The 72089-nt window shown below is 39.2% G+C and overlaps 1 protein-coding gene across 1 annotated transcript; it reads right to left on the reverse strand.

The window, feature by feature from the left end:
- Positions 1 to 40918: 40918 nt before the first annotated feature.
- On the reverse strand, positions 40919 to 44086 carry LOC128661057 (GSK-3-binding protein-like). The gene has a single exon (XM_053715211.1). The coding sequence runs from the start codon at positions 43977 to 43979 to the stop codon at positions 43440 to 43442; it is 540 nt and encodes a 179-aa protein (XP_053571186.1). The 5' UTR covers positions 43980 to 44086; the 3' UTR covers positions 40919 to 43439.
- Positions 44087 to 72089: the final 28003 nt, after the last annotated feature.

Genomic DNA, 72089 nt, shown 5'->3' on the forward strand with positions numbered 1-72089 from the left:
GGCATCTAAACTTACATTCTTGCATTTCAAATAAAGATACCAAGAGAATGAAGAAAATTTGATAATAGGAGTAAATTAGAAAGTTGGTTAAAATTACATGCTCTATCTGAATCACGAAAGAAAAAAATTTGGGTTCAGTGTCCCTTTAATATATATCTAAACATCACAATCAAAACATAAAAAAAATAAAGTTTACATAAGTATATAGAAAGTATTAACATTTAACTCTGCACTATTGACTCCTTGGCAAAGAGGTGTACTGCAATACATGTAAATCATCAATACTCTAGTCCGAGATGCACACTGTTGTGTATAATGAAAATTGGTGGGTATTAGCATTTTTCAGCTCCTCTGGTTATTACAGTTTACCGCAAAAAAAGCATTTAAACTGAAAGCTAACATTACATGTTTTAAAATTAGGTCTGGAATCTAAGCAATATTTTATAGGGACTTTAATAGATCACTTCTAAAGAAGATGCTCAGTAACTTACTTTTAAATCTAGCTGTGCCATTCTAATACCCCGTGGTTTGGCAGCCATCTTAAAAACTCATTTTATTTGTGAGCTAACGGTTTGAACTGCTATCCAATCAGCGCTCTAGCTGCAAACAAAATGTGCCATATGGCTAGATTGCCGATTGGAGAACAGTTTAAACAATTAGCTCACAAAAAATATGAGTTTTGAAGTGGGCGGCCGGAGCGGGGGTATAAGAATGACATGGCAAGATTTAAAAATAAGTTACAGTGCTTCTTTATTAGAAGTGATCAACGAAAGTCCCTGTAAAATATCATTTAGATTCCGGACCTGATTTTAAAACATGTAAAGTTTACCATTATTTTAAGTAACTAAAGCGAACTTTCAAATTCAAACAAAATATAAAATTGCAGAACCAGGTAACAGGAGTAAATCATACTACATAAGTAGCTAATCCAAATTAACAGTAGTTGTTGCATTTATTGAATATAAAGTCAAGCATTTAGCTGTAAATAATAAGTAGGGCTTGATAGCACTATATGGTCACATGCAATAATGTTCATATATTCACATATGTGGGGGTTTTAATTGCCAAATCAGCTCATGCTGCATTACTCCAATCCAGTCTTTTTGACCATCACCCTTCATGTGCAGCCAAAGGAAAGGGCAGATGGAGACTCAAAAGATTGAAACAAAGATCTGTTCCATATAAAATGCTGGGATCCAACTTCAGCTGAGGCTGACCTATCCACATCGACCCTCGAAAAGACATCAGTTTCACAGAGAAATGCCTCTGTAGCTCCTAATCAAAACACAATTCATCTTTCTCTGCATAATAGCCAGTGGCAGAAATCCTGGCCCTGCAATGCTGGGGGAACCACAGGTAAGAGGGGCCTGCCGCCTGTCCAGCTTTTTAGGGTCACTGGAACACTGCTGCAGTGCTGTATCACCAGCTGGAGACCAGTGGCAGAGAGCGGATGGAGGTCACAAGTGACCTGTGAGCACAGTGCATGTTGCAAGGCTGCTCTACTGCAGGAGGGGGGGGCTTAGAAAAAAATGGTTCCACCCCTGATAATAGCACACCTGTCAGCTGCAGAGTTTCAGACAGTCTGATAGCCTCCAGGCTCACGGTAACACATAGATCTCTATTGGCCTTTGCCTTGTTCCTCCAGTTCCTCATTGGTTACAACAGCAACAGACCCAGGTGTTACAGGTTCCCGTAACTCTGGAGCCCCCCTCAGCTTCTCCAGAACATGGTCAACACTCACAATAAATATTGGGCACTGGTGGGTTAAATCAGGAGGGACAGGAACTGAGACATCCCTTGCAAGAGGGTTGTGTTCTCTACACAGAAAGGCAAAGGAGTAGCTTTGCCTTTGAAGTAGTTGCTATGAGACACCTACAACAGCTGCGGTCAGTTTCTTGCACATTCTCAGTAGAGGATTTTTGCTCCAAAAATCTTGTGAACTAAAGTGCTATATAGTGAAAAACAGTTAAGAGTGAGTGCACCTATTGGATTGAGACAGCTCAACCCTGATAAACAGCTGTTCCTTCAAACAACTGTGAGGGATCGATGGGGTAAAAAACAAGTGAGGGGAGCTGTGTGTATTTCAATACATAATAATATGTGTTACCGCGACCTTTAAATGAGCTTCTCGTATTGGTTTCAAAATTCAATCATAATATATATTGCGATGTGATAAGGTAAACAAATAGGTGAAAATTGGGTGAAAAATAGTGAAAATATGACTACAAGAGGTTAAAAAACATAATTTATGTAAGAACTTACCTGATAAATTCATTTCTTTCATATTAGCAAGAGTCCATGAGCTAGTGACGTATGGGATATACATTCCTACCAGGAGGGGCAAAGTTTCCCAAACCTCAAAATGCCTATAAATACACCCCTCACCACACCCATAAATCAGTTTAACGAATAGCCAAGAAGTGGGGTGATAAGAAAAAAGTGCGAAAGCATAAAAAATAAGGAATTGGAATAATTGTGCTTTATACAAAAAAATCATAACAACCACAAAAAGGGTGGGCCTCATGGACTCTTGCTAATATGAAAGAAATGAATTTATCAGGTAAGTTCTTACATAAATTATGTTTTCTTTCATGTAATTAGCAAGAGTCCATGAGCTAGTGACGTATCGGATAATGAATACCCAAGATGTGGACCTTCCACGCAAGAGTCACTAGAGAGGGAGGGATAAAATAAAGACAGCCAATTCCGCTGAAAACTAATCCACACCCAAAACAAAGTTTAAATCTTAATGAAAAAAAAACAGAAATTATAAGCAGAAGAATCATACTGAAACAGCTGCCTGAAGTACTTTTCTACCAAAAACTGCTTCAGAAGAAGAAAACACATCAAAATGGTAGAATTTAGTAAAAGTATGCAAAGAAGACCAAGTTGCTGCTTTGCAAATCTGATCAACTGAAGCTTCATTCTTAAATGCCCAGGAAGTAGAGACTGACCTAGTCGAATGAGCTGTAATCCTTTGAGGTGGAGATCTACCCGACAACATAAGCATGATGAATCAAAGATTTTAACCAAGATGCCAAGGAAATGGCAGAAGCCTTCTGACCTTTCCTAGAACCAGAAAAGATAACAAATAGACTAGAAGTCTTTCTGAAATCTTTAGTAGCTTCAACATAATATTTCAAAGCTCTAACTACATCTAAAGAATGCAACGAGCTTTCCTTAGAATTCTTAGGATTAGGACACAACGAAGGAACCACAATTTCTCTACTAATGTTGTTAGAATTCATAACCTTAGGTAAAAATGTAAATGAAGTTCGCAACACCGCCTTATCCTGATGAAAAATCAGAAAAGGAGACTCACAAGAAAGAGCAGATAATTCAGAAACTCTTCTAGCAGAAGAGATGGCCAAAAGAAACAAAACTTTCCAAGAAAGTAATTTAATATCCAGCGAATGCATAGGTTCAAACGGAGGAGCTTGAAGAGCCCCCAGAACCAAATTCAAACTCCAAGGAGGAGAAATTGACTTAATAACAGGTTTTATACGAACCAAAGCCTGTACAAAACAATGAATATCAGGAAGACTAGCAATCTTTCTGTGAAAAAGAACAGAAAGAGCAGAGATTTGTCCCTTCAAGGAACTTGCAGACAAACCTTTATCCAAACCATCCTGAAGAAACTGTAAAATTCTAGGAATTCTAAAAGAAAGCCAAGAAAAATGATGAGAAGAACACCAAGAAATGTAAGTCTTCCAGACTCGATAATATATCTTCCTAGATACAGATTTACGAGCCTGTAACATAGTATTAATTACGGAGTCAGAGAAACCTCTATGACTGAGAATCAAGCGTTCAATCTCCATACCTTCAAATTTAAGGATTTGAGATCCTGATGGAAAAAAGGACCTTGCGATAGAAGGTCTGGTCTTAACGGAAGAGTCCACGGTTGGCAAGTAGCCATCCGGACAAGATCCGCATACCAAAACCTGTGAGGCCATGCTGGAGCCACCAGCAGAACAAACGAACGCTCCTTAGAATCTTGGAAATCACTCTTGGAAGAAGAACTAGAGGCGGAAAGATATAGGCAGGATGATACTTCCAAGGAAGTGACAATGCATCCACTGCTTCCGCCTGAGGATCCCTGGATCTTGACAGATACCTGGGAAGCTTCTTGTTTAGAAGAGAAGCCATCAGATCTATTTCTGGAAGTCCCCACATTCGAACAATCTGAAGAAATACCTCTGGGTGAAGAGACCATTTGCCCGGATGTAACATTTGGCGACTGAGATAATCCGCTTCCCAATTGTCTATACCTGGGATATAAACCGCAGAAATTGGACAGGAGCTGGATTCCGCCCATACCAGTATTTGAGATACTTCTTTCATAGCCAGAGGACTGTGAGTCCCTCCTTGATGATTGGCATATGCCACGGTTGTGACATTGTCTGTCTGAAAACAAATGAATGACTCTGAAAATTGCACGGAGTTCCAAAATGTTGATTGGTAATCTCGCCTCCTGAGATTCCCAAACCCCTTGTGCTGTCAGAGACCCCCAAACAGCTCCCCAACCTGTCAGACTTGCATCTGTTGATAAAATGAAGCATTTTCAGCCCCCGCGAGCCTAACAGCCCACAGGAGAAAAAGTCAAATTTTAAGGTAAGAAAAATTGATTATTCAAATGCATTATCCCAAAAAATGAAACTGACTGTCTGAAATAAGGAATGTTGAACATCCTGAATCAAGGCAAATAAATGTTTAAACACATATATTTAGAACTTTATATAAAAGTGACCAACCATAGCTTAGAGTGTCACAAAAATAAGACTTACTTACCCCAGGACACTCATCTACATGTAGTAGAAAGCCAAACCAGTAGTGATGTCCCGAACTGTTCGCCCGCGAACGGTTCACAGCGAACATAGCTTGTTTGTGTTCGCGTTTGTGGGCGAACACATGGTGATGTTCGATCCGCCCCTATGTGTCATTATTGTGGAAACTTTGACCCTTTATGTTACAGCCGCCTGACACATTAGAGCCAATCAACATCAGACACTCCCTCACAGACACTCCCAGCTACTCGGAATCCGCCATTTTAGACTCATAACGACCTTGCTTTTTTAATGATAGGACGTGTTATGTTTTTGCTCCTGACATTCATAGGAAAAACATAGCTAGGCTAGTGTATTTACAGTCCAGAAGGACTCCACTCATCTCTGCTGCAAGCACAGCACCCCAAAAAGCCCTTTTTAGGGCTATATTTCATGCCTTTTTTTTTTTTTATTTCTTTTTTTTTTATTAGCATTTGCCTGGCTTTCAGCTGTGTGTTTAAGGCTCACAGCATATGCTGTGACTACTGCCACCACTGATATCTCCCTAACAACATTAGTTTAAATTTAACTAACCCAAAAATATAATTATTTTTCTAGTGTAATTTTTTTTCATTTTCTATCAGGCCAGTGTCACACAGCATATACTCTGGTTCATTGCTCTGTGCCAGCCAGCAGCCAGCAGTGTTAATATCCATTTATAACATTATTTTTAATTTTAAAAAAAACACAAAAAAATATTTTTCTAGTGTAATCTAATTACATTTACTATCATGCCTGTGTCTGTCAGGCTCACTCAGCATTAATATACCTCTTTTTTTTTTTTTCAGTCTTTTGGTTAATTGGTCTGTGCCAGGCAGCCACCCAGCACTCATATCTATTTTTCTTTCACCTTAATTTTAATATAAAAAAAAAAAAGTTTAAATTTGTTTGCTAGTGTAATCAAATCTAATTTTCTATCCGGCCTGTGTGTTTGCTGACATAGAGAGCCTACTGTGTTTACTTGCTGCCCTCCCTAGTCTATGAGCCACGACTCATATGTGTTTAACCTTTTTTTAATTCCCCCCCCAAAAAAATAATTTCAATCATTTTTCTAGTGTAATCTAATAGTATTTTCTATCAGGCGTGTGTGTATCCGACATACATAGCCTACTGTTTTTAATAGCTGCCCTTCCAAGGCTATCAGCCACGACTCATATGTATGTGCTTAACCTTTTTCTTAAAATTTCCAAAAAAAAGTCTTTAAATCATTATACTAGTGTAATCTAATTGTATTTTCTATCAGGCCTGTGTCTAACTGTCTATCTGACTTACACAGCATACTGTTGTTATAATTGCTGCCCTACGTAGCAGCCAGCCAGTGCGACCACTCATAGAGTCATATGTGCATTGCACTTCTTAACATAATTTTAATATTAAAATCTAAAATTTTAAAATATTTTGCTAGTGTAATGGAACTTTATTTTCTATCAGTCCTGTGTTTTTGTCACTTACACAGCATACTGTGTTAAATTACTGCCCTACCTACCATCCACGACTCATATCAGCCAGCCTGTCTGCCAGGCCCAAGTAGCGGCACCAATCACAATTCTTGTAACAGTAATAAAAATAAAAAAAACACATAATTTTTTGGACTGCAAATATTCAGTCTCCTAGGGCCATTGAATTTCATTTACCTCCTGCCTGCCACTGCCAGCCTTTTGTGCCAGGCCGTCTAGCCAACTATTTACACCAATCATAATTGTTGTCACAGTCAGACAGTATAGTTATTAATTTAAATAAAAAAAATTTTTAGTGTTGATCTTAACCCTCAGTTTGCTCGTGCCTTTGAATTGCACTTTTCTACAGCCTTCCAAGCCTGTGTGCCAGGCCTACTTAAAAATATTTACACCAATCATATTTGTTGTGACAGTATTCTAATAATTAAAAATTAAAATTTTTGGTAATAGTTGCTGTGATTTGAATCCTCAGTTTGCTGGTGCCATTGAATAGCACTTTCCTCCTGCCTTGCAGCCTGCTGTGAGCCAGGCCCACCTAGCCAATTGTTGTCACCAATCATATTTCTGTTAACAGTATTGCAAAAATTGTCAATCATCACTGTTTAGACTGTCAGTAATCAGTCTCCTAGTGTCCTTGAATTGCATCTCCCTCCTGCCTGCCATCCTTTTGTACCAGGCCGTCTTGCCAACTATTTACACCAATCCTAATTTTTTTTCACAGTATAGTTACTAATTAAAATTAAAAAAATCTTTATTGTTGTTGATCTTAACCCTCAGTTTGCTCGTGCCTTTGAATTGCACTTTTCTACAGCCTTCCAAGCCTGTGTGCCAGGCCTACTTAAAAAATATTTACACCAATCATATTTGTTGTGACAGTATTCTAATAATTAAAAATTAAAATTTTTGGTAATAGTTGCTGTGATTTGAATAGTCAGTTTTCTGGTGCCATTGAATAGCACTTTCCTCCTGCCTTGCAGCCTGCTGTGAGCCAGGCCCACCTAGCCAATTGTTGTCAGCAATCATATTTCTGTTAACAGTATTGCAAAAATTGTCAATCATCACTGTTTAGACTGTCAGTAATCAGTCTCCTAGTTTCCTTGAATTGCATCTCCCTTCTGCCTGCCATCCTTTTGTGCCAGGCCGTCTTGCCAACTATTTACACCAATCCAAATTTTTTGTCACAGTATAGTTACTAATTAAAATTAAAAAAATCTTTATTGTTGATGATCTTAATACTCAGTTTGCTTGTGCTTTTGAATTTCACTTTTCTACAGCCTTCCAAGCCTGTGTGCCAGGCCTACTTAAAAAATATTTACACCAATCATATTTGTTGTGACAGTATTCTAATAATTAAAAATTAAAATTTTTGGTAATAGTTGCTGTGATTTGAAACCTCAGTTTGCTGGTGCCATTGAATAGCACTTTCCTCCTGCCTTGCAGCCTGCTGTGAGCCAGGCCCACCTAGCCAATTGTTGTCAGCAATCATATTTCTTTTAACAGTATTGCAAAAATTGTCAATCATCACTGTTTTGACTGTCATTAATCAGTCTCCTAGTGTCCTTGAATTGCATCTCCCTCCTGCCTGCCATCCTTTTGTGCCAGGCCGTCTTGCCAACTATTTACACCAATCCTAATTGTTGTCACACTATAGTTACTAATTAAAATAAAAAAAATCTTGATGGTTGATCTTAATCCTCATTTTGCTTGTGCCATTGAATTGCACTTTTCTACTGCCTGCCAGCCTGTGTGCCAGGCCCAACTATCCAATTAGTGCTAGCAATCATATTTCTTTTAACAGTATTGCAAAATTTGTCAATCAACACTGTTTTGACTGTCAATCTGCAGTCTACTAGTGCCCTTGAATTGCATTTTCCTTTCTCCCAGCGTGTGTGCCAGACAGGCTCATTTGCCAAATAGTGCCAAACAATCATATTTGTTGCCACAGTACTAGTAATATTTCAAAAAATTAACAATTTGTGATTTTTAAAACATCTGTCTTTTTTGTTGTTGTCAGTCTCACAGCGTATACTGTGCCCACTTTCACAGTGCCACCATTTAAAAAAAAAATGACAGGCAGAGGCAGGCCACCCCGCAGGTTCCGTGGTCGTGGTCGTGGTGCTGTGATTCCTTTAGACCCTACAAATATGCACATTGTTCAGACGCCGGGTGCCAGGGGGGATGCAAAAACTTCTGAGGAGGACCTAGTTGAATGGCTAACACAGGAAACCCAATCTTCTTCAGCTTCCGCTGCTAGTCCTCCTAACCTTGACGCACCATCTAAGTCCAGCTGTGCTTTGGGCAGGTCTCAAGTGACCAGTGACACTCCGCCGCCTGTCGCCACCACCAACACTAGCACCACAGCCGCTTCACTTGATCTGTCACAGGAGTTATTGACACATCATTTTGAAGAAATGAGTGATGCGCAACCATCATTGACAGAGGATGTAGATAATAGTGATCAGTCTCAGTCAGGCAGCATTACCGACATGGAGGTACGGTGTGATGATGATGGTGATGTTGTACCCGCTGCTGCTTCCTTTCTTGATGTTTCAGATACAAGTGAAGCGGTTGATGATGATGTGTCGGTGGATGTCACGTGGGTGCCTGCTAGAAGAGAAGAAGAAGAGGGGGAAAGTTCAGATGGGGAGACAGAGAGGAGGAGGAGGAGGAGACGATTTGGAAGCACGGGGAGGTCGTCTCAAGGAGCTAGTGGCACAGTCAGACAGCATGCATCGTCACCAGGGGTCAGCCAGACAGCCCGCCGACGCCCATCAACGCATGCTGTTGCCACCACCAGAATGCCGTCATCGCAGAGCTCAGCAGTGTGGCATTTTTTTGTGTGTCTGCCTCTGACAACAGCGATGCCATTTGCAACCTGTGCCAAAAGAAACTGAGTCGTGGGAAGTCCAACAACCACCTAGGTACAACTGCTTTGCGAAGGCACGTGGTCTCCCATCACAAAGGCCGATGGGAAGAACACATGAGTAGAAGCAGCACACAAAGTGAAAGCCGCCCTCCTCCTCCTGCTCCAGCATCTTCAGCCACGTCAACCAGTGCTGTCCTCCTTGCCCCCTCTCAACCATCCTCCACTCAGTCTCTCTTACGTAGCAGTTCCTGGTCATATGCCCACAGTCAGGTGTCTGTCAAGGACATGTTTGAGCGTAAGAAGCCAATTTCTCAAAGTCACCACCTTGCCCGGCGTCTGACAGCTGGCTTGTCTGAACTCTTAGCCCGCCAGCTTTTACCATACAAGCTGGTGGAGTCTGATGCTTTCAAAAAATTTGTATCTATTGGGACACCGCAGTGGAAGGTACCTGGCAGAAATTTCTTTTCACAAAAGGCAATCCCAAACCTGTACTCTGTTGTGAGAAAGGAAGTTATGGCATGTCTGGCACACAGCGTCGGGGCAAGGGTCCATATGACCACGGATAGCTGGTCTGCAAAGCATGGTCAGGGCAGGTATATCACCTACACTGCGCATTGGGTAAACCTGCTGACTTCTGACAAGCATGGAATGCGTGGCTCTGCAGAAGAGTTGGTGACACCGCCACGACTTGCAGGCAGGCCTGCTGCTACCTCCTCTACTCCTCCTACTCCATCCTCTTCCATAACCTCTTCCTCGGCTGAGTCCTCTTCAACTTCTGCGTCTTGCTCCACATCTATGGCACCCCCCAGCTCCCCAGGTACTATGCTACATCCCGGGTACGGCAGTGTCACGCCGTCTTGGGGTTGACTTGCCTGAAAGCGGAGAGTCACACCGCACCAGCACTCCTGACCGCCCTGAACGCACAGGTGGATCAGTGGCTGACTCCGCACCAACTGGAGATTGGCAAGGTTGTTTCTGACAATGGAAGTAATTTGGTGGCGGCATTGAAATTGGGCAAGTTGACACATGTGCCGTGCATGGCACATGTGTGTAATCTGATTGTACAACGATTTGTCCATAAGTACCCAGGCTTACAGGATGTCCTGAAGCAGGCCAGGAGCCATTTCAGGCGTTCCTACACGGCCATGGCGCACTTGTCTGATATCCAGCATCGAAACAACCTGCCAGTGAGGCGCTTGATTTGCGACAGCCCTACACGGTGGAATTCAACACTCCTAATGTTTGACCGCCTGCTCCAACAAGAAAAAGCTGTTAATGAGTATTTGTATGACCGGGGTGCTAGGACAGCCTCTGGGGAGCTGGGGATATTTTTGCCAAATTACTGGACGCTCATGCGCAATGCCTGTAGGCTCATGCGTCCTTTTGAGGAGGTGACAAACCTTGTCAGTCGCACCGAAGGCACCATCAGCGACATCATACCATTTGTTTTCTTCCTGGAGCGTGCCCTGCGAAGAGTGCTGGATCAGGCAGTAGATGAGCGTGAAGAGGAAGAGTTGTGGTGTCCATCACCCCCACAAACAGCCGAATCAGCATCGCTTGCTGGACCTGCGGCAACGCAGGAAGAGGATTGTGAGGAAGAGGAGTCAGAGGAGGAATGTGGCTTTGAGGAGGAGGAGGAGGAAGACCGAGCACAACAGGCATCCCAGGGTGCTCGTTGTTGTCACCTCTCTGGTACCCGTGGTGTTGTACGTGGCTGGGGGGAAGAAGATACCATCAGTGAGGAGGAGGAATGCGACATGATTAGCTCAGCATCCAACCTTGTTCAAATGGGTTCTTTCATGCTGTCGTGCCTGTTGAGGGACCCTCATATAAAAAAGCTGAAGGAGAACGACCTGTACTGGGTGTCCACGCCTCCTCGACCCCCGGTATAAGCATAAAGTGCCTGAAATGTTACCAAATTCCCGCAAGTCGGAAAGGATGGAGCATTTTCATAATAAATTAAAAACTATACTTTACACAGCGTATAAGGGTGATGTCACAGCACCACGGGAATGTAACAGGGGAAGAGATGAAATTAATCCTCCTCCTCCCACGACCACGGCGGCAAGGACCGGGCGCTTTCCTGACGTCTTGTTGATGGAGGACATGCGTACCTTTTTAACTCCCATGCACCATCAGAGCCTTTCGGGATCCAGCCTTAGAGAAAGACTCAACCGACAGGTAGCAGACTACCTAGCTTTAACTGCGGATCTCGACACTCTCAGGAGCGATGGACCCCTTGACTACTGGGTGTACAGGCTGGACTTGTGGCCTGAGCTATCCCAATTTGCAATGGAACTTCTGGCCTGCCCCGCTTCAAGTGTCCTGTCCGAAAGGACTTTTAGTTGCGCAGGAGGTTTTGTCACTGAGAAGAGAAGTCGCCTAGGTCAAAAAAGCCTTGACTATCTCACTTTTATAAAAATGAATGAGGGCTGGATCCTGAAGGGACTGACATTGGGCGATACATTTGAATAAAAAACTACTGATGATGATATGAGCTGCCTTGGGCTACAACTGGTACACAGGCTGGCCTTTTTTTTTTGGTTATAAAGACGGAGGACTTGCTTGACTTATCCGCCAACAACTAGTGTTCAAGCCACAAGCTTTTAGGGCACTTTATAAATGTTTTACAAACATCGATTTTTCTGGCCGCTGCTACAGCAGTTGCTCCAACAATACCCCAATGTTTCAGTCATTTGTACATTCCTAATTTTTCTGGCCTCTGCTGCATCTCTGTGGGTACAAAACTCAAATAAAAAAAATAAGGCACATAACACTAGTTATTAAACTGTTACGAATTGTACAACTTTACACACCACTCATATCTGGTGGACCATTCAATTGAACGCAAAATGCAACAAATTTGAAAGAGTAGGACCGACCAAGCATCTTTATCCGTCTCTTGGTTGCTCTAACCTGTACTCGCTTGTGCAAAAGGATGGCATATGTGGTGGTGTTTCCTGCAGTTGTTTCTGTTGAGGGTGCTGGACCCTCTTATAAAAAAGCTGAAGGAGAACGACCTGGAGTGGGAGTCCAAGCATGGTTTTTGGTGCTATTTCACTTTTACAAACAATTATCTGTGGGTTTCACAAATCAATGCCGTACCAGTACTCTATTGTTCCAAAGTATGCCATATGTTCTCTTTCCTGCTGGTATTTTGTTTGAGGGTCCTGGACACTGTTATAAAAAGGCCTAAGGTGAAAGAGGTGTACAGGGTGTCCACTCATTTTTATTTTCTATTTCTCATTTGACCAAAATTATCTCTGGTTTTGTAAAATCAATGCCGTACCTGTACTCTATTGTTCAAAAGGATGCCATACGTCCTCTTTCCTGCTGGTGTTTTTTTTGAGTGTCCAGGACCATCTTATAAAAAGGCCTAAGGAGAAAGAGGTGTACTGGTTGGCCACTCATTTTTATTTTTCTATTTAACATTTGACCAAAATGATCTCTGGGTTTGTAAAATCAATGCTGTACCTGTACTCTATTGTTCAAAAGGATGCCATACGTCCTCTTTCCTGCTGGTGTTTTTTTTTGAGGGTCCAGGACCCTCTTATAAAAAGGCCTAAGGAGAAAGAGGTGTACTGGCTGTCCATCGAATCATTTTTTTTATTCAAATTTCCATTTTAAAAAAAAATTCTATGGATTTCTAAAATATATGCCTTTCCTGTACTCTATTGTTCAAAAGTATGCCATATGTCCTCTTTCCTGCTGGTTTTTTGTTTGAGGGTCCTGGACCCTCTTATAAAAAGGCCTTATGGATAAAGAATTGTACCTGGTGTCCATCCAATCATTTTTTTTAATTAAAATTCATGGTTGCAACAAATTATCCCCGGGTTTCTAAAATCAATGCCTTTCCTATAATCTTTTTTTCACAAAGGATGCCATATGTCCTCTTTCCTACTACTGGTTTTGTTGAGTGTCCTGGAGCCTCTGCTAAAAAGGCCGAAGGATAAAGAAGTGTACTGGGTGTCTATTCAATGTTTTTTTAGATTTCCCAGTTGTAACTTATTTTTTCTGTCTTTCAAAAATCAATGCCTTTCTTGTAATCTATTTTTCAAAAGGATGCCATATGTCCTATTTCATGCTGTTCTTTCTGTTGAGGCTCCGGGACACTCTTTTAAAAAGGCCTAAGGATAAAGAAGTGTACTGGGTGTCTAATTTATTATTTTTTTTTCTATTTCCCGGGTCATATAACTGATCTCTGTGTTTCTAAAATCAATGCCTTTCCTGTAATCTAATTTTCAAAAGTATGCCATATGTCCTCTTTCCTGCTGGTGTTTTTTTTTGAGGGTCCAGGACCCTCTTATAAAAAGGCCTAAGGAGAAAGTGGTGTACTGGGTGTCCATCGAATCATTTTTTTGATTCAAATTGACATTTGCAAAAAATTATCTATGGGTTTCTAAAATCAATGCCTTTCCTGTAATCTTACTCTATTGTTAAAAAGTATGCCATAGGTCCCCTTTCCTGCTGGTGTTTTGTTTGAGGGTCCTGGACCCTCTTATAAAAAGGCCTAGGGAGAAAGAATTGTACTGGGTGTCCATCCAACCATTTTTTTGATTCAAATTCACGGTTGCAACAAATTATCCCCGGGTTTCTAAAATCAATGCCTTTCCTATAATCTTTTTTTCACAAAGGATGCCATATGTCCTCTTTCCTACTGCTGGTTTTGTTGAGTGTCCTGGAGCCTCTGCTAAAAAGGCCGAAGGATAAAGAAGTGTACTGGGTGTCTATTCAATGTTTTTTTAGATTTCCCAGTTGTAACTTATTTTTTCTGTCTTTCAAAAATCAATGCCTTTCCTGTAATCTATTTTTCAAAAGGATGCCATATGTCCTATTTCATGCTGTTCTTTCTGTTGAGGCTCCGGGACACTCTTCTAAAAAGGCCTAAGGATAAATAAGTGTACTGGGTGTATAATCTATGTTTTTTTAGATTTCACGGTTGCAACTAATGATCTCTGTGTTTCTAAAATCAATGCCTTTCCTGTAATCTAATTTTCTAAAGTATGCCATATGTCCTCTTTCATGCTGCTGGTTTTGTGGAGGGTCCTGGAGCCTCTGCTAAAAAGGCCTAAGGATAAATAAGTGTACTTGGTGTATAATCAAAGTTTTTTGTGATTTCACGGTTGCAACTAATGATCTCTGTGTTTCTAAAATCAATGCCTTTCCTGTAATCTAATTTTCTAAAGGATGCCATATGTCCTCTTTCATGCTGCTGGTTTTGTGGAGGGTCCTGGAGCCTCTGCTAAAAAGGCCTAAGGATAAATAAGTGTACTTGGTGTATAATCAAAGTTTTTTGTGATTTCACGGTTGCAACTAATGATCTCTGTGTTTCTAAAATCAATGCCTATCCTGTAATCTAATTTTCTAAAGGATGCCATATGTCCTCTTTCATGCTGCTGGTTTTGTGGAGGGTCCTGGAGCCTCTGCTAAAAAGGCCTAAGGATAAATAAGTGTACTTGGTGTATAATCGAAGTTTTTTGTGATTTCACGGTTGCAACTAATGATCTCTGTGTTTCTAAAATCAATGCCTTTCCTATAATCATTTTTTTCAAAAGGATGCCATATGTCCTCTTTCCTGCTGCTGGTTTTGTCGAGGGTCCTGGAGCCTCTGCTGCGCATAATAAAGAAAAAAAAATTAATTTAACTTGACTTAATAACTGAAGCATGACTTCAGGAGTCAGGTGTGGTCGTAGGTAGTGGTTGTTGTTAGCAGATTATTTTTATTGCAAATTGCAATTGCCACAGCGTGCATAAAATGTGCGTCACTAGTCCAAATTTTAAATTTTTTTTTTTCATTCAGGATTAGTTTGGGGTACGGCTGAATATTGGAAACGCAAAAAACAGGTCTCCGTACCCGTTGATATAAGGGGTGACTACTACTGCTTTTACCAGGCTCCTCTTGGATAGCCCCAGAAAGTGCGACTATGAATCCGAAAAAGAAAATTAAATTAAGGTTGAAAACTAACGCCAAAGTAACTTGTAAGACCTGGAGCTCCTCAAACACACGTCCTACCTTAACAGCTATAGGCTCCCCAACCCACAAATCTTAACTTTTTCATGCCAATTGATATTGCCACAGCTGGAACAACAGTAAATAACATGTGCGTCACCACAGTTTCCGAAGCTGTTGTCGGATGTATACAAAAACACTGATAAAGTATTCCTTTAGGAGCGCAAAGAGATGGCTACCGGAACACCAGGAACTTCACAAGAGTGGCTGTATTGTGTTTCTGGTGATGTTTGAGACATCTGGGTAGTGTACAGGGAGGGCAAAAATCGTCTCCATCTCTGTGCACCAAAGGACATGACGTCCTTGTCATCCATAAGCACATGAAATTGCTGGCATTTTTGATGCTTCAAGAAGTTCATTTTTTGTGGTGATAGATAGTACTGAATTAAATAAACTTTGGTTTCCTACCATACTCAAGACAATCTTGTATTTAAAAATTCGTACTTGCTGTGGGAAACAGTGGCCTGTCCATACCAGGAAGATGATTTAGACAGAAGTAACGAGCTCTGCTTGCAGGTGACACATGTTTATCGTCAATCATCAAAGGGGTTGCGTGCAGAATATGGCTGATGGCCCCTTATTCACATGTTTGTCCAGAGCCACAACATTTGCAAACAGCCAGAAGAAAGGTCGTTTCTCACCAGCCTAAGTTGAGCTTCATTTACCAAATGCTGATATTCAAAAAAATAGACAAACAGTGCCTTAAATAACACATTTGCGATATGGATTCACAAGAGCAAGGTCATTGCAAGTACTAAGTTCCCACGATAACAAAATTAAAATGCCACAACTATGCAATCTTCACCTTCAGATTATTATTGTCACACTCCATTGTACTCCTATGCCCAGCTCCCTGCTCTTGTTTTTGTTAAGGGTCCTGGAGCCTCTGCTGAAAAGGCCTATGGATAATAAAGTGTACTGGGTGTCTGTTCAATTTTTTTTTTGATTTCCCGGTTGCAAGTAATTATCTCAGTGTTTCTAAAATCAATGCCTTTCCTGTAATCTATAATTCAAAAAGATTGACATATGTCCTCTTTCATGCTGTTGTTTCAGTTGCGGCTCCGGGACCCTCGTATTAACAAGGCCTGAGGATAAATAAGTGTAACCGGTGTCTAATGAATGTTTTTTTCTATTACACGGGTCATATAAATGATCTGTGGGTTTCTAAAATCAATGCCTTTCCTGTAATCTTTTATTCAAAAGGATGACATATCTCCTCTTTCATGCGGTTGTTTCGGTTGAGGCTCCGGGACCCTCGTATTAAAAAGGCCTGAGCATAAATAAGTGTCACGGCTGTGTAATCAATGTTTTTTTCTAATTTCACGGTTGCAAATAATGATCTGTGGGTTTCTAAAATCAATGCCTTTCCTGTAATCTTTAATTCAAAAGGATGACATATCTCCTCATTCATGCTGTTGTTTCGGTTGGGGCTCCGGGACCCTCGTATTAAAAAGGCCTGAGCATAAATAAGTGTCACGGCTGTCTAATCAATGTTTTTTTCTAATTTCACGGTTGCAAATAATGATCTGTGGGTTTCTAAAATCAATGCCTTTCCTGTAATCTTTTATTCAAAAGGATGACATATCTCCTCTTTCATGCTGTTGTTTCGGTTGAGGCTCCGGGACCCTCGTATTAAAAAGGCCTGAGCATAAATAAGTGTCATGGCTGTGTAATCAATGTTTTTTTCTAATTTCACGGTTGCAAATAATGATCTGTGGGTTTCTAAAATCAATGCCTTTCCTGTAATCTTTTATTCAAAAGGATGACATATCTCCTCTTTCATGCTGTTGTTTCGGTTGAGGCTCCGGGACCCTCGTATTAAAAAGGCCTGAGCATAAATAAGTGTCACGGCTGTCTAATCAATGTTTTTGTCTAATTTCACAGTTGCAAATAATGATCTGTGGGTTTCTAAAATCAATGCCTTTCCTGTAATCTTTTATTCAAAAGGATGACATATCTCCTCTTTCATACTGTTGTTTCGGTTGAGGCTCCGGGACCCTCGTATTAAAAAGGCCTGAGCATAAATAAGTGTCAAGGCTGTGTAATCAATGTTTTTTTCTAATTTCACGGTTGCAAATAATGATCTGTGGGTTTCTAAAATCAATGCCTTTCCTGTAATCTTTTATTCAAAAGGATGACATATCTCCTCTTTCATGCTGTTGTTTCGGTTGAGGCTCCGGGACCCTCGTATTAAAAAGGCCTGAGCATAAATAAGTGTCACGGCTGTGTAATCAATTTTTTTTTCTAAATTCACGGTTGCAAATAATGATCTGTGGGTTTCTAAAATCAATGCCTTTACTCTAATCTTTTATTCAAAAGGATGACATATCTCCTCTTTCATGCTGTTGTTTCGGTTGAGGCTCTGGGACCCTCGTATTAAAAAGGCCTGAGCATAAATAAGTGTCACGGCTGTCTAATCAATGTTTTTGTCTAATTTCACGGTTGCAAATAATGATCTGTGGGTTTCTAAAACCAATGCCTTTCCTGTAATCTTTTATTCAAAAGGATGACATATCTCCTCTTTCATGCTGTTGTTTCGGTTGAGGCTCCGGGACCCTCGTATTAAAAAGGCCTGAGCATAAATAAGTGTCACGGGTGTGTAATCAATTTTTTTGCTAAATTCACGGTTGCAAATAATGATCTGTGGGTTTCTAAAATCAATGCCTTTACTGTAATCTTTTATTCAAAAGGATGACAGTACTACCAAAATACAGCCAATGAAGGGCCTTAGGAAGACTGAGCCAATGTTGGATTGTAGTATTTGGTTAGGCTAATCATGATGGCCATGTAGACCACCACCACCGAGAGTCCTGGAAGTAACAGGGATGATGAGATGAAAGAGCTAAGAATAGTAGAACTTGAAACGACAGAGTTAGCCATGGGTGTTAGTGCAAAACCGCTTGGCTTTTTTTTGGCTTTGGGTGCGGCTATTCATGCAGGCCATATAGAGCTGACAACATTCGGTGTCGTATCAGCTATTAAACTAATAAGAACAGTAATACCAAAATACAGCCAATGAAGGGCCTTAGGAAGACTGGGCCAAGGTTGGATTGTAGTATTTGGTTAGGCTAATCATGATGGCCATGTAGACCACCACCACCGAGAGTCCTGGAAGTAACAGGGATGATGAGATGAAAGAGCTAAGAATAGTAGAACTTGAAACAACAAAGTTAGCCATGGGTGTTAGTGCAAAACCGCTTGGGTTTTTTTTGGCTTTGGGTGCGGCTATTCATGCAGGCCATATAGAGCTGACAACATTCGGTGTCGTATCAGCTATTAAACTAATAAGAACAGTACTACCAAAATACAGCCAATGAAGGGCCTTAGGAAGACTGAGCCAAGGTTGGATTGTAGTATTTGGTTAGGCTAATCATGATGGCCATGTAGACCACCACCACGAGAGTCCTGGAAGTAACAGGGATGATGAGATGAAAGAGCTAAGAATAGTAGAACTTGAAACAACAGAGTTAGCCATGGGTGTTAGTGCAAAACCGCTTGGCTTTTTTTTGGCTTTGGGTGTGGCTATTCATGCAGGCCATATAGAGCTGACAACATTCGGTGTCGTATCAGCTATTAAACTAATAAGAACAGTACTACCAAAATACAGCCAATGAAGGGCCTTAGGAAGACTGGGCCAAGGTTGGATTGTAGTATTTGGTTAGGCTAATCATGATGGCCATGTAGACCACCACCACCGAGAGTCCTGGAAGTAACAGGGATGATGAGATGAAAGAGCTAAGAATAGTAGAACTTGAAACAACAGAGTTAGCCATGGGTGTTAGTGCAAAACCGCTTGGCTTTTTTTTGGATTTGGGTGCGGCTATTCATGCAGGCCATATAGAGCTGACAACATTTGGTGTCGTATCAGCTATTAAACTAATAAGAACAGTACTACCAAAATACAGCCAATGAAGGGCCTTAGGAAGACTGGGCCAAGGTTGGATTGTAGTATTTGGTTAGGCTAATCATGATGGCCATGTAGACCACCACCACCGAGAGTCCTGGAAGTAACAGGGATGATGAGATGAAAGAGCTAAGAATAGTAGAACTTGAAACAACAGAGTTAGCCATGGGTGTTAGTGCAAAACCGCTTGGCTTTTTTTTGGCTTTGGGTGTGGCTATTCATGCAGGCCATATAGAGCTGACAACATTCGGTGTCGTATCAGCTATTAAACTAATAAGAACAGTACTACCAAAATACAGCCAATGAAGGGCCTTAGGAAGACTGGGCCAAGGTTGGATTGTAGTATTTGGTTAGGCTAATCATGATGGCCATGTAGACCACCACCACCGAGAGTCCTGGAAGTAACAGGGATGATGAGATGAAAGAGCTAAGAATAGTAGAACTTGAAACAACAGAGTTAGCCATGGGTGTTAGTGCAAAACCGCTTGGCTTTTTTTTTTATTTGGGTGCGGCTATTCATGCAGGCCATATAGAGCTGACAACATTTGGTGTCGTATCAGCTATTAAACTAATAAGAACAGTACTACCAAAATACAGCCAATGAAGGGCCTTAGGAAGACTGGGCCAAGGTTGGATTGTAGTATTTGGTTAGGCTAATCATGATGGCCATGTAGACCACCACCACCGAGAGTCCTGGAAGTAACAGGGATGATGAGATGAAAGAGCTAAGAATAGTAGAACTTGAAACAACAGAGTTAGCCATGGGTGTTAGTGCAAAACCGCTTGGCTTTTTTTTGGCTTTGGGTGTGGCTATTCATGCAGGCCATATAGAGCTGACAACATTCGGTGTCGTATCAGCTATTAAACTAATAAGAACAGTACTACCAAAATACAGCCAATGAAGGGCCTTAGGAAGACTGGGCCAAGGTTGGATTGTAGTATTTGGTTAGGCTAATCATGATGGCCATGTAGACCACCACCACCGAGAGTCCTGGAAGTAACAGGGATGATGAGATGAAAGAGCTAAGAATAGTAGAACTTGAAACAACAGAGTTAGCCATGGGTGTTAGTGCAAAACCGCTTGGCTTTTTTTTTTATTTGGGTGCGGCTATTCATGCAGGCCATATAGAGCTGACAACATTTGGTGTCGTATCAGCTATTAAACTAATAAGAACAGTACTACCAAAATACAGCCAATGAAGGGCCTTAGGAAGACTGGGCCAAGGTTGGATTGTAGTATTTGGTTAGGCTAATCATGATGGCCATGTAGACCACCACCACCGAGAGTCCTGGAAGTAACAGGGATGATGAGATGAAAGAGCTAAGAATAGTAGAACTTGAAACAACAGAGTTAGCCATGGGTGTTAGTGCAAAACCGCTTGGCTTTTTTTTGGCTTTGGGTGCGGCTATTCATGCAGGCCATATAGAGCTGACAACATTCGGTGTCGTATCAGCTATTAAACTAATAAGAACAGTACTACCAAAATACAGCCAATGAAGGGCCTTAGGAAGACTGAGCCAAGGTTGGATTGTAGTATTTGGTTAGGCTAATCATTATGGCCATGTAGACCACCATGTAGTAATAAGAACAGTACTACCAAAATACAGCCAATGAAGGGCCTTAGGAAGACTGAGCCAAGGTTGGATTGTAGTATTTGGTTAGGCTAATCATGATGGCCATGTAGACCACCACCACCGAGAGTCCTGGAAGTAACAGGGATGATGAGATGAAAGTGCTAAGAATAGTACTACTTGATACAACAGAGTTAGCCATGGGTGTTAATCCAAGACCGCTTGGATTTATTTTTGTATTGTGTGCAGCTAATCATGCAGACCATATAGAGCTGACAACATTCGGTGTTGTATCAGCTATAAAAATAATAAGAACTGTACTATCAAAATGAAGGGCCTATGAAGACTGAGCAAAGGTTGGATTGTAGTATTTTGTTCGGCTAATCATGATGGCCATGTAGACCACCCGTAACAGGGATGAAAGTGCTAAGAATAGTACTAATTGAAACAACCGAGTTAGCCATGGGTGTTAGTCTAAGACCACTCTGCTTTTTTTTGGGTTTGGGTGCAGCTAATCATGAAGGACAGATAGACCTGCCACCATTTGGTGTTGTAACAGGTATGAAAATGCAGAGAACAGTACTACATAACACAACCTACTTACCATGGGTCCCAGAACATATGTTTCGTTGTTATATTTTGTAAGGGTAATCATGCAGGCCATATAGACCTCCACCGATAGGGTGAGTATGAGTAACAGCTATTAAAATGCGAAGGACATTACTAATTAACACAACATAGTTACCATGGGTTGCAGACCAAGAGCAGATGTCTTATTATTATATTTTGTATGGGTAATCATCCAGGCCGTATAGACCTCACCAAATAGGGGGAGTTACAGAGATTAAAGTGCTAAGAATGGTAGTACTTAAAACACAACCTCGTTAAAATAGGTAGCAGACCACATGTCTTATTATTATAATTTTTCAGGGTAATCTGGCAGGCCATATAGAACTCCCCCGATAGGGGGGGGGGAAACAGGGATTAAAGTGCTAAGAAAAGTACTAATTGACACAAGCTAGTTGGGTCCAAGAACGCATGTTTGATTATTAGAATTTATTAGGGTAATTATATATCTAACAAATCTATCTATTTCTCTTCTATCGATTCTATCTAACTATCAATCTATGTATATCTATCTATCCTATCTATCACTATCAATCTATCTTCTGTCCGGGATGTTTTGAGACAGCCACTTTGGGAATGTTAGTTGATTTAGACCCATTATGGCTTAAAAGCAGACTCTGCATCAACTATGTAATTTTCCATGGGAGTTTTGCCAGGGATCCCCCTCCAGCATGCAACAGTCCAGGTGTTAGTACCCTTGAAACAACTTTTCCATCACTATTGTGGCCAGAAAGAGTCCTTGTAGGTTTTAAAGTTCGCCTGCCTATTGAATTCAATGGTGGTTCGCGCGGTTCGCACGTTCGCGAACAATACCGGAAGTTCGAGTCCGCGGTTCGCGAACCGAAAATTTTAGGTTCGCGACATCACTACAAACCAGTACTGAAACGAGAATCAGTAGAGGTAATGGTATATAAGAGTATATCGTCGATCTGAAAAGGGAGGTAAGAGATGAATCTCTACGACCGATAACAGAGAACCTATGAAATAGACCCCGTAGAAGGAGATCATTGAATTCAAATAGGCAATACTCTCTTCACATCCCTCTGACATTCACTGCACACTGAGAGGAAAACCGGGCTCCAGCCTGCTGCGAAGCGCATATCAACGAAGAATCTAGCTCAAACTTACTTCACCACCTCCATGGGAGGCAAAGTTTGTAAAACTGATTTGTGGGTGTGGTGAGGGGTGTATTTATAGGCATTTTGAGGTTTGGGAAACTTTGCCCCTCCTGGTAGGAATGTATATCCCATACGTCACTAGCTCATGGACTCTTGCTAATTACATGAAAGAAAACAAAATATTTAATTGTTGCCATACAAAATAATATTGGACTAGATAATATATTCTGATAGGATAATAAGTGGTAAAGAGCTCTATTACCTTGCGTATATTATATATTAAAATTCCTTAATCAAAAGTTAAAATTGACAATAAATTCATGCTATAGTGTTCAAAGCATATTATAAAAACAGATTAAGTTAAAATAATTAACGTAGGAGGTGGAAACAAATGTTCATCTGATGAATTGCAAGTATCTTTTGATGTGACTTTAAATGTGACTTTTAGTTGGAAATTAAATTACTCACAGTTTGCATGAAATAATTTTTCCAGGTGTCTGATTGGTTGAAACAGACAAGCCTTTATGTGAATAAAATAATTTTTCGCTGTAGTTAAAACTTGTAGATCGAAATTGTAAATGAAGATAACAACTACTGGATGGTAAAGATGCTGAAACTGTTTACCTAAACTGGGTTTGCAGGAGTTTCAGTTGTTGATAAAACTTGGTTCTGTATGTAACGTAGGAGGTGGAAATAAATGTTCATCTGATGAATTGCAAGTATCTTTTGATGTGACTTTAGATGTGACTTTTAGTTGGAAATGAAATTACTCACAGTTTGCATGAAATAATTTTTCCAGGTGTCTGATTGGTTGAAACAGACAAGCCTTTATGTGAATAAAATAATTTTTCCGCTGTAGTTAAAAATTTGTAGATCGAAATTGTAGATGAAGATAACAACTAATGGATGGTAAAGATGCTGAAACTGTTTACCTAAACTGGGTTTGCAGGAGTTTCAGTTGTTGATAAAACTTGGTTCTGTATATTTAAACTGTTATCTAAGACTTGGTTTGCAGGAGTTTCAGTTGTTGGTATGACTTAATTAAGGAACTGTTTACCTTGTATTTATTTGCTGGAGTTTCTATTTTTCTGGTTGCGTGAGGTGTTTGAACGCTTCTCTTTGTAGGTGTCTGTTTGTAGCTGAAACTATATACCCTCCCAGGGTTTGCTGGAGTTTCAGTGATTGATGGTTGATCTGTAGTGAAACTGTTTACCTTGGAAAGGTTTGCAGGAGTTTCAGACCACCTGTTGGTTATAAAAATCTTTTCTTAAGAGTTGCTGGAGCTGTATACCTTTTTCAAGGTTTGCTGGAGCTGCAGGTCTGGTGAGTGTCCACTTTAAGTCTTGTGGTGCTCGGTGTATAGCAATCACCGGTAACTGATTTTTTCGTGTTCAGTCCTGGGTAGTCTCAGATGCAGACTTGAGTTGTTGGAGTGCACACTAGGGGCAAATCTATGCGTTTCAGCTTCAGCCTTTATCAAGAACTAAAGTGCTGTAATGACAGCTCCCTTATGTGCTCATTTAGCAAGAGAACAAGTACGTTGTATTTACCACAATCTTTTTCTTTTGATGTTTGCTTTGATTTAACATAATTTTACTAAAGGAGCACTGTCTCATATTTCTTTAAGGTGGAGATGTTCAACAGATTCCATAGGCCTCTGCAGGAGCTAGAAATATTCTGTCTGGTAACATAGCCACCTGCTGAAGTCCTCCTAAATAAAATATTTACTTAGCTCTCTTCTTTTTAAAGGTTGATACAGTTTTATGTAGAGAAATGAAATCCCAGAGATAATATCATGTATTTAAAGTGGCATTAACCACTGTTCCTCTAGCAGCTAATTCCAGCTCGCTCATTTATAAATGTCCCTTTTAGGATTTTGATTTAAATATATTTTGTACATGAACAATAGTTTTATAATGTATAGAGAAAATGGACAGTAAATATACAAATTGTTTTTACTGCATTACAGTATGATGATGTTAATAAAATGGAAAAAAATGTGAATTGCAAGTAAAAAGCCCTATTTCATAGTACTGCCATTGTCCCCTCCACACTTAAAGGGGCAGTGTACTGTAAAATTGATTTCCCTTAATGCTTTTCCAATAACTTGTTATAGCAGCTGCAGAGAATAAAATGTATAGTGTATTGCTCCTTTAGGTTTGTGAAATAGCTGTTTCTGCTATTTGAAACAACAACCCAATCAAATGGACTGACCAGACTCCATTATCTTATGTCTCTATACACACACAAAACCTATTTATCTTATCTCTCACCGCATACCAAAGGCCAATACTTAGGCCCTGATATTCAAATGTTCTCCAGCTTGTAGAGAATTTACAGTTCAGACTTCACAGGGGCTAAACTCATTGAATGTTGAAAAGAAAAAGGGTCGGAACTGTCCAGCACTGCGAGAACTCTCTCATTTCTGTATATGAAGGAGAGACAAACACTTACACTTTGTTTTTTGTATTTTAGATTACTATACATTTCAGATTGTGTCCTTTCAGTATTATAGCATTTAAGCTTTCTAATTTATATTTTAATAGATTTAGCAGTGATTTTACAAATTCTGATTATACTTTGAAAGTTTCTATGTTACTTTAATAACTTAGGATCATACTTTGTATGTTTCTGTGTATCTTTTACAAATTACTTTGCACCTTGTATTTTCTCCATTCTAAACTAAAACTGACACTTTCAGAAAGTGGGAGGGGCAGGGCAGTTCCCTGGGCTGAACAGGGGAGTTCCCAGGATATGTCTGAAGCCCTTTCACAAGTCTTCTGAAATTGTGTAAGCATTTTAAACAAGCTGGTCTCACTGAGTTGTCGCACTAGCTGTATGCAGGTGAAGTTTGCTCAAAATTCACAATACGCTTATTTTAACAAACAGAAAAGTAATCTATACTAAAATATAGGCAAAGGCAAGTTAAATTGTAGTGAAAAAAAGTCAGTTTAATTTGGAATTGATGTAAACTGAGTCTTTGAAGACCTCTAGTGCTGATATAGTTATCTTCTCTCTACCATGTGACATTTTTTTTTTATCCCAGAGAGCTTCATTACTTTCTATGGAAGACATCTCTCTCACCCCTCTGGGATTTCCAGGTTCCTCCCCTTTTATAAAAAAATAATAATTAAGTTCCGCCCCTATCAATTCTGCTTTATAAACTCTCTCCAAACTAAAAAATATTTAATTATCTGGCACATAGAAAGTAATGACGCTCTCTGGGAAACTGACAGTTTTTTCAGTTTTAATTTAAATAAAAGGCATGCAAAGTGCATTCTATTTAGTAAAAGATACACATCAATATACATAGTATGAGCCTAATTTATTAAAGTTACACAGAAACTGTGAAGGAGAAGTAAAGCAAAATCTACATTTTGAAATGTTCACAAGGTATCTCACAGTGCTTGAGGATCATTTTAGATCATCTCATCTGAGCCACGAGGTTTTGAATATCAAGGCCTCAGAGAAAACAATGGAAAATTTACATTTTAGTATCTCTCTGCCCCACTTTTCACTGAGAGTGTGATTTCTAAACCTTTTTGTTTACATAACTTTTCTTTAACCAGTACTTTTGCACTAAAATTTTCATTATATGATGGGATACAACAGCCAAAAACAGATATTTCAAATGACAAAATAAAAGGTAACAGAGCTATTTTTAAACTATTATAAATACACTCCAGCAGGTAAAATATATCACTGTCCCTTTAACCATGCTAACTGCAACCTCCCCACTAAAAATATACCTAACTGCATCATGCTCAGCTTCTTGCTACACTTTGACCCCAATATCCCCACTACTTTGTATCCATAACTTTGATATCCTTATCTCTCCCAGCCTAGTAAATCCTAACAATTACATTCTCTCACTGGAATTACCTCTAATGTCTGACCCAATTCCCTAATATCAATTAATGCAAACCAAGACCCCTATTTCAATTAACCCTAACCAAAACCTTCCCACTAAATAACCCTTAATGGCTTAAAAAATCCTAACAGTGATCTCCCCACACCACAGTTACCCTTCTAAATAACAAAGCAAACAGACATAATATAAAAACCCTAATTCCTGAAGTCAATAGGGTCTTCAGCCTCTTTTGGCTAAGAGTAACAAATCATCTTCCATCCAAACATAGATACTTTCTGCTTCTGATAGCAATCTTAAGTGGGTTATGATGTTAACACTGAGTCCACACTTTTTGTTTAATTTGGTTAATTGCCTTGGGAAGCAGGATTGGAACAGCACGATTAAGGCTTTGTGGTTTAGTGTGGAGGATGATCTGGACAGGACTATTATTTGCAGAAGGGGAAGTTGCAGTTTTAATTCAATGTGGAGTCAGGGGTGCAATTTTCCCCCGAGCCACTCTTGGTGATAGAATCAGGGTCCGTGCAGAGGATGCAGTGCCCAGCAGTTTATTTTTCTTTCTATCCACAAACATATTTGAGTGTCTAGGATTTGTTTGTAGCTATAGATGTATGCACAGCATGCTGTCTGGTCCTACACTGCCCTACTCATTGAGAGAGCTTTGTCATCCCAAACCCTGTGCCCAATTTACTGTGCATCTCAACAGTTGCTTGCCACCTGTACCGCCAAGAAACCCATAGCTACTATAGCTGTAGGCTGCTCTGTATGAGTACCGTAGATGGGGAAACCAAGAATCCACTAACATTTTGTTTTTATATTAAACATGGCATTTTAAAAGGAGTAGGTTGATATAAGTGGCTCACTGGGTTGTACTTGCCCCCTGGGCCAAAAGTTGCCAGTCCTCCTCTGATGTGAAGGATCATTTATTTTTGAACCTCTAAATTGAGTTGTGTATGTTTATATGACAGTTAAAATGAATTGTGTGTTTTGCACAAAAAATTGTCTCCGAAGGGTTAGATCAAATAAGTAGTGATATCAAATACTTGAGGATTTGAGAAATGAGGGGGTATTAACACTACTAAAAAGGATAGACTTTATGATTTTAATATGTATAGCTTATGGGAGAGAAGGGTCGAGTGATAATATGTAAAAAAAAAAAAATGTTTAACTATATTAATTGACTTAAAGGAACATAAAACAGTGGTTTAATTAACATAAAATATATGAGAGCATGAAAATGAATAAGAATACACAAAAGTACATGTATGAAAAGTAAAAAAAACTTACCTGTTTTCACTCTAAACAAACACTTTGTGACATTCTCTGCTAACCCACTGCCTGCAGGATGGGAGCTGCCATGTTAGAACCTATGTTTTCCCTGTGCATCTTTTTACTTGACCTCAGAGAAGCCGCCTACTGAGCATTTGCAAAACAGTAATTTCCTGCTAGCCTCTGCTAGTGCGCTGTAAGAGTGTGCATTTTGTTGCCTAGCAACAGATTTGACAGCTATTTTAAGAAAAAACAATTAACAAAAAACTCACAAAAAATTACCAATAGCACCTTCTATGAAAGAAGGTTTAAATAAAACAATAATAATAATTATTAATAATAATCAATAAAATATCTAAATTCAAAAGATAAAAGTATAATGGCTGTGATTGTTTTCAACTGCCTTCCAGTAGAGGTTGTATTTGCATTATATATTTATTTTAGTGTGTGTGTGTGGGGAGGGTTATGCACATCCTATAATATCAAAGGCCTTGGAGTCTACCTGATCTTCTGTCCGCGCGAGAATGCTGGGCAGGGCCAGACAGGAGTGGTGCGGCTGGGGTGTGGTCGTGTGTGCGCGCGTGAGAGAGATCAATAGATAGATGGGAGTGAGAGAGCGAAAGAGAGGTGGGAGGGAGAGAGAACAAAAGATAGGGGAGAGAGCACAAAAGAGAGGGGGAAGAGAGAGCGCAAAAGAGAGAGAGGGAAGAGAGAGCGCAAAAGAGAGGGGGAGAGAGAGAATGCAAAAGATGGGGGAGAGAGGAAGAGAAGGGGGGGAGAGAGCAAAAAAGGGGAAAGAGCAAAATAGAGGGAAGAGAGAGAAAAAGAGAGGGAGAGAGCAAAAGAGAGGGAGGGGATAGAGCAAAAGAGAGGGGGGAGAGAGAGAGCAAAAGAAAGGGGGAGAGAGAGAGCAAAAGAGAGGGGGAGAGAGAGAGCAAAAGAGAGGGAGGGGAGAGAGAGCGCAAAAGAGAGGGAGGGGATAGAGCAAAAGAGAGGGGGGGAGAGAGAGAGCAAAAGAAAGGGGGAGAGAGAGAGCAAAAGAGAGGGAGGGGAGAGAGAGCGCAAAAGAGAGGGAGGGGAGAGAGAGAGCGCAAAAGAGAGGGAGGGGAGAGAGAGCGCAAAAGAGAGGGAGGGGAGAGAGCGCAAAAGAGAGGGAGGGGAGAGAGAGAGCGCAAAAGAGAGGGAGGGGAGAGAGAGAGGGAGGGGAGAGAGAGAGCGCAAAAGAGAGGGAGGGGAGAGAGCGCAAAAGAGAGGGAGGGGAGAGAGAGAGAGCGCAAAAGAGAGGGAGGGGAGAGAGAGAGAGCGCAAAAGAGAGGGAGGGGAGAGAGAGAGAGCGCAAAAGAGAGGGAGGGGAGAGAGAGCGCAAAAGAGAGGGAGGGGAGAGAGAGAGCGCAAAAGAGAGGGAGGGGAGAGAGAGCGCAAAAGAGAGGGAGGGGAGAGAGAGCGCAAAAGAGAGGGAGGGGAGAGAGAGCAAAAGAGAGGGAGGGGGGAGAGAGAGCAAAAGAGAGGGGGAGAGAGAGCAAAAGAGAGGGGGAGAGAGAGCAAAAGAGAGGGGGAGAGAGAGCAAAAGAGAGGGGGAGAGAGAGCAAAAGAGAGGGGGAGAGAGAGAAAGAATAAGAGAGGGGGAAGAGAGAAAGAATAAGAGAGGGGCGAGAGAGAGAGCAAAAGAGGGGGGAGAGAGCAAAATAGAGGGGGGAGAGAGCAAGGGGTGGGACTGCTGTACTGCAAAAAATGGCCCGTGTACATGGGCTTTAGGACTAGTATACTTATATATAAGTAATGTCAAGCTGATTTACAACATTTATTTAATTTATATGTATCAAAGAAAAAAGAGAAGAAAAAAAGAGACTTTACAGCAGCACTCTTGTCAATATTGAACCAAATTTAAAAACTGGGGGATAAATCCCCTTTGTTAGTGTAATGTACAAAGAGAGAATATACATAGCATATATTAGAGAGTGAATTTTAAATTCGCCATATGCTTATTGCGTATGGAACCTAGGGAGCAGGAGCACAGTACTTAGCTGTCCTATGGCAAATAGTAGTTGTAAATAAGTCCTCCTTGCCAAGGAAGTTTGATCCTAGTCCTCCTGAATGCACTATAAGTATCCTCAAGGGAAAATCAATGTGTGATCAGTAACACTGTATTAAGATCCAAGACCTCTACGTGCTGGTGACTGGTAAACTTCTGCTTGGTCGGTCAGACCTCTTACGATCATGCCCTAAGGGAGTGTGCTAATTCTCAGATGCAGTCGGCAGCGCAGCAACTTCAGCCAATCCAAACTGTGGAGAAGTCTGATGATAGAACCAACGACTTCTCCCTTGTTGAGCTACAGAGTGCCGGCAGAGGATCAATTCATCTGGGTCAGTGTAAACCACTTGCTATGATGTCAATTCTAACTGTGGAGAAGTAGGCATTTGCCTGATGTCTTCTCCCACTTTTAAGCAGCAGTGGGCGGTACCAGCAAAGCTCCCGGCTAACTTTGTAATCCTTAGTGGTGTAGAGCGTTGCCTATGTACGTTTCACCTTTCAAAGACTTCTTAAGGGCGTGTATTTAAAACCGTTCTCAATACCTCCGTTTAAAGGGATCAGTGTATATTGCACGCCGGAAATAGTTGCTAGTGAATATTCGTTCCTTCTTCAATTCAGAGAATTATATAAAGCAAAATAGTAACATAATTGCATGTTTAAATCCATTTTGGCTACTTTCAGAATATTTACATATTGGATACAAATGAATAGCAGTGCCATAGTTAGTTATAATGTTGGTACAATGATTATTGAATAACATATCAGAAAAAAGAAAACAATGCAAATGCTTCATAGAGTTTATTTTATGCCTAAGATATTAGGTACAGTTATAAGAAATTACCAAGGTTTAATTCCTCATTAAGGCCATTGGGTGAAAGGGTAGCAATATCAAAGATCCCACCTGCTTTCACACTGTAGTAGGGTCCTATCCAGATCTCCGCCCCTGATCCCTAGCTGAACCTTATTTATTCCTATTACTTTTAACATGTAGGAGGGTCAGGGTTTTGAATTCCATAGAATGTACTCCAGCTGCTGTGGAATCAGTAGAATAAATACATAAATCAGATTTAAATGAAAACCAAGCAAAATATATAATGAAAGTGCATTGCAAAGTGTTATCACTATGCATAACTAATCATTTTATGGGAAATTACTTTATTTTTTCATAGTACTCACAATTCCCCAAAATGTGCAATTATCTTTGTTAACATAAAACTGCTTTTCTACATTACACCTTTTTGTGTGAAAATTAAGCTTTCAAATAGAGCATTCAATTTTAAACAATTTTCCAATTTACTCCCATTATCTAATTTGCTTTTTTCTCTTCCTTTGTTGAAAAGCATACCTAGGTAGGCTCAGGAGCAGCAGTGCGGTATTGGGGTCTAGCTGCTGATTGGTGGCTGCCTCTTGTCATTGACTCACCTGATGGGTTCAGCTAGAAGAATACCTAGAGAATTAATCAAATTAAGAATACCTAGAGAATTAATACCTAGAGAAAGAATAGCAGATAATGAATCAAATTTGATAAAATAAGTAAATTGAAAATTTGTTTAACCCCCATAAGGATCAGCGACGTACCATGTCAGTGTCATGTGACTGTGCCCCGTACCGTGCATGAGTGCATTCTGCTAAAGCACCTTCAATATATGGAAATGCCCAGGGGGGAGCTTGTTGCAAACAAAACTGTGCCTGAATTAAAGGGGTTAATGGGGGTTAAAACAGAAACAGTTTTGCTGGTCAGCTATTTCTGCAGTGTGTGTGTTTAGCTTTAATTTTCCTCTTATTCATTTACTGTACCCACACATATTATATACTGTTTTTCTCGCCATTAAATGGACTTTCTAAAGATACCATTATTTTCATCATATCATAATTTACTATAATTTTTTTTTATAAAATATGATGAAAAAATTGAAAAAAACAACACTTTTTCTAACTTTGACCCCCGAAATCTGTTACACATCTACAACCAACAAAAAAACACCTAAGCTAAATAGTTTCTAAATTTTGTCCAGAGTTTAGAAATACCCTCTATTAAAGGGACACTGAACCCAAATTTTTTCTTTCATGATTCAGATAGAGCATACACTTTTAAGCAACTTTCTAATTTACTTCTATTATCAATTATTCTTCCTTCGCTTGCTATCTTTATTTGAAAAAGAAGGCATCTAAGCTAAGGAGCCAGCAAATGTTTGGTTTCAGAACCATGGACAGCATTGGTTTATTGGTGCTGTCCAATAAGCAAGGACAACCCAGGTTGTTCACCAAAAATGGGCCAGCATCTAAACTTACATTCTTGCTTTTCAAATAAACATACCAAGAGAATGAAGAAAAATTGATAATAGGAGTAAATTAGAAAGTTGCTTAAAATTGCATGCTCTATCTGAATCACAAAAGAAAAAATTTGGGTACAGTGTCCCTTTAACTTGTTCTTTGCTTTTTTGGCAAGTTATAAGGTAATAAGTACAAGTAGCACTTTGTTATATCCCAACCATTTTTTTTCTTCAAAATTAGAGATAGTTACACTGATATCTGTCAGGAATCCCTGAATATCCCTTGACATGTATATATATTTTTTTTTAGTAGACAACCCAAAGTATTGATCTAGGTCCATTTTTGTATATTTCATGCCACCATTTCAAAGTTTAGGTTTCTCACTGAAATTATTTGCAAACAGCTTGTGTAATTATGGCACAAATGGTTGTAAATGCTTCTATGGGATCCCCTTTTTTCAGAAATAGCAGACATAAACGGCTTTGGCATTGCTTTTTGGTAATTAGGAGGCCGCTGCGCACCACACTTGTATTATGCCCAAAAGTGAAGGGGTTAATTAGGTAGCTTGTAGGGTTAGTTTTAGCTTTAGTGTAGAGATCAGCCTCCCACCTGACACATCCCACCCCCTGATCCCTCCTTGACCCCTCTCAATTCACTGCCATCTTAAGTACAATAAGTAAAAGTTTTTTTTTTTTTTAATTATATAACTTCTGCAGTATAGGATCCCCCCTTACCACCCAACCTCTCTGAGCCCCCCCAAACAGCTCTCTAACCCTCCCCCCTCTACCTATTTGCCGCCATGTTAGGTACTGGCAGCTGTCTGCCAGTACCCATTTTGCAATAAATTATTGTGGGGGTTTTTTATTTGTAACCCCCCCCCCCCCACTTTTTCCGTAGTGTAGCCGCCCCCCCTCATTAGCAAATCCCCCTCCTACATCCCTTTACAAAAAATGGATCCCACATAGGATCCCCCTCTCTTCCTTCCCCCTGACGTGATCGGCGAGGCGGTCCCACCCCCCTTCAGGCTGGCTTCCTGCCCTTCTCCCGCCTCCACCGGCTATGGGCCAAAACCTCCAAGCCCTCCCACGCCACCAACGATCGGCACCCTCTCTGCATCGGTAGCTGCCTAAAGGGTATTGCACGATACCTTAATATTGAGGCATTGCTGCAATACCATGAGTTTCACTGAGGAACTGCTATGTACATCCTTGGTCCTTAACTGTTGTTTTTATGACGACATACATAGCAGGTCCTTAAAGGGATAGTAAAGTCCAAATTAAAATTACATGCCCTATCTGAATCCTGAAAGTTTAAAGGGACAGTACACTGTAAAATTGTTTTTCCTTTAATGTATTTTAAATGACTTGTTATACAAGCTGCAGAGTATAAAATATTTGAGAAATTCAATTTTCATGCTTATTTGTGTATATGATGTATATGAAGTAGCTGATTTTGTGCTTTGAAGCCACAGCCTATTACAATGGGTTGAACTTAAAGGTGATATCAGATCTCATTATGTTCTAAGTTTGTGTAAACAGACTTGCTTCCTTATCTTTTATCTGGCTGGAACACCAAAGCTCAATACATAGAGAGAACAATGGAAAATGATCATTTCCCACTGAGAGTGTAATCTCTTCTGCTGGCTGTGTATACTTAGGCTATCCAATAGCCTATACTCCAGTATTAATTTGTTCAGTATAGGTGGCGATACCACAAGCTAAATCAGCTATTTCAAACGCTGAAATAAGAGTAAAGGAGCTACTTGTAACCAATTTAATACACTCTAGCAGGTTAAAATGATCATTGGGAATAATTTAAAGGGGAGAACATTTTTGGGTGAACTGTCCCTTTAAACAACTTTCTAATTTACATTTATCATGAAATTTACTTTGTTCTCTTGTTATTCTTAGTTGAAAGCTAAACCTATATAGGCTCATATGCTTATTACTGAGCCCTTGAAGACTGCCTCTGCAGTTGACAGTTTTTCACAGCTAGAGGGTGTTAGTTCATGCATTTCATATAGATAACTTCACGTGCATGAGCACAGTGTTATTTAAGAGTCAGTACTAATTGCCTGTAATGCAAGTCTGTCAAAAGATCTGAGATAAGAAGGCAGTCTACTGAAGCTTAGAGACAAGGTAATGACAGAGGTAGAAAGTATATTAATATAACCATGTTGGGTTATGCCAAACGGGTAATAAAAGGGATTATCTATCTTTTTAAACAATAACATTTTTGGTGTTTACTATCCCTTTAAGGGGGTTAACCCCTCTCCTCCTTCCCTGCATATGAAAAGACAGATTATATAAACAGGCCAGTAATTTGGTTAAAGGGACAGTCTAGTATAAATTAACCCCTTAACGTCAAGGGTCATACATGGTACGTCTTTCACAAACTGGTCTTAAAGATCAGCGACATACCCTGGACGACCTAGGTGTTTAAAGCGTCTGGAAGCGATCCTGATCGCTTCCAGCCGCTTTCAAGGTATTGCCGTGATGCCTTGATATTGAGGCATCATGGCAATACCTTTTCTGGCACACTGATGCAGAGAGGGCCACTCTGTGGCCCTCTCTGCATCGGCCAGCGATGGTGCTGATCGTTGGTGGGAGCAGCTGCAGGGAGGAGGGTGGGCGGACCATCGCTGGGAATCTTCTTCCAGATTAGTTTCCGGTGCCCCCCCCGGAATCTAATCATCTTAACGGTCCGGTTTTGGTGGGAGCGGGTGGTGATCTGTGGTGGGAGCGGGTGATGGGGGTTCAATTTTTATTTATAAAAAGGGATCTGGGAGAGGGGGGAGGGGGTTTTGAGGGGGGGGCCAGCTACACTACAGAAAAAAAAAAAATATTAAAAAAAAAAAAATGCACAAAAGTTTGAAAAGTGAGTACTGGCAGACAGCTGCCAGTACCCAAAAATGGCACCAAATAGTTAGAGGGGGAAGATTAGAGAGCTGTGGGGGGGGGGGGTTCAGGGAGGTTGGGTGCTATGGGGGATCCTACACAGCAGCATATGTAAATTTGCTGGGGGAAAATAAAAAAAATTAAGAGAGCTTTTATTGTAGTACTGGCAGACTTTCTGCCAGTACTTAAAATGGCGGGGACAATTGTGGGGAGGGAAGAGAACTGTTTGGGAGGCTGATCTCTGCACTAAAGCTAAAATTAACCCTGCAAGCTCCCTACAAGCTACCTAATTAACCCCTTCACTGCTATCCATAATACATGTGTGATGCGCAGTGGCATTTTGCCGCCTTGTAATTACCAAAAAAGCAACTCCAAAACCATATATGTCTGCTATTTCTGAACAAAGGGGATCCCAGAGAAGTATTTACAACCATGTGTGCCATAATTGCACAAGCTGTTTGTAAATAATTTCAGTGAGAAACCTAAAATTGTGAAAAAATTTACGATTTTTTTCATTTGATCGCATTTGGCTTTGAAATGGTGGTATGAAATATACCAAGATAGGCCTTGATCAATACTCGAGGTTGTCTACTACACTACAGCTAAAATTAACCCCAGAAGTTCCCTACATGCTCCCTAATTAACCCCTTCACTGCTGGGCATAATACACGTGTGGCGCGCAGTGGTATTTAGCGTCCTTCTAATTACCAAAAAGCAATGCCAAAGCCATATATGTCTGCTATTTCTGAACAAAGGGATCCCAGAGAAGCATTTAAAACCATAATTGCACAAGCTGTTTGTAAATAATTTCAGTGACAAACCTAAAGTTTGTGAAAAAATTTGTGAAAAAAAGTGAACAATTTTTTTTATTTGATCGCATTTGGCGGTGAAATGGTGGCATGAAATATACCAAAATGGGCCTAGATCAATACTTTGGGATGTCTTCTAAAAAAAAAAAAATACACACGTCATGGGATATTCAAGAATTCCTGAAAGATATCAGTGTTCCAATATAACTAGCGCTAATTTTGAAAAAAGTGGTTTGGAAATAGAAAAGTGCTTCTTGTACTTATTGCCCTATAACTTGCAAAAAAAGCAAAGATCATGTAAACATTGGGTATATCTAAACTCAGGACAAAATTTAGAAACTATTTAGCATGGGTGTTTTTTGGTGGTTGTAGATGTGTAACATATTTGGGGATCAAAGTTAGAAAAAGTGTGTTTTTTTTTCCATTTTTTCCTCATTTTATATTTTTTTTTATAGTAAATAATAAGATGATGAAAATAATGGTATCTTTAGAAAGTCCATTTAATGGCAAGAAAAACGGTATATAATATGTGTGGGTACAATAAATGAGTAAGAAGTAAATTACAGCTAAACACAAACACCGCAGAAATGTAAAAATTAAGGGAAAGAAATTTAAAAATGGCCTTGTCCTAAAGGGGTTAAACTTTCATTATTCAGATAGGACTTTTAATTTTAATCAGCTTTCCAATTTACTTTTATCATTAAATTTGCTTTTTTCTCTTGGTATTCTTAGTTTAAACTAAACATAGGTAGGCTCATATGCTAATTTCTAAACCTTTGAGGGCTGCCTCTTATCACATGCTTTTCAACACAAAGAGACAGAAAGTACACGTGGGCCATATAGATAACACGGTGTTCAGGCACAGGGAGTTATTTAAGATTTAGCACAAAACAATGCTAAATTTAAGACAATGGATAATAAACAGTCACAGTCATGTGATCAGGGGGCTGGAAGAAGGTTCCTAGATACAAGGTAATCACAGAGGTAAAAAGTATATTAATATAACTGTTGGTTATGCAAAACTGGGGAATGGGTAATAAAGGGATTATCTATCTTTTAAAACAATAACAATTCTATGGTATCCCTTTAAGAGTCTGACAACTAGCACAATGTTATTAAAAAAATATAAGCAAAACTATACATTTGTTACAAAAACACTCCCAGATGTCTATATAAATGGACAAAACATTTATGCAAAGAAAAAGCTGGTGTACAATGTACCTTTAACTATATAAGCCAGCAGTTATCTATGGTGTTAGCTTTTGTTTAACACTAAACTTTTCTTTTTGTGTTTACATTTTCATTGAACCACCTCACGTCTTGATATTTAGTATAAATAACATGCACATGATATTTTGACGAGACGATTGCACAATCGTGATTGTGCCCTTCCTCTGTTTATACAAAACAGTACTTTGCTCAATAAACAAATTGCCAACTGATTTTGAATGGTGATTTCTTAAACAGAACATTACTTTTCATGTGATAAGATAAAAAATGTGGAACTGCTCCTTAGATATACATTTCCAGGCATAATTATAAGGTGGAATTCTAGGTATTAAAAAAAAAATTGTGGCACAGGTTTAATACTTTGATTTGTTGAGGCCATTTTACTATAAAAATATGAACTGCTCTAATTCATAAGAGCATGTCATTTCAACACTAGCAACCCCAAAAAATGCTTTTTCTTTCATTATTCAGATACAGAATACAAAATTTAAACAACTTTTCCATTTAAATTTGCTTCATTCTTTTGGTATCATATGTTAAGGAGAAGCAATGCACTACTGGGAACTAGCTGAATGCACTGTACAAGCCAATAACATGAGGCATAAATGTGCAGCCACCAATCAGCAGCTCCGAGTCTACCTAGGTATCCATTTCAACAAAAGATATCAAGGGAACAAAACAAATTATATAATAGAAGTGAGTTGGAAAGTTGTTTATAATCACATGATCTACCTGAACCATGTCCCTTTAACCCCCAACAGGTAGCGTGCACGGGTCTCGAAAACTATATGGCAGCATTTTTTGCAAGAATGCTTTTGAGCACTAGATGGCAGCAGTATTTTACAATGTATAATATTGTAAAAAGCATTCTAGCAAAACTACTACCAGACACATGCACCTTCCTGAGCCTGCCTACTTTACAGCAGTAACAAGACAAAGTAAATTTGATAATATAAGTAAAATGTGTTTTGTTTTTAAATTGTACACTATCTGAATCATGAAAGAACAATCTTGTGTTTCATGTCCCTTTAAAAGTAGTATTTTGATATTACCTGAAAGTTCACATCCAATCCTCAGACTGCGACATATACTCTTTATTATCTATTGGAAGGCTCATCCTTTCTAGGGCAACAAAAAAGTCTTAGTTTAAAAGGGACACTAAACCCAAATGTTTGCATTAATGATTCAGATAGAGCATGCAATTTTAAGCAACTTTCTAATTTACTCCTATTATCAATTTTTCATTGTTCTTTTGCTATCTTTATTTAATAAATTTAAGTAATGTAAAGCTTAAAGGGGCAGTATACTATAAAAGTTTTCCCCTTAAAGGGCCACTAAACCCAAAATCTTTCTTTCATGATTCAGATAGAACATACAAATTTAAACAACATTACAATTTACTTCTATTTATTATTTTGCTTAATTTTTTAGATATCCTTATTTGAAGAAAAAGCAATGCACATGGGTGAGCCAATCACATGAGGCTTCTATGTGCAGCAACCAATCAGCAGCTACTGAGCATATCTAGATATGCTTTTCAGCAAAGAATATCAAGAGAATAAAACAAATTAGATAATAGAAGTAAATTAGAAAGATGTTTAAAACTGCATTCTCTTTCGAAATCATGAAAGAAAAAATGTGGGTATCATGGCCCTTTAATGTGTGTTCCAATTACTTGTTTTTCCTGTTGCAGAGTATAAAATTTGCTTCTTTTTTTTTTTTTAAGGCTCATTTGTGTATACGAATTAGCCAATTTTGTTTTTGAAGCCACAACATAATAAAATGGGTTGAAGCTTGTAGGTATAATCAGATCTCATTACTTTATCACATTGTGTACATATACCTGCTTCTTTATCTTATATCTGTCCATAAACCAATCACCAACACTTGGAGAGAACAATGGAAGATTAACAGTGTATTACCTGATCTCTTCTATAACCCACTGGGAGTGTAATTTCTTCTATTGGCTGTGTTAGCACAGCTTGGCCTCGAGGCCAAAAACTTTCTGGATGGGTGGGGATACCACAGGCTAAATAAACTATTTAAAATGCTAATATAAGGCTAATGGAAATACTTGTAAACAATTTAATACACTCCAGCAGGTAAAGTGGATAATTTGGGAAAAATTAAAGGGAGAAACTTTGAGTAAACTGTCCCTTTAAGAGCCGGCCCATTTTTTGTTGAGAACCTGGATTATGCTTGCTTATTGGTTTGCTAAATGTAGCCACATGTAGCAAGTGCTATCCAGGGTGCTGAATCTAAAATGGGCTGTCTGCTAAGCTTTAAATAAAGATAGCAAGAGAACGAAGAAACTTGATAGGAGTAAATTAGAAAGTTGCATGCTCTCTGAATCATTAAAGAAAAAAAAAATGTTTGGGTTTAGTAAAAGACCCATTATACAAACAGAAACAGTCAGAAGTCTGTATACTTCTAAAACTTTGGGGCTTGGTTAGGAGTCTGAAAATCAGCACGTTATAAAAATAAAAAAAATTAAGCAAAACTATACATTTTATAAAATCACCCCCAGATGTGCTATAAGTTAATCATCTACAAAACATTTATACAAAGAAATCTAGTGTATAATGTCCTTTTTCAGGTATGGCGAGTGTCAGTGTACATATTTAAATATAAACTCATATGTGAAATGTAATAGTTTAATATCCTTTTCCTCTACTAATCTAGGGACTTTTTTTCAAAGTAACTGGTATAATATTAAAATGAACAGTCAACTTGATTTTTTTTTTTTTTTTTTTAAATGTAAAAAGATAGCTAATGCCTTTACTACCCATTCCCCAGCATTGCATAACAAACGCCCCGGCAGGCCGTCTCTTATCTCAGCGCATTTTATTAGTTCTTCAGAGCCAGGTAGTGCTAGTTCATGTGTGCCATATAGGTCAGTTTGTTTTGTCTTATTTTATTCTGAAAATTGTTTAGTAATAAAAGTATGTAGGTGCTATTACAGTAGATGCATTTGTATGGTTTTTGTTTAATATATAATGGAAAAAGTGTACATTTCAATGTTATGTAAAATTTGCATTGCACATAATCACTAGATTACAGTACTGCATTAAATATATAAAATGTGTTCTCCACAGAATTTTTTTCCAGCCAGGTGGGGGCAGTGTAATATTTTCTAATACTAGAATATAATTTTCAGCCATCCAATGTACAAATTGCAGTTTCAAATAAAATGTGTTTAATGATAAATTTGTGCAATAAAAATGTAATATTTTTAATATTGGCTAAAATTTTGTGCAGTCAGTAAAATCAGCAGGGTGATGCACTCGCTAAAAAAGTTACGCTGGAGACATATACATACCCACCAGAAACTCTTACTTCATCACCCAGTGTGACATGCAAATGCTACGTGACATATACACTTAATGCTAAATGTTGTGTCCCAGATTTATTTGTAAAGTACTATCAAATTCTGCAGTGTGTCCCCACTCATTTTACCTTTCGCTGATGTGTCATTTTAAGAAGCTAGGAACTTAAATGTAATCTATTAGTTTTAGGTTAGGTCAATAGTAATGAGGAAGTGCTAATGATAAAAAAAAAAAAAAAAAAGTATAAAAATATATGGGCAGCTGCAAATCCCTTTTATAGGTGTTACAATGCTGTAATAAACAATTAAAATACTAAAATGAGCACCATTATGATACATCATCCTCTGAAAATTCAGTCAAAGAGGGAAAAAAAAAAAAAAAGCAGTCAAAACATCTTACAATCTCCACCCCCTCTTATCCAATCAGGAATATCAGGGCAACCCAGTGGTGTTTACTGCAGCCTGGGAGACGTGACACTATGCACGGCCTAGTCTTGTATTAGCCCTGGGGGTTTCAAAATTACCACATGGTATTCTTTTCTGTATATAACAAAACATAGAAGCTATTTCCGGAACACTCCATTCTAAAAAGTGAATTGAAAAAAAAAAAAATAGCTAGAGTTGTATTTACAATGGGGTTGAGACTTTGTGGTGATTAGTCTCATTTTAATAACAAGCTTAACTTGTTATAGCACGGTAGTAGAATTACAATCACAATCTTCTAGTTGTTAGTCCATAACATGTGCTTCCATTTCAACTATTCCCCCCCAGGCATTTGAAGAGGGATGAAAATAAAATATTATATACATAATACATAAGACAAGAGAAATCAGGTTTTTTTTACAGAAATGTTTTTTTATTGTATTCATTTTATTTATAAATCCTGAAATACCAGGAACGTCATTATCAACACTTCGTTACGAAGGGTACACTTTCCAACAGCCACAATTTTAACATAGTATGGCCATTGGTTCAAGTCTTTGTTAGCTTAAGTGAACATGATCAGAAGATTTACAGCTTACAAAAAAAAAAAAAAAAAATCAGATTGGAAAATGGCTAACAATGGAAAATATATGTGCTCACAAACACATTTAGCTGCTTAGAACAAACAAGATGTAAATGTAACCACTTGGGTGTCAGAAGACTGCAATACAATGCACGTGTGGCTGTCTTCGCGCTTGCACTGCAGTACATTAACCACAAGTGTCAAAACAAATGCATTCCTGCTGCAAATGATCAACATCCCCCTACATTTTCACATTTATGTTCTTACATATACAGTATATGAAGCAAGAGGCTTTTTTAAATTATTGCATAATTCCATTGTTGCAACACTTCCCTTACCAATCAAAAAGCAGTTTGTTTCATTTCTCATTAGTACCCATTATTTTCAACTCTGTAGCAAGCAGGGAACACCTCCCAGCTGCATTGTGTGCACTCATCGTAAACAGGATGACAAAAAAAAAAAAAAAAGTTTACCCTCCCATGTAGTTTATATGCAGCTCAAAACAAAGTGCTGTTATTTATTAATATCCAACAAATCTGTTTCAAAATTACAAAATATGTTCAAACAGAAACTGAGAATTGTAAATAAAATACTCCAAAAGGGAACAAAAGCCATTTTGTGCTATGAAAATATTGCAGCAATTTACTTGGTTTCAGTTGACAAAATGGCTTGCTGCAGTGTTAACTAGATGAGCTGTTCAGGTTAGAATAATGAACAGAAAAACACTTTTTAAATAAAAATCTGTGAGAAAAACAAAAGTATGTACACTTTGCTATTCATTAGAAATCCATGCAAGCACTACATTGCATCAATCACCACTATATATTAAACAAAGAGGGAATAACCAACAAAACAACCCACTATAGTCTGGGTTGAAAATTGCTCACCCAAGTGCAAAAGTACTCAGTCATTCAGGCAGACATATAAAGCATAGTTTTACATACATTAAGTATTCTGCAATACGGCACTTGTCACATGCTACCTAATGTAACAGTGAGATTTTTTTCCCCTTCAAATTAAATATTGTTTTGCTGCATAAAAAAAGGAAATGTGTTTAACTTATATACATGTGCACAAAGAACCAAGTTTTAAAGTATCCTTTAAATATTAAATTGAACTATCTTGGGTGGTGCAATTGATCTGGTAGGGAGAACCTTTAGTAATGAAAAATAAAACCTAAATCAAATTCATATCCAAAGTTATCTATGATATATAGACTAACCAAAAAAGGACAATATAAAAAATATGCACTGTGCCAAAACTATTAGCACCAGACAAATACTGACAACCCAAAACTATCTTTTTTTTTTTTTAGAAAAAAAGGAAAAACCCCACATTAGAACTGTATTAAATATTTCAAGTATCTTGTAAACTCAGCATAAAGAAAGGGTTTAAAGATGATCATTGAATGGGACAAGTTTCACATTGCCATAATTTTAGAATTGGAAAAAAAAAAAAGCTATTTGTAGCTCATAATTCTTGATCACATGTCCCTGAGGTTTCACAGCCTGCGAGTGTCTTGGTAGCACATCCAAACCTAGAAATGAGGTGGATACGGTTGGGCGGTGGCCACAGGAGTCCAACGTTTTAGTATTTTCCTAAATAATTAAACTTAACCCACTAGAAACTGGTAATCACAGGGACACAATAAAAGTCATGGCTATCAACATGTCTTGATCCACAGGCACCCAGTATTTTGTACTGAGAAACAATATTGCAGTGTCCATTGACCTTACTACATGGTTATCTATACAACCACAGGGATAATTTCAGACCAGGAGCCCAAATTAAAAAAAAAGGTGTTTTTTTTTTTTACATTGTCCTTACTGTATAATCCACTGTAACAAACCAGCATGTACAACTCAACATGGTATATAGAGAATCACTGTTGTGCTTCTCGAGTGTAAAGGTATTGCCACACAACTCAACGCTTGTTTGGATATCACAAGATATACAGATGAGGATCTCGATGAATTCAGTTAGTGTCCAAAAAAAAAAAAAAAAAAAAAAAAAGATCAGGTCAATACATTAAATTTCTATCAGGCCAAATTAGCCAACTACACCAGTAACCAGTTGTTTGGCACACATGGAACTGGTGTCCAATAAAGAAATAGTAATTATGATGGTCTGCTTATGGTACAGCGTTACATTGGTCTCTTGTGCCACAACAGGCTTATACACACAGCCGGGTAGCAGTGCCACCAGGGAGAAGAAGAGCATGGTGTTACCGATATAGCATCTCAGACAAGTTTAGCTTATTGCTGAACAAAACGAACAGTGTCTTTGTTTAAGATGAATTACTCGTGGTCCTCCGTTCTGCAGCACACACATGATTGAGGTTCCCCATAGTCACTGCACGGTCGTGGTCTCTGTGGAGTCTACCACTTTGCATTGCACTGCAGAACCTTGCGTGGAGGGGCTTTCCACTGAGCCGGTAAGATGAAGTCTCCTAACAGCCTCTTTGATTAGGTTTCCTGACAGCAGTAGCTCTTGCAGCAATTGATGAGGATCATCTTCAACACCGTCCTCATCATCCTGCTGGCTGCTGTGTTTCCTGCAGCTGCTCCTTACCCAGCCTCGTCCGCATAACTGTTTATTTCCCCGGGGCCCCGTGCAGAGGTTTTGGTGATGGTATCTGCCGGCCCCCCTCGGGGTACACACTGGGTACGGCGTGCTCCGGCCCCGCACACACGAACAAGAAGTGGCCGCTCGTGTGATGACCGGAAGCGGCGTTTTGAGTGTTGCGTATGCCCTGCTGCATGATGTTGGGCTTCTCTGTGCGTTAAGTTGAAGAGCTTCCCCTATCCGAGCCACCAGGGTGTCCACCTCCTGAGAGCCCACGGTTACAGACTGCTCCAGCAGCAGGAAGCTCTCTTTACGGCACGGCATTTTTTGTGCAGGGATCGGTTTTAATAAAAGAATGGCAGCCGGTATGCTCACCGTGTGCTCTTCTGCCAAAGCCGGAGAACAACACACCCGGCTTCAACCAGCCTTGCAAGGATTGTAAACAAAGGGTGACGTAGATCTCTCCTTTGACCGTACCAAATCAAATGTTTAGGGGATAAGCAGTATAATATTCTCTAAATCATCACTTACCAGCAAGTAAATTCCTCTTAATCACGAAGATTGGTGTTGTATATATATATTAAATATACAGATGATTTATTGCTACTTTATTTTAAATATATCTAAAAATATATACATGGGTTATACCATTATAAGATCCCCCTCTTTGTCTTTTTATTGAACTGGATCCCCTGCCTTCTTTTTTTAAACGTCTCGTACGTTAGTGACGTCAGCTTGTTTTGGTGTGTGTGTGTGGCTGTATGTGTGTAGGTCTACAGGGAAAGGGGCGGGAGCGCGATTCCGATACGGTGCTCAGTCACAACACGGAGGAGGAGCTAGTTGTAAGCACATGGAGTGAGAGAGGTGTTTGTGCCACGCTGAGCTTCCATGTTACAAAACAACACGAGACCTTTCTGGTTTTCTCTGTAATGTAACCTTGAAAATAAACACTGGTAAATTATTGGAATTGTGAACACCCAATTAGAGGCACTCGTATTGCAAATACATTTTGTTTAAACTTATTTTGGGGCGTTTTATAACCCTTGTCAGACTAAATAAAAATGATCCCTTGGAAAAATGTAAATAAAAATGGTGATGTGGGAAAAACGCAAAATATTTTCCAGAAACACCAAACCCTTCATGTAACGTGGTTAGCTGAGACCCTTTACACTGCAGGGTGTCCCAACACTTGAAAATCACCGATGTAGACAGAGCATAAAAAGTTTGCAAACGGATGGTTTATGAACCTCTGAGTCTTCTTTCGACCCCATTTTAAAGCAACGAGCCATACCCCCCCCCACACACACACACACACATACACCACAACCATCATATATGGAATGTATTCTAATGCAATAACCAAGATAAAGAAGTTTTATATAACGCTAAAAACACTTAAAGTGATGGTCAAGTATGACTAACTACATCTTGCGATCCTAATGTAACTAGCAAAATAATGTGACTTTCATTCATCATTTCGCCATATTCATTCTAGTTTGTGCTCTATCTAATATTATTTTCCTACCTTACTAATATCCATCCTCCTCCCGTCGATTGTCCGCCATTGTTTTTTCTGCTGTCACGTGTTTTTATTATCCAATTACAGTACAGGCCACTCGGGGAATCAGCTCTAAGTAAAAACACCCTTATTCAATTCTGCGCATGCCCTAGCTCCGTAACCGCGGTGAGACAGAGATTAGGATGCGATTACGGAGCTAGGGCATGCGCAGAATTGAATAAGGGTGTTTTTACTTAGAGCTGATTCCCCGAGTGGCCTGTACTGTAATTGGATAATAAAAACACGTGACAGCAGAAAAAACAATGGCGGACAATCGACGGGAGGATGGATATTAGTAAGGTAGGAAAATAATATAAGATAGCGCACAAACTAGAATGAATATGGCGAAATGATGAATGAAAGTCACATTATTTTGCTAGTTACATTAGGATCGCAAGATGTAGTTAGTCATACTTGACCATCACTTTAAGACAATATTTTATATTTATTAATACCAGACATCCTAACCTGCAAAAACTCATTTCAGGGAGGTGGTTTCTCCCGCTAATGTGCTGCCCACCCCCCAGTAATATATTGGACACCTTGAAAGTTGCTTTATTGCACAACCACATACAACAAACCTATTTTCCAGTGACCGTACGCTTGTTGAATGCTTAAATATTTCAGAATACAAAATTTAATTACGTGCAGTAAATAAGGTAGGATTTGTGTTTTATTTTATTAATATCAATTGGGGCTTTTTGGTTACTGATGCATGCTTTGAGGGTTCTATAACGTCTCAGCAACTAAATGCATAAAGAAATTTTCCCGGGTTTGGGCCACATTGGATCATAGTACTTGGAGTTTCAGGGAGATTGCATTCCATTTACTGGCATCAGGGAGTCGCTATTACAATCAGGGAGACTCCCTGAACTTCAGGGAGAGTTGGGATGTCTGTAATACACGTTACCGTATAAATATTACAGGGCTCACAATTTCCACTAGTCCCGGATGAGTAAAGGGCTAGTGTGTGTATGTATGTATGTATATATATATATATATATATATATATATATATATATATATATATATATATATATATATATATATATATATATATATATATATATATTATAATGGCCTTAGCATGATTTTACTTTCAACACCCCCTTCAAAAAAATAAAATAAATACAATAAAAATGGAGTGGTAATTAGGGTTGCCATATGCCCTCCACAAAAATACTGTACAATCTTTTGGTGACTGGGCTCAATGGTAAGTAGGGCCACGCAATGCCCCACTAAATGCTCTACCTTAGACCCCACTCTTGATCCCACAATATATATTTTTTTATAACTAAACAGTAATTTTACCCCTTGGCTGCCAGTAACATACAAAACAATAATTTTACTTTTTGGTTTCCAGTAAAATATGCAGACAGAACAGAAGTGATTTGACCATCTTGATTTCCTTTGCTTCTTTCTACTCCATATTTGTAATGCATTAAGGCATAGTAGGCTTTTTATATTGAGCTAATACTCAGAAACTTTAAGAAAAACTGTCCAGTATTTTTTTGTGTGAAAACTTTACTGGACAGCTTATTAAAATACTGCACTGACCAGTTGAATATTGGACACCTGGCAACCCTAGGGTAATTACTGACCCAGAGAATATTTTGTTCAAGGATTTATGGTGTTGAAGTGAATATCTTTCACTATATCTTTACAGGCAATGCTATATTTGGCTATGCCCCATTAGCTTTGTCCTCTTGCTGCACAGTATAAAACATGTGCTGCCTTCATTGTGTCTTAGAGCTTTTCAATGGTGCTGCAGGCACATCTAATCTAATGTTTGGTAAAAAAAAAAAAACATGATTCTACTTGTCAGCTTCTGAGAAGAGTGAAGTCATATATATTTTATGGTCTGTTCAATAGAGAGGAAGGGAAACTGCAGGGCAATGAGAGGGTGGACTAAGATTGACCCTAGCCGACTTTAGCTTTAGTGGTGTATGACGCTGAAATACAGCAAAAACTGAAATGGCAAAGAAAATATATAAAATTTTGAAACTGACAGTGTTTATTAGATTAAAATGCTTGTATGCTTCCAAATCCATATACAAATATATATTTGTTTCTTTTTTTTGTTAAAGGTCACAACTAATGCTGTACTGATGCAGGCAAATACTATAATGCACCAAAATATATATTTATAAGAATATGAAAGTCCAGATAACAATTGTAATAATTATCTATAAAACAAGTGCTATAATTTTGTTGTGGTACAATGCCAAGTCAAATTAATCAGTTTAAACATCTTTACCATGTACTAAATCATAATGGGTAAAATCCTTAACCTTTCAATATATAATTAATACAGAGAAAACATTTAGCAACTCGTGTGAAATCATGTTAGATAAATTAATGTAAACATAAATTAATGTTGCTCATTTATTTACTGTGATTGTTTTATAGCGTACAGTATTAAACCCAAGGTGGGGGGGAAAAAGATATTACAGAGCAGTTGCAATAGAATAGTCAATTCCACACATGGAATTGCAAAACCTTGATTGCATCAGCCTTGCAAGCTAGCTACTAAGCTAAAAGCTCACCCAGGCCTTGTGATGAAATAACAGCTCCATTATACAGTACACAGTCTGTAGAATGTGAGCAGGAAGTGAGCCTGGAGTCACTTATCATGGTTCAAAAGGGCATGCTAGTTTAAAACTGATGCAATTTGCATTGCAGCCTCTTGCAACAAGTATATTTTCCTGATTACTTTTTTTTATTTTTAAGCAATAATCACACAGTGTAACATTGATAGAGATGTGACATCCTTTTTAAATTATATGATAATGATCTATTTTAGTTTCCAGATTAATACTTATGTAGTTATTTACTTACTGTACAAAATACACCATAACTTAATTGTTATATTTTAATATCATTATTAAAACTGCAAAACATATCAGTGCTATGTTTAATATTATTATATCAGTTTACTGATGAACAGGTTTACATTAAAGGGACAGTAAAATCAAAATTAATCATGATTCAGACAGGGAATGTAATTTTTAAACAACTTTCCAATCTACTTTTATCATCAAATTTGCATTGTTCTCTTGGTATTCTTTGTTGAATGCATAACCTAAGTAGGTTCAAAGGCTGATTTTTAAGCCCTTGAAGGCTGCCTCTTATCTCAGTGCATTTGATTAGCTTTTCGCAGCTAGACAATGTTAGTTCATGTGTGTCATACAGATAACATTGTGCTCACTCCCGTAGACTTATACACGAGTCCGCACTAATTGGCTTAAATGCAAGTGTGTAAAAAGCATTGAGATAAAGAGGCAGTCTGCAGAGGCTTACATACAAGTTAATCACAGAAGTTAATTAAACGGGAAACCTCCGATACTACCCCTCTCTTTGAGAAGCCAAGTAGTTTATAAATAACTACTGAATGAAAGCAGTGATATATTGAACAAAAGGCATGCTATCAAATTCTGGGTTGATCAAGCAAGTCTTAAAAAAGCAGCATACCGATTTGCGGTTCTTTTGGGATCGACCGATTTGCGGTTCTTTTGGGATCGTGGATAATACTCGTATACTTTTTTTTGGATGCTCTATCTGTGTAATCTTAAATGGGCTAAGTCCAGTAGAGACACTTATGAAGATCACTCAATTGATAATGTTTACATTTTTGATTGCTATTTTATAACTTTCTGATGTTAATCTGCAGGTTCTGTTATCAATTATTTTGCACACTATGGTCTTGCATACTGTGACTAATCTCACTGACTATGAATATCGTTTCTATAATGTGCAGCTATGCTATATGTTATGGTTATTGCATTGAGTTGTATCTATTTTCTTTTTCTCTAATTTGGTCTTTGACTATCTCTACATAAACATGCTACTTATTTGATGTAGTTCAGATTTATATGCCTCATATCTATGCTCTTATACCTTGATATTGTTCTCAGTATCTTTTTGTTTTGTAGCATGTAGTAACTTACAGGAAAGCAGTTGTTTGAGGAAATGATTATAATCCTCCAGTTAGCCATTGCTTTTCTGTGTAAGAGGTCCAAAAGTGACCTAATTTGTTTTAGGAGGTTAAAAAATGGGGGTTCCTCTTTCATATAATTGTTATTGCTTTGCAGTTACAATATGGACATTCCTCTCTTATTGCTGGATCTTGTCATCTGTTCTAATGACTGTATAATTTTATGTTTTATATGCCTATATGCTGTGTCTCTTTATATGAAAAAAAAAAACATTAAAAAAAATCAACTTTTCTTAGTTTTAGTCTCGCACATTGCCCCTGTCACCCCAACACTATGGCAAGTTATAATAAATGACAGAGAGACAAGAACTTAGTATTGTAAAAAGAACACCTAGAAAAATTAGAATAGGAATGAACATATGTAATATATTTAAGAACAGAAGTGCTGTTGCCTGTAATTTAAATTATATACATGTAAAAAAAAAATAAGCAAAGTCTAGCTAACCTAAAATTACTGGCAAACAAAATAATTACAAAAATAATTGCAAAAGACAACTATTCATTCATATTGAGTTAAAGCTAACACCTCTTTTTCATTGATAACTTTCATTTCTCAGAAATGTTGTAGCTGTCATTTCCTTGTGTTCTAAAAAGGTTATTTCCTATTATACTCACTCTGTTCTTAAAATGGCCAGTGGGGAAATCTTAGCATAAAAACTCTTGCCAGATTAAAGAATGAGTACACATAAAACGTAAAAGTATCTTTTTCTTTGTTGTATCTCAAAGAAGACATTAACAATATTACAGTTAGTATTATTATTTGTAAAATGGATGTTTCTATACTGAAAAAATATGTTTTAATGTTTGTGATTGACTACTAGGAAGTCTGCTTATCAGTCAGTGAGCAATCAGTTCCATTTGTACCTAGGCATACATTTAATTTTCTGTTTGCTTCAAATATACTGTAATAATCATCATTATTATAATAATATTTAACATTACCCTTTTTATATAAAAAAAATAATTACATTTTACATTTGAAAGTTTCTTTAAAAAAAAAAAAAAGCTTTAAAAATTCTCAAGTTTGAAAGAAAACCTGCTACTTTTGCATATGAATTACTGGATTTTCATAGTTATTGTAATCTACATATTTTGATAGATCCCATAGAGAATAATGATAGACCAGACTTGTTATAATTTCATGAAGAAATTGGTTTCTATGATTTAGAAAATATTGGGCTAAATTACAAGTGGCACATTAATGTTAGCCTGGGTCTCAATAACCAGTATTGTGACTGTGCTATCTTGCATATTACAAGTTGAAAGTAAACAGATAAGTGCACTTTATGACTTAGGGATAGATTTAACAGATCATGTCCACCCGGCATACGCTGTCGGCAATTATCAATGCCGCCACCTGCACATTCACGGCCAATTGGTCACTAGCAGGGGGAGTCAGTCATCCCGATTGGATCAAATTGGGATGCTTACAACCACTGCTTCTTTACTTAAGTTTCAGGCAGACCTGAAACTTTGAGGGTAGAAAGCAGCTACCTCCTAGTGTAAAGTGTAAGGAATACAAAAAGTTGCAAAAAACACATACAAAAAATGATTAGTCATATATATATATATATATATATATATATATATCACACAGCAATACATAAAGCCAAACAGGCAGTTTTGCATAGGTCAAGAGAGAGTCTTTTGGAACCCAAATTGAGTAATAAAGAGAATTTTGATGGGGTAACATTTGTTACTGGACATAATGCTCAATATGTACAAATTTGTGCTATAATACGCAATCATTTCCATATACTTAAGCATGATGACAAACTTGTGGAAACAGTTAAAAAGGGTCTAAGATGCTCTTATAAAAAAAAGTCCAACTTTGGGATCAATCTTATCACCCACACTTCTTCCTAACAAAATAAACTCGAACAGTTCATAGTTGAGACATCTGGGCATGTTTAAATACGGTCACCAGAAATGTAAGCCCTGTGATTATGTAAGAGTTACAGCCACTTTCTCAAGTTGTGTCACACAAAAGGTCTATGAAATTGGTTAATGTATGAACTGTACATCTAAGTATGTGGTATACCTTATTGAGTGTACCCAATGTAAGGTTCAATATGTGGGTCTTATCTCTAGAGACATAAATACTAGAATTAGAGAGCATTTTTCCTCATTTTAAACCACAAGATCTACCACTCCAGTGGTCCAACATTTTGGTATTTATCATAAGGGTGACCTCAATTCATTTACATGGTGTACCATTGAGAAAGTATGTAGACCGAAAAGGGGCAGAGATATTGACCGCTTATTAGCTAAGCGGGAAGCATACTGGATGTTTACCTTGGGTACCAGGATACCTAGTTATATTTGTGTTTCACATAGGTGGTTCTTACAGGCACCACAAGTTAAATACATTAACACATATTTTACATATTTTCCATTTAAAACAGTAAGTCAGCTCCCTTAGTTTTTTAACAATTATCTAGAATCTCAGTGCTTTCCAAACTGTGTGTCGGGACACACTAGTGTGTCGGCAGTAGTGTGTAGGTGTGTCCCTGCTTCAGCACAATTTTTTTTTAAATTACATTTTTTTTTAAATTGTTTTTTGGTTTCTGTTTTTCCACCTGCCTGCTACACAACACATGGTTGACACGTGATTGATCCTAGTGGGTCACAGATCATCTTAACCAATTGGCACAGCTCAGTGGGAACTGAAACTTACCATTGGCGGATTTGGCGGCACATTGGCTCCTGACTGCACATGTAGTCTCCTTAATTGGCTCGTGACTGCAAGTGTAGCCAGTGAGTGGGACAGCAGTGAGTGGGACAGCAGTGTGTTTGCAGCACGGGCAGTAGTCAGTCGGACTCACAGAGCTCTGAGGGTGGCAGCTTAAACGCTGAGCTGAAGTCAGAAGTCAGTGGGATTTTTTTTACAACTAGCTCCCAGTAGTGCATTGCTGCTCCTGCTCTTGACATATGGATAGGAAGTGGAAGCTTAAAAATGCTTGATGATGAAATGTGAGTGTCTTTATCTAATATTACACCAATTATTCCGAAACTGTGTTCATCCCATCAACCTCATACATCCCATTACAATAGTAAGTAGCTATTGGTGTTATTAAACTTTTTTTAATTCTTGCCCATACATACTGTTACTTATAAATGCATTTTGTTATTATATAATTTATGTATGTGTCCGTAACTCTTAAAACAAGTTAGTTTAACCTCCTTTTTGCTAGTACAACTGAATTACTGTGTCACCAAATGATGTAGGTCTACATAGTGTGTCACCAACATGAAAAGTTTGGAAAGCTCTGATCTAGATCATTACTTGTTAGTGGTCATAAAAATTATATAACTATCTGAGGGAAATTCTAAAACATCCTTTGTTTATATTATATAAAATTATACTGATGAGAGTAGACAAGTCATTTTGGGGACATTACCATCCCCTCTTGTTCTACCTAATTTCATTAGGCTTTAGATGTGTAAATGCACATAGATGAATTACATCTTTGAATAGAAACATATTTGTAATATAGATGTATTGGCAAAAATGCTTCTGGTAAAAGTTATCACTGTTTTAGTGTGGACATTTTTCTCTGCACGTGCATGTGAAGCTTAGCTAGATATTCTCAGTGAACCTGCATTTTAAATATTGCAACTGCTCAGAACACCAGTGGGGCTTCTATCATGTGAGCCATTAACAAATTGAGTCATTACCAGATGATAAAAGCAACTTAGGCTCTCTGAGCAAGTGCTGTGTTTAAAATGCTGGTGCACGGAGCATACTTAAATACACATTTTAAACAGCTATAGCTTTTACTAGAAGCATTTTTGCTAATACATGTATAGTACAAAAATTCAGAACTGTGCATTTTAATTTGGGCTGGGATGTCCCTTTAAGTGACTTTGAACGTGGCATGGTTGTTGATGCCAGACAGGCTGGTCTGAGTACTTTAAAACTGCTGATCTACTGGAATTTTTTCCTCTCACAACCATCTCTAGGGATTACAGAGAATGGTCCGAAAAAGAGAAAATATCCAGTGAGTGTGTGGAAGAAAATGCCTTGTTGATGTCAGAGGTCAGAGGAGAATGGGCAGACTGGTTAGAGATGATAGGCAACCGTAACTCGTAACCATTCGTTAAAACCAAGGTATGCAGAATACCATCTCTAAACGCACAACACGTCGAACCTTGAAGCAGATGGGCTACAGCAGCAGAAGACCACTCCGGGTGCCACTCCTGTCAGCTAAGAACAGGAAACTGAGGCTACAATTGGCACAGGCTGACCAAAATTGGATAATAGAAGATTGAAAAAAAATTGCCTTGTCCGAACAGTCTCAATTTCAGCTGTGACATTCAGATGGTAGGGTCAGAATTTGGCGTAAACAACATTAAAGCATGGATCCATCCTGCCTTGTATCAACTGTTCAGGCTGGTGGTGGTGTAATGGTGTGGGGGATATTTTCTTGTCACACTTTGGGCCCCTTAGTACCAATTGAGCATCGTTTAAACGCCACGGCCTACCTAAGTATTGACTACAGTGTATCCATTTTCTGATGTCTACTTCCAGCAGGATAATGCACCATGTCACAAAGCACAAATCATCTCTAACTGGTTTCTTGAACATGACAATGAGATCACTGTACTCCAATGGCCTCCACAGTCACCAGATTTCAATTCAATAGAGCACCTTTGGGATGTGGTGGAGCAGGAGATTCGCATCATGGATGTGCAGCCGACAAATCTGTAGCAACTGCGTAATGCTATCAAGTCAATATGGACCAAAATGTCTGAGGAATGTTTCCAACACCTTGTTGAATCTATACAATGAAGAATTAAGGCTGTTCTGAAGGCAAAAGGGGTCCAACCCGGTACTAGCAAGGGGTACCTAATAAAGTGACCAGTAATTGTATATATATATATATATATATATATATATATATATATATATATATATATATATATATATATGTATATATAATATATATATATGTCTAAATATGTACGTGTGTGTGTATGTATATATATATATACAGTATATATGTGTGTGTAAATATGTGCACATGTATGTGTATGTGTTTACATGTGTAAATATGTATATACATACATATATAAATATACGTATACACATTTAAATATTCATTTAAGTTATGGTGTGATAAAAGCGGGAAAGTTAGCACACCACTTGTAATACTGATTTGAAACCTTGTTGAGAGATATTATTATTAAATATTAGTAAGTTTGATAACACAGTCAGAATTATCATCACTAATACAGCTGTGGGAATGAATGCCTCTAAACTTTGACTAAGCTCCGACAATCCGGGAGCTAAATTACATTTATCTCACTCTAGTTCAAAGGTTTACCAAGGTTTACCAAAAGTGTTTAATAAATTATATTGAAAGTGCCTAGGTAAGTGGTTAAAGAATTGGAGCCATTGCATCAGTTCTGGGACCCCTGACATGCGTACCACTTGCTTGTTTCAGAGGGGGATTAAAATATGGTCTTTAAAATAGGTTCCAAAAAGAAAGAAAAAAACAAAAACATATACGCCTAGATTACGAGTCTTGCGTTAGCCTTAAAAAGCAGCGTTGAGGGGTCCCAACGCTGCTTTTTAACGCCCGCTGGTATTACGAGTCTGGCAGGTACAGGTGTACTGCTCACTTTTTTTTCCATGATTTTTGCATACCGCAAATCCCCTTACGTCAATTGCGTATCCTATCTTTTTAATGGGATTTGCCTAACGCCGGTATTACGATTGCAGGAAAAAGTGAGCGGTACAGCCTCTCCTGTCCAGACTTCTACCGCATTTAAAAGTCAGTAGTTAAGAGTTTTATGGGCTAACGCCATAACGTAACATAAAACTCTTAACTAAAGTTCTACAAAGTACACTAACACCCATGAACTACCTATTAACCCCTAAACCGAGGCCCCCCCACACATCTCAAACACTTAAATAAATGTTTTAACCCCTAATCTGCCAAACAGACATTGCCACCACTTTAATAAATAGATTAAGCCCTAAACCGCCACACTCCCACCTCGCAAACACTAGTTAAAATTTATTAACCCCTAATCTGCCGGCCCTAACATCGCCGCCACCTACCTACATTTATTAACCCCTAATCTGCCGCCCCCAACGTCGCCGTTACTATATTAAATTTATTAACCCCTAAAAAAAAAACGGAATTAAGGTAGGAAAAATCCTATTGGCTGATGCAATCAGCCAATAGTATTGAGCTTGCATTCTATTGGCTGATTGGAACAGCCAATAGAATGCGAGCTCAATCCTATTGGCTGATTGGATCAGCCAATAGGATTGAATTTCAATTCTATTGGCTGATTAAATCAGCCAATAGGATTTTTCCTACCTTAATTCCGATTGGCTGATAGGATTCTATCAGCCAATCGGAATTGATGGGACGCCATATTGGATGACGTCACTTAAAGGAACCTTCATTCTTCAGTCGCCGTCGGATGGAAGAGGATGCTCCGCGTCAGATGTCTTCAAGATGGACCCGCTCCGCTCCGGATGGAAGAAGATAGAAGATGCCGCCTGGATGAAGACTTCTGCCGGTCTGGATGTCCTCTTCTTCTGGCCGGATCGGATGAAGACTTCTGCCCCTCTGGAGGTCCACTTGTGCCCGGCTGGGTGAAGATGGCTCAAGGTAGGGAGATCTTCAAGGGGGTAGTGTTAGGTTTTATTAAGGGGGGATTGGGTGGGTTTTAGAGTAGGGTTGGGTGTGTAAGTGGTGGGTTTTAATGTTGGGGGGTATTGTATTTTTTTACAGGTAAAAGAGCTGATTACTTTGGGGCAATGCCCCGCAAAAGGCCCTTTTAAGGGCTATTTGTAATTTAGTATAGGGTAGGGAATTTTATTATTTTGGGGGGGCTTTTTTATTTTATTAGGGGGATTAGAGTAGGTGTAATTATCTTAAAAACTTGTAATTATTTTTTTATTTTCTGTAATTTAGTGTTTGTTGTTTTTTGTACTTTAGTTTATTTAATTTAATTGTTTTTAATTGTAGGTAATTTCTGTAATTAATTTAATGATAGTGTAGTGTTAGCTGTAATTGTAATTTAGGTTAGGATTTATTTTACAGGTAAATTTGTACTTATTTTAACTAGGTAGCTATTAAATAGTTAATAACTATTTAATAACTATTATACCTAGTTAAAATAAATACAAAGTTGCCTGTAAAATAAATATAAACCCTAAGGTAGATACAAATGTAACTATTAGCTTTATTGTAGCTAGCTTAGGGTTTATTTTACAGGTAAGTATTTAGTTTTAAATAGGAATAATTTAGTTAATTATAGTAAATTTATTTAGATGTATTTAAATTATATTTAAGTTAGGGGGGTGTTAGGGTTAGGGTTAGACTTAGGTTTAGGGGTTAATAAATTTATTATAGTGGCGGCGACGTTGGCGGTGGCAGATTAGGGGTTAATACATTTAATATAGTTGCAGCAACGTTGGGGGGGGGCAGATTAGTGGTTCATAAGTATAATGTAGGTGACGGCGGTGTCCGGAGCGGCAGATTAGGGGTTAATAATATAATGCAGGTGTCAGCAATGTTGGGGGAGGCAGATTAGGGGTTAATAAGTATAAGATTAGGGGTGTTTAGACTCGGGTTCACGTTAGGGTGTTAGGTGTAGACATAAAATTCCTTTCCCCATATGAAACAATGGGGCTACGTTAGGAGCTGAACGCTGCTTTTTTGCAGGTGTTAGGTTTTTTTTCAGCCGATTCTGCCCCATTGTTTCCTATGGGGAAATCGTGCATGAGCACGTTTAGCCAGCTTACCGTTGACTTAAGCAACGCTGGTATTGAGGTGAGATGTGGAGCTAAATTTTGCTCAACGCTCACTTTTCTGAGGCTAACGCCGGCTTGCAGAAAACTCGTAATACCAGCGTTGTCTTAAGTGAGCGGTGAGAAAAAAAGGCTCGTTAGCACCGCACACCATTACCAACAAAAACTCGTAATCTAGCCGATAGTATCTGTTTCAGCGAATAGATCTTACTAGAACACAATCTATTTCTCTTAAAAACAAACAAACAAAAAAATAACATAATGTAGGATGATTTGGAAGAGAAAATCTAGAATATTACCAATTATTTGTGTATCTGAAGGGACAGTCTACTCCAGAATTTTTATTTTTTTAATTCCCTTTATTACATATTCCCCAGTTTTGCATAACCAACACAGTTGTATTAATACACTTTTTACCTCTATGATTACCTTGTATCTAAGCCTCTGCAGACTGTCCCCTTATTTCAGTTTTTTTTGTTGACAGACTTGTATTTTAGCCAATCAGTGCTGACTCATAAATAACTCCATGTTAGTGAGCACAGTGTTATCTATATGGCACACATGAACTAGCGCTGTATAGCTGTGAAAACTGTCAAAATGCACTAAGAGGCGGCCTTCAATGACTTAGAAATTAGCATATGAGCCTACCTAAGTTTAGCTTTTAGCAAAGAATACCAAGAGAACAAAGCAAATTTGATGATAAAAGTCAATTGGAAAGTTGTTTAAAATTGCATGCCCTATCTGAATCATGACAGTTTAATTTAGACTTAACTGTCCTTTTAATTAATTTCTAGCACAGAATAAAAATATCACTAATATTAATTTGTGTTCATTTCTAAAAGCAATATTTGCTCAGTAATGTTTTTTGGGAAAATAGATTTTGGGTTTCAGACACAGTGATTTATTAGACACAATCCATAAACATAGTTTTTTTTTTTTCAAGCAACAGATGACTAACATCAATCTCTTGCGTCTCGAATTACATTTTGGCCATTATTCAACAAGAGTTAGGTTAATGAGTGACTTGGTGTTAATAAAGTGTTAGGAAAAAGGGGAAAACAAATAAGTGCTTCTTTAAACAATGTGTATATCCTATAATATAAAAGGCCAAGTGTGTTTGTCCAAAGCTGTCATGCGCAGTAGAGACAGCACAAGGACAAACACACCTGGCCTTGCCTGACAAGCTGTTTGTGGCGGTGGGGCAAAAGTGGGCGTGGCCGGGCATGTACGTGATCGGGCGTGACAGGGTGCATGGTCGGGCGCGGTTGGCACGAGAGATAGGGGAGAGAAATAGAAAGAGAGGGGGAGAGACAAAAATAGATAGAAAAGAGCTAAAGAGAGGGGGGAGAGCAGAAGAGAGGGGAAAGAGCAGAAGAGAGGGGGAGAGACAGAGGGGAAAGAGCAAAATAGAGGGAAGAGAGAGAAAAAGAGAGGGGGGAGAGAGCAAAAGAGAAGGGGAGAGAGAAAATAAGAGGGGGTAAGAGAGAGAGCAAAAGAGAGGGGGGAGAGAACAAAAGAAGAGGGGGAGAGAGGGCAAAAGAGAGGGGGGAGAGAGAGCAATAGAGAGGGGAAGAGAGAGCAAAAGAGAGGGATGGAGAGAGAGCAAAAGAGAGGGGAAAGAGCAAAAGAGAGGGGGGGAGAGAGCAAAAGAGAGGGGAAAGAGCAAAATAGAGGGAAGAGAGAGAAAAAGAGAGGGGAGAGAGAGAGCAAAATAGAGGGGGAGAGAGAAAACAAGAGGGGGAAAAGAGAGAGAGCAAAAGAGAGGGGGGACAGAGAGCAAAAGAAGAGGGGGGAGAGAGAGCATTAGAGAGGGGAAGAAAGAGAGCAAAAGAGGGATGGAGAGAGAGCAAAAGAGAGGGGAAAGAGCAAAAGAGAGGGGGGGAGAGAGAGCAAAAGAGAGGGGGGATAGAGAGCAAAAGAGAGGGGGGGAGAGAGCAATAGAGAAGGAGAGAGCAAAAGAGAGGGGGAGAGAGAGCAATAGAGAGGGGGAGAGAGAGAAAAAGAGAGGGGGAGAGAGAAATAAAGAGAGGGGAAAAGAGAGCAATAGAGAGGGGGAGAGAGAAAAAGAGAGGGGGAGAGAGAGCAAAAGAGAGGGGGAGAGAGCAAAAGAGAGGGATGGAGAGACAGAGCAAAAGAGTGGGGAGAGAGACTGAGCAGAAGAGAGGGGGAGAGAGAGAGCAAAAGAGAGGGATGAAGAGAGAGAGCAAAAAAAAAGGGGAGAGAGACAGAGCAAAAGAAAGGGGGGAGAGAGAGAGCGCAAAAGAGAGGGGGAGAGAGCGCAAAAGAGAGGGAGAGAGAGAGAGCGCAAAAGAGAAGGGGGAAGAGAAAGAGCGCCAAAGAGAGGGGGTGAGAGAGAGCGCAAAAGAGAGGGGGGGAGAGAGAGCTCAAAAGAGAGGGGGAGAGTGAGAGAGCGCAAAAGAGAGGGGGAGATAGAGCATGCAAAAGGGGGGGGAGAGAGCGAGCGAGTGCAAAAGAGAGAGAGAACGCAAAAGAGAGGGGAGAGAGAGAGAGCATAAAAGAGAGGGGGAGAGAGAGCGCAAAAGAGAGGGGGAGAGAGAGCAAAAGAGAGGGGGAGAGAAAGCAAGAGAGAGGGGGAGAGAGAGCACAAAAGAGAGGGGGAGAGAGCACAAAAGAGAGGGGAGAGAGCACAAAAGAAAGGGGGAGAGAGAGCAAAAGAGAGGGGGGAGAGAGAGAGCAAAAGAGAGGTGGAGTGAGAGAGAGCGCAAAAGAGAGGGGGAGAGGGGGGGGGGGGAGAGAGAGAGCAAGGGGTGGGACCGCTGTACTGCAAAAAATGGCCCATGTAAACGGGTTTTAGGACTAGTATCAAATAATTTCAAACAATATTTAGTTTCACCGAGCCATGCCATTCTGCTACAATATATTGAATCCTATAACGAATAAAATAAACATATAGTAAAGTTGTTAATATTTTTTTAGATTTTAGATATTTGAAAAGGTAAGAAATTAGCCTAGATTAATTAAGGGCCCAATTTTTTTAGAATAAATCTAAAAAAATAGTTTATCCTACATTTTTTTCATTCATGAAAGCCATATGCACAATTAATATTATAACATTGTACAACAAACAATTAATACAAAAATTTAAAAATACACTTATTAAAAATATTAATTACTTAATAAAGCCATTATTAAAATAATAAAGAAAACAGAAAAAAAACTTGCAGAGAGGGGCAGCAGATACAGAGCAACGGGAAAGGTGGATTAGCTTGGCAGAGGCATTTAGGATGGGGTGAAAGGCATGAAAGAGGAAGGCCAGAAAGTAGGTTATTACAGTAGTCAAGTCAGGAAATAAAAAGGTAGTGGATTATTTGCTTTATGGTGTTAGCGCTCAGAAAAGGGCGAATCTTGGAAATATTGCGTAGGTGGTTGCGGCAGGATGAAGAAAGCGATTGGATGTGGGGGACAAAGGATAGATTTGAGTCAAGTGTAACCCTGAGGCAGCGGACTTGGGGCGTCGACAGGGATAGAAAAGTCAGAAGTCGCGTAGAGCTTGAGGGGGGATTATAAGGAGCTCAGTCTTGGACATTTTAATATTTAGGTGGTGAGAGGCCATCCAGGAAGAAAACATAATTTATGCTTACCTGATAAATTCCTTTCTCCTGTAGTGTAGTCAGTCCATGGTCATCATTACTTATGGGATATTAACTCCTCCCCAACAGGAAGTGCAAGAGGATCACCCAAGCAGAGCTGCTATATAGCTCCTCCCCTCTACGTCACACCCAGTCATTCGACCAAGAACCAAACGAGAAAGGAGAAACTATAGGGTGCAGTGGTGACTGGAGTATAATTTAAAAATTTAGACCTGCCTTAAAAAACAGGGCGGGCCGTGGACTGACTACACTACAGGAGAAAGGAATTTATCAGGTAAGCATAAATTATGTTTTCTCCTGTTAAGTGTAGTCAGTCCACGGGTCATCATTACTTATGGGATACCAATACCAAAGCTAAGTACACGGATGACGGGAGGGACAGGCAGGATCTCTATACGGAAGGAACCACTGCCTGAAGAACCTTTCTCCCAAAAACAGCCTCCGAAGAAGCAAAAGTGTCAAATTTGTAAAATTTGGAAAAAGTATGAAGAGAAGACCAAGTTGCAGCCTTGCAAATCTGTTCAACAGAGGCCTCGTTCTTAAATGCCCAAGTGGAAGCCACAGCTCTAGTAGAATGAGCTGTAATCCTTTCAGGAGGTTGCTGTCCAGCAGTCTCATAACCTAAACGTATTATGCTACGAAGCCAAAAGGATAGAGAGGTAGCAGATGCTTTTTGACCTCTCCTCTGTCCAGAATAAACGACAAACAGGGAAGAAGTTTGTCGAAAATCTTTAGTTGCCTGTAAATAAAATTTCAGGGCACGGACTACATCTAGATTGTGCAGAAGTCGTTCCTTCTTTGAAGAAGGGTTAGGACACAATGATGGAACAACAATCTCTTGATTGATATTCTTGTTAGTGACTACCTTAGGTAAGAACCCAGGTTTAGTACGCAGAACTACCTTATCTGAATGAAAAATCAGATACGGAGAATCACAATGTAAGGCTGATAATTCAGAGACTCTACGAGCCGAGGAAATAGCCATTAAAAACAGAACTTTCCAAGATAACAGCTTGATATCAATGGAGTGAAGGGGTTCAAACGGAACACCCTGTAAAACGTTAAGAACTAAGTTTAAGCTCCACGGCGGAGCAACAGATTTAAACACAGGCTTAATCCTGGCCAAAGCCTGACAAAAAGCCTGAACGTCTGGAACTTCTGACAGACGCTTGTGTAAAAGGATGGACAGAGCTGAGATCTGTCCCTTTAACGAACTAGCAGATAAACCCTTTTCTAAACCTTCTTGTAGAAAAGACAATATCCTAGGAATCCTAACCTTACTCCATGAGTAACCCTTGGATTCGCACCAGTGTAAGTATTTACGCCATATCTTATGGTAAATTTTCCTGGTAACAGGTTTCCTAGCCTGTATTAAGGTATCAATTACTGGCTCTGAAAATCCACGCTTTGATAAAATTAAGCGTTCAATTTCCATGCAGTCAGCTTCAGAGAAATTAGATTTTGATGTTTGAAAGGACCCTGAATTAGAAGGTCCTGTCTCAGAGGCAGAGACCAAGGTGGACAGGATGACATGTCCACTAGATCTGCATACCAGGTCCTGCGTGGCCACGCAGGCGCTAATAGAATCACTGATGCTTTCTCCTGTTTGATCCTTGCAATCAAACGAGGAAGCATCGGGAAGGGTGGAAACACATAAGCCATCCTGAAGGTCCAAGGTGCTGTCAAGGCATCTATGAGGACCGCTCCCGGGTCCCTGGACCTGGACCCATAACGAGGAAGCTTGGCGTTCCGGCGAGACGCCATGAGATCCATATCTGGTTTGCCCCAACGTCGAAGTATTTGGGCAAAGACCTCCGGATGAAGTTCCCACTCCCCCGGATGAAAAGTCTGGCGATTTAGGAAATCCGCCTCCCAGTTGTCCACTCCTGGGATGTGGATCGCTGACAGGTGGCAAGAGTGAGACTCTGCCCAGCGAATTATCTTTGATACTTCCATCATCGCTAGGGAACTTCTTGTCCCTCCCTGATGGTTGATGTAAGCCACAGTCGTGATGTTGTCCGACTGAAACCTGATAAACCTCAGAGTTGCTAACTGAGGCCAAGCCAGTAGGGCATTGAGAACTGCTCTCAATTCCAGAATGTTTATTGGAAGGAGACTCTCCTCTTGAGTCCATGATCCCTGAGCCTTCAGGGAATTCCAGACAGCGCCCCAACCTAGAAGGCTGGCGTCTGTAGTTACAATTGTCCAGTCTGGCCTGCTGAAGGGCATCCCCCTGGACAGATGTGGCCGAGAAAGCCACCATAGAAGAGAATCTCTGGTCTCCTGATCCAGATTCAGCGTAGGGGACAAATCTGAGTAATCCCCATTCCACTGACTTAGCATGCACAATTGCAGCGGTCTGAGGTGCAGGCGTGCAAAAGGAACTATGTCCATTGCCGCTACCATTAAGCCGATTACCTCCATGCATTGAGCCACTGACGGGTGTTGAATGGAATGGAGGGCACGGCAAGCATTTAGAAGCTTTGTTAAACTGTCCTCTGTCAGGTAAATTTTCATTTCTACAGAATCTATAAGAGTCCCCAAGAAGGGAACTCTTGTGAGTGGTAAGAGAGAACTCTTTTCCTCGTTTACTTTCCACCCATGTGATCTCAGAAATGCCAGTACTAACTCTGTATGAGACTTGGCAGTTTGAAAGCTTGACGCTTGTATCAGAATGTCGTCTAGGTACGGAGCTACCGAAATTCCTCGCGGTCTTAGTACCGCCAGAAGAGAGCCCAGAACCTTTGTAAAGATTCTTGGAGCTGTAGCCAACCCGAAGGGAAGAGCTACAAACTGGTAATGTTTGTCTAGGAAGGCAAACCTTAGATACCGGTAATGTTCTCTGTGAATCGGTATGTGAAGGTAAGCATCCCTTAAATCCACTGTGGTCATGTACTGACCTCTTTGGATCATGGGTAAGATTGTCCGAATAGTTTCCATCTTGAATGATGGAACTCTTAGGAATTTGTTTAGGATCTTTAAATCCAATATTGGTCTGAAGGTTCCCTCTTTTTTGGGAACCACAAACAGGTTTGAGTAAAACCCTTGTCCGTGTTCCGACCGCGGAACTGGATGGATCACTCCCATTAGTAAAAGGTCTTGTACACAGCGTAGAAACGCCTCTTTCTTTATCTGGTTTGTTGACAACCTTGAAAGGTGAAATCTCCCTTGTGGAGGAGAAGCTTTGAAGTCCAGAAGATATCCCTGAGATATGATCTCCAACGCCCAGGGATCCTGGACATCTCTTGCCCAAGCCTGGGCGAAGAGAGAGAGTCTGCCCCCCACTAGATCCGTTACCGGATCGGGGGCCCTCACTTCATGCTGTCTTAGGGGCAGCAGCAGGCTTTCTGGCCTGCTTGCCCTTGTTCCAGGCCTGGTTAGGTTTCCAGCCTTGTCTGTAGCGAGCAACAGCTCCTTCCTGTTTTGGAGCAGAGGAAGTTGAAGCTGTTCCTGCCTTGAAATTACGAAAGGCACGAAAATTAGACTGTCTAGCCCTGGGTTTGGCTCTGTCTTGAGGCAGGGCATGGCCTTTACCTCCCGTAATATCAGCGATAATTTCTTTCAAACCGGGCCCGAATAAAGTCTGCCCCTTGAAAGGTATGTTAAGTAGTTTCGATTTAGAAGTTACATCAGCTGACCAGGATTTTAGCCACAGCGCTCTGCGTGCCTGAATGGCGAATCCGGAATTCTTAGCCGTAAGTTTAGTTAAATGTACTACAGCATCAGAAATAAATGAATTAGCTAGCTTAAGGGTTTTAAGCTTAAGTGAAATCTCATCTAATGTCGCTGAGTCAAGGGTGTCTTCCAGAGACTCAAACCAAAATGCTGCCGCAGCCGTGACAGGCGCAATGCATGCAAGGGGTTGTAATATAAAACCTTGTTGAACAAACATTTTCTTAAGGTAACCCTCTAACTTTTTATCCATTGGATCTGAAAAAGCACAGCTATCCTCCACCGGGATAGTGGTACGCTTAGCTAAAGTAGAAACTGCTCCCTCCACCTTAGGGACCGTTTGCCATAAGTCCCGTGTGGTGGCGTCTATTGGAAACATTTTTCTGAATATAGGAGAGGGTGAGAAAGGCACACCGGGTCTGTCCCACTCCTTAGTAATAATTTCAGTAAGTCTCTTAGGTATAGGAAAAACGTCAGTACTCGTCTGTACCGCAAAATATTTATCCAACCTACACATTTTCTCTGGGATTGCAACTGTGTTACAATCATTCAGAGCCGCTAACACCTCCCCTAGCAATACACAGAGGTTTTCCAGCTTAAACTTAAAATTTGAAATGTCTGAATCCAATTTATTTGGATCAGATCCGTCACCCGCAGAATGAAGCTCTCCGTCCTCATGCTCTGCATATTGTGACGCAGTATCAGACATGGCCCTAGCATTATCAGTATACTCTGTTCTCATCCCAGAGTGATCTCGTTTACCTCTAAGTTCTGGCAATTTAGACAAAACCTCAGTCATAACATTAGCCATGTCTTGTAAAGTGATTTGTAATGGCCGCCCTGATGTACTTGGCGTTACAATATCACGCACCTCCTGAGCGGGAGATGCAGGTACTGACACGTGAGGCAAGTTAGTCGGCATAACTTCCCCCTCGTTGTCTGGTGAATGTTGCTTAACATGTACAGATTGACTTTTATTTAAAGTAGCATCAATGCAATTAGTACATAAATTTCTATTGGGCTCCACCTTGGCTTTTGAACATATTGCACAAAGAGTTTCCTCTGTGTCAGACATGTTTAAACAAACTAGCAATTAGACTAGCAAGCTTGGAAATACTTTTCAACTAAATTTACAAGCAATATGTAAAAACGTTACTGTGCCTTTAAGAAGCACACAAAAACTGTCACAGTTTAATAACAATGAACCGGATTAGTTATATAAACCAAATTTAGCAAAGGATTGCACACATTAGCAATGGATGATTAACCCTTAATGTCAGAAAAAAACGTATAACAATTGACAATATAAGCGTTTTTATCACAGTCAAGCACAGTCTCACAGGTCTGCTGTGAGTGATTACCTCCCTCAAAACTATTTTTGAAGACCCCTGAGCTCTGTGGAGACGTCCTGGATCATGCAGGGAGAAAAAGACAGACTGTGACTGAATTTCTGATGCGTAGTAAAAGCGCCAAAATAGGCCCCTCCCACTCACACTACAACAGTGAGGGAAGCTCAGTAAACTGTTTTAATTCAAAACAATGACAGCCATGTGGAAAATAAAGCCCAAAACAATTTTCACCAAGTACCTCAGATAATTAAACGATTTAACATGCCAGTAAACGTTTAAAATCTAATATATGAAATGTCATTAAAAAGCCTGCTGCTAGTCGCTCACACTGCAAGTTAGGCTAAAAGTTATATGCATACAGTATTTTCCCAGTGAAGTGCCATTCCCCAGAAATACTTAAGTGTTAACATATATACATGTCAGCCTGATACCAGTTTCTACTACTGCATTTAAGGCTGTACTTACATTATATCGGTATTAGCAGTATTTTCAAAGTCAATTCCATTCCTTAGAAAATAATATACTGCAACATACCTCTTTGCAGGTGAACCTGCCCGCTGTCCCCTGATCTGAAGTTACCTTACTCCTCAGAATGGCCGAGAACAGCAAACGGATCTTAGTTACGTCCGCTAAGATCATATACAAAAAACTCAGGTAGATTCTTCTTCAAATTCTGCCTGAGAAGGAAACAACACACTCCGGTGTCGTTTAAAATAACAAACTTTTGATTGAAGATATAAAAAACTAAGTTTAATCACCACAGTCCTCTCACACATCCTATCTATTAGTTGGGTGCAAGAGAATGACTGGGTGTGACGTAGAGGGGAGGAGCTATATAGCAGCTCTGCTTGGGTGATCCTCTTGCACTTCCTGTTGGGGAGGAGTTAATATCCCATAAGTAATGATGACCCGTGGACTGACTACACTAAACAGGAGAAATACCAGATAAGCAGTCACTGACATGAGAAAGGACAGAGGCAGAGAGAGCAGGAATGGAGAGGTAGATCAGGGTGTCATCAGCATAGAGGTGATATTTGAAGCCGTAACTGTTGATAAGAGTAGAGGACCCAGAACAGATCCTTGAGATTCTCCAACAGACAGAGCCATTGGAGAGGAGGAGTCGCCAGCAAATGACACAGAAAAAGACCTGTGAGAAAGCTTAGAGAGAATTCAAGAACGAGCAGTGTCACAGAGGCTAAAAGAGCTAAGGGTCTGTAGGAGGAGGGGGTGGTCAACTGTATTGAAGGCAGCAGAGAGATCAATTAAGATAAGTATAGAGTAAGGGTCATTACTTTTAGCAGAAATAAGCTCGTTAGTAACCTTGGTAAGGGCAGTCTCAGTTGAGTGTTTGGGGCGGAATTCAGATTGCAGAGGGTCAAGCAAGGAGTTGGGGGACAGGAAGTGGGTTAGGCAATTGTAAACTAGTTTTTTCGAGGAGTTTTGATGTTAGAGGAAGCAGTGATATGGGGCGGTAGTTCTCAGGAGAATTAGGGTCAAAGGAGGGTTTTTTGAGTATGGGAGTGACCTTTGCCTGTTTGAAAGAAAATGGGAATGAACCAGCAGAGAGAGATAGGTTGAAGATTTGAGTAAGAACAGGAGTGAGGAAGACAGGGTATTAGATGGAAAGGGATAGGGTCGAGCGGGCAGGTAGTGAGTCGTGAGGAAGATAACTTCATTCTCAGTGGCTGGATGGAAGATGCAGAGGGTGGCATGTATTATATTTATAACTGTGTACTACCAAGCCTTGGAGCCATAATAAAGCCATTTCTGTCAGTTGGCTCACTTTCCCATCCCTCACTACTTCTCTAGTTTTGCACATTTGTTTCCCATCCTTGTTGTTTACTTCAATAAATGCTGTTGCTAAAAAATGCTCACAGGTCATTTCAGAAAGAAAAAAAATGCTATATGGCCCTTTTTTTTGAAAAGTTAGACTCCTCTGTAATAAATTGTTTATAATTCAGACCAAATATCAGATAACATGGGGCAACATAAACATATGTAACAATAAATAATTCTGTTAACAGTGTTCCAACAGTTTGAGCTTTTAAAATCCCCCCCTTTATAAAAATGATTCCAGTAATGATAATTATCTCACACATTAGCTTTATTACAGGCCTTCATCAAATCTTTAATTTAACTATGTAACTACTTGCAGTTTCTATTCTCATATTCTCATCAATTTAAGTAAATTACATAAATATAATCGTCACGAGTCTGAAGAATAAGTAGGTTTTCATTTAAAGTATAGATATTGTTTTATTTGTAGATAAACAAAATATTTCCTAATCAGAAGATTATATTTTAGGCCAGGGATGGCCAACTGGCTTCCCAAGGTCCACAGGTGGCCCTCTGCACTAGTTTTGCGGCCCCAGTATAAACCAGAATTCAGAATATGTCCCATAGTTTTTGTGGGCCTGTAAAAGTTGTACTAAAATGATGTCCTTTGTGGTTGCCACAAATCAAAATATTCCTCTGGAGTAGAATAGCAGACAAAAGTTACCCTGCAACCTTACCAAGATCTGGCCTTGTGCCACTGGACATTTCTAAGAAGTATATTATTATTGGTGTGTTTAAAAGCAAAAAAAAAAAAAAAGCTATATGTGGCCCTTAAGGCTTCTACAGTATTGATTATTGGCCCACTTGTGTTAGTAGGTTGGCCATCACTGTTCTAGGCCAAACTGATAATATAAATATTTTGATATTATTTTTCTTTCTAATTTACTCCTATTATCAATTTTTCTTCGTTCTCTTGGTATCTTTATATGAAAAAGCAGGAATGTAAGCTTACAAGCTGGCCCTACTTTGGTTCAGTACCTGGGTAGCGCTTGCTGATTGGTGGCTAAATGTGTTTTACACCTGCAAAGCAGTAATCAGCACTACTGATTGGATCAGTTGCAGTTCTGCGTCTCCTGAGCAGCACTTCTAACACACAGAAGTGCAAGGTCGCTTGTCTTAAAATGACATGCTCCAACAAATTAGGGCATGTCATTTTTGAACGATAATGGCCCTTTAAGTAGCAGTGCAGGAACACAATTGCATCTGTATTTAATTGTCCATAATCAAAGAACATAAAAAAAATACTCCGGATTTTCAAATTATTCATCTCTAAAATGCTCTGGATTTTAAAAACCCTGCAAATTTTGTTAACAAAAAGATGGTTTTGAATGCTTCCGGACCAATTATTTTGCATGCAAATCTTTTTTACAATGTAGTGCTTAAAGGGACATAAAACAGGTATCCTAAAAGGGCTAATTAACTAAAAATAGTTTGCATAAAAAAAATGTTTAAAAATTGCTGGCAAGTATTTTAAAATAATTTAAAAAAATAAGCAAAATGAATTGCATAGCTAAGCTGCCTGGAGCAGCCAACTCCACCCCCTTATCAGTGTTTAAACACAGTCGTATTTCAACTAAGTTCACAGCTTCTAGGCATGCTCCAACAGATAATCCCTATACACTTTTGCATTCTACCAAAACAACAATAGATATAGATACAGCCATAGAAGGAAATGTGTGGGGGGAGTGAGAGCTTTACAATTCAGAAACTAAAAAGAAAGGGTTAATGGCGAGGCACTGCAGTATAACTTTGCAGGTAAAGTAATTAAAGTACATATTATTATATTTTGTCTCTATCCCAACTTGTTTTATGTCCCTTTAATTGTTGATATATACTATGGGGCCTATCTATCAAGCTCCATACGGAGCTTGAGGCCCCGTGTTTCTGGCGAGCCTGCAGGCTCGCCAGAAACACCAGTTATGAAGCAGCGGTCTAAAGACCGTTGCTCCATAACCCTGTCTGCCTGCTCTGATGAGGCGGACAGGAATCACCGGAAATCAACCCGATCGAGTACAATCGGGTTGATTGACACCCCCTGCTGACGGCCCATTGGCCGCGAGTCTGCAGGGGGCGGCGTTGCACCAGCAGCTCACAAGAGCATATTGCTCTCCGCATTCAGTGATGTCTGTCTGACCTGATCCGCACTGTCGGATCAGGTCCGACAGACATTTGTTAAATATGCCTCTATGTATGTTCTGTATAAAAAAACTTGAATGTCCCTTCTAGCAGATTTTGTCCATCCAGTCAAGAAAAGCAACCAATCTAGTGAAGAAGCGAAAACCCCAGGGTAAGAATTGATGGCACAATGTTTGTAAAAAATATATATAGGTTTATATAGTGGACGAGTAAGAAATTTTACTTTTTCCTATGTTTAACCTAGAGTGGACGGACTAAAAACATTTTCCCTTGGGGCTAGTATCTTTTCTCCCCTGACTAGTTAAGTAAAACATTTTTTTTCAATATATATATATAACAAAGTAAGAATATTCAAAGAACTAGGGACAGAAAAGCCAGAAATTAAAAGAGAGAAAAAGCCAATCTTATTCAGCACTGAGACAATTTGTTGCAATTGAAACATTACATTCCTCTGGGTAAAAGTAAGTCATCAAAACAAAAATCAAAACTGCGGATAAATAATTACAAATGTTACAGTCCAGCAGAATGAAATAATAACATTTAATTTATCAAGACAATAATGTATTTGCCCTATTTGTTTAAGTGAAGGTAAATACTATTAAAATCAGGGGCACTTTCATTCATCAAAGTTTACAAAGCAGCCATTTTGTTAAAAAAAATTACCTTTTTTCTTTTCACAGCTAGAGCAGCTTCCCCCACATAGAGATCCTCTATTCACACATCAGCAATAACTAATCCTGCTTCCTCCAATCACAGCATGGCCTCAGGCAATGACTACCCTGGGGGGAAAGCTGTGATTGGAGGAAGCAGGATTAGTCATTGCTAAAGTGTGAATAGAGGATCTCTATGTGGGGGACCTGCTCTAGCTGTGAAAAGAAAAAAAGGTAATTTTTTTAACAAAATGGCTGCTTTGTAAACTTTGATGAATGAAAGTGCCCCTGTTCTTAATAGTATTTTTTAAAAACGGGCTTTCCTTCACCAAAGTTTACCTTCACTTTAAGCATATAACAAATTAATTATATAGACAAAATGTCCATTTGAAATATAATGTCCCAAAAAAATTACCTGGGAATTCCCAGAGCTGTGAAAGTGAAAAAAGGGGGAATTCCTTGAAAAAGGGCCAACTTTCTTTATATTAATGGCCAATTTCTATATTTCCAAAAACAACCAATTATGGCTTAAAGGTTATGATGCCTTTCTTACAGTCATTTTCTTTTAATTCAGCTCTCAAGTTCAGTGATCCCTTATATTCACAAGTGTTAGAGCTTTTAACAAAAATTCCCTTGTGACTCAATAAACAGCAGCAAACTGCAATCTGTGTCGGTTACAGGGTTGGCTTAATCAATTGATTGCTGATAGTAATATTTTACTCCTTTCACCATGCGGACCCCTGCACTCCATATCGGTTACTGGGAGAGTATTCACTCAGCATGTGTTGTTCCTTTTCCTTCCCTTTCACCTTGCAAATCACCGACAGCTGTTGTTGTTTATAAGGATCGATACAGACTGTTTGTTTCACAGAGTACTTCAAAGTTTCAGACTTTTCACGTCCTTATGCAGCCATGTACTTTAGCTCCACTTGCCTTTACTTGGGATACAACTCTTTTCTTTGTGCAGATAGAACAAACACTTCACGGTTACATGTGTATACGTGACCAGAGCAAACGCCAAGCTACGCGCGTTTCACCATCTTTGGCTAAAGGGCTTCTTCCGGCAGACATTGTAGTGATGTCATCAGGAAAGTACTTTTAATTTCTGGCTTTTCTGTCCATAGTTCTTTTAATATTCTTACTACTGTTTCCTGCCAACAATTCGCTGTGAGGGGCCGAAAAGAGTGGACATGTTGATTATTATATCTTTGGTGCTGTTAGTTTAGAAATACATATATATATATATATATATATATATATATATATATATATATATATATATATATATATATATATATATATATATATATATATATATATATAGCATATGTCAGTGCTTCATGTCACAGTATTGTTGCACATTGTGCTTTCCTCCTTTATATGAATTATACATTTTGGTAGAATATTTGATCTGGGTGTTAAACATTTATAATTAGTTATGCGCTTTTGATGGCTGGGGAAGATGGCCTAGGGATATTCCTCCTTTTGGAAGAAATATCCTTCTAGCTTTGGCCTGATTGAATTGCATGGCAATTACTGAGGGGACGAACACTTTCTATTAAATGTGTGATGTTTGTAATGTTAGAATTAGGAATAAGTTTGCCCGGTAGCCTTTTCACCTGGTGTCTATGTGTGATCCAGTTCTTTCTCAGTAGTATAGTTGTTTGAGGTTGCATTTATAGCCATGCTGTATCCTAGAGTCAAGGGCATATTTTACTTCTGAACTTGGCAAAATGTCTTGCTTAACTCAAGGAGCCAGCTGTAACAGGGGCAGTATAAATTACATCAGAAATCCACTGCACTCTAAGTTTTCTGGTACCTGTTAAATGTCAGGATAAATTTAAATGCAGTCCA

This window comes from Bombina bombina, chromosome 5, assembly GCF_027579735.1.
Source record: "Bombina bombina isolate aBomBom1 chromosome 5, aBomBom1.pri, whole genome shotgun sequence".
Lineage (NCBI taxonomy): Eukaryota > Metazoa > Chordata > Amphibia > Anura > Bombinatoridae > Bombina > Bombina bombina.

Bases quoted from the DNA above. Each gene is read 5' to 3' on its own strand.
- LOC128661057 (XM_053715211.1), bottom strand. From the start codon at position 43,979: ATGCCGTGCCGTAAAGAGAGCTTCCTGCTGCTGGAGCAGTCTGTAACC.